This window comes from Phodopus roborovskii, unplaced genomic scaffold (genome assembly GCF_943737965.1).
Source record: "Phodopus roborovskii unplaced genomic scaffold, PHOROB, whole genome shotgun sequence".
Classification (NCBI taxonomy): Eukaryota; Metazoa; Chordata; class Mammalia; order Rodentia; family Cricetidae; genus Phodopus; species Phodopus roborovskii.
In genome coordinates this window covers 623,203-693,815 of record NW_026126484.1, presented here as the reverse complement: position 1 = coordinate 693,815, position 70,613 = coordinate 623,203, and the positions used below count along the sequence as shown (strand labels likewise).

Genomic DNA, 70,613 nt, shown 5'->3' with positions numbered 1-70,613 from the left:
TGTTGTTGTATTTTTCTTGCAGTAGGGGTTGTATTAGCTATTTTAATTGAAGAAGGATGAAATTTCAAAGCAGCTTTAATTTGCATTTCCCTGGTAGCTAGGAATGTTGAACATTTACAAATAAAGTTTCTCATCTTTCTCATCCTTTTTTTTTTTTTTTTGAGATCTCTGTTCAGGTCCATGACCCATTTTTAACTTGGCATATATATTTTCTTGATGTTTAGTGTGGTTCTTTTGTAGTTGTTGTTCTTTGTATATCCTAGATACTAACCCTTTGTGAGATGTATAGATGCTAAAGATATTGTCCAGTTTTATAGGTTTCATCTTCACTTGAATGATGGTGTCTTTTTGCTGTATAGAAAGTTGTAATTTCATGAGGGCCCCATTTATTAATTTTTGGTCTCAATGCCGAAGCTAACAGGGTCCTATTCATAAAGTCCTTTCCTGTTTCCGTAAGTTCAGACATATTATCTATATCCTCTGTCTGACTCAGGGTATCAAGTCTTATATTGATCCCTTTGAAATTAAGTTTTGTGAAGGCTTAAAGATGAGGACCTAATTTCATTTTTACTTGTACCTACCCTATTTGATCTACATTATGCTAGAAGGTATTATCTTTTGTTCAACGTGTATTGCCAGCTTCTTTGTCAAGAAATTACATAACTGAGGTATGTGGTATTATGTGTAGGTCTTCAATTTTATTGCACTGATCAACATGGATGATTTTATTCTAATACCATGCTGTTTTTGTTACTAGAACTCTGTAGTATAACTTGAAATCTGAGGTGAACAGTCCATCGATGTCTCATCTATTGCTCATGATTGCTTTCCTTGTTCTTGGTCTTTTGTATTTCCATACAAAATTTAAGATGTTTTTTCATTTCTGTGAAGAATTTTGTTGGAATTTTGATGGTGATTGCATTAATCCTATGAATTAATGAGCACAGCAGTTCTTTCTCTTCTCTTATATTCTTCAATTTCCCTTTTCAATGTCTTAAAGTTTTCATTGATGTCATAATTAGGGTTTCTAAACTGTGAAGAGATGCCATGAGAATAGCAACTCTTATGATGGAAAACATTTCATTGTGGTGTCTCACTTATAATTCAGTTTCATGACAACATTCAGGCAGACATGGTGCTGGAGAAACAGTTGAGAGCCTTATGTCGGGGAAGTAACAGAAATTGGGTGGTATCTTGAGCACATATGAGCACTCAAAGAGAACTCAAACCAGCCTTCATAGTGATTGACACATTTCCTCCAACAAGGCCATACCTTCCAAAAATGCCACTCCCTTTGGGGGGATTTTTCTTTCAAATATTCAGATATCACCCTCTGTCCCCAAAAGGTTTGTAGTCATTTCATAATGCAAAAATGCATTCAGTCCAACCTCAAAACACCCATAGTCTTTAACAGTTTAAGCTTATTTAAAAGTGTAAAGTTAAAGTCTCTTCTGAGATTTATGCAATCTCTATGCTATAATCCCCTAGAAAATAAAAATAAAAAAGCAGATCACACACTTCCAACATATGTACAGGATATACATTGCCATAAAACAAATGGAAGGGAGCATAGTGAGGAATTACTGAACCAAAGCAAGACTAAAGACCAGCTGAGTAAACTCCAAACACTATATCTCCAACTCTCAAAACGTTTGTCAAATCTTCAACTTCTTTCAGCTTTGTTGACTGCAACACACTTCTTTCTCTTGAGCTGTTTCCACTCCCTGTTAGCAGCTGTCCTTAGCAGGTATCCTACAACTCTGGAATTTCCAACATCTTGAGGTCTCCAAGGCAATCCAGGCATCAGTTTCACAACTTCATGCAATATGCTCTCTACAACTCCATTCAGTGACACCCCTGACAGATGCCTCATACGCTTTTTTTAGTAGTGAAGGCAAATTCCATAGCCTCTTTCTTCTGTCATTAAGTCCAGACTAGTGTGGCCAAAGCTGCCAAGTTGTGCTGCCTATTCAGCCTGGAACATGGTCCTTCAATCAACTGCATCTTCACCAACTTTTTGTTTTCCATGATTCCCTCACTGCCTAAGATTGGCCATCCTGAAACTGGATCTGTAGACCAGGCTGGCCTTTACCTCAAAGATCTTTCAATTACATCTTCACCAACTTTCTGCTTTAAATAGTTAGCTAAGATTGGCTATTCTGAAACTTGTTCGTAGGTCAGATTGACATCAAACTCAGAGTTCCACCAGCCTTCGCCTTTGGAGTTTTTGGATTAAAGGTGTGCACCACCACACCAGGTCCAAAGCTTTTCATTTCCCTTTCACAGGTTGGGAATTTACCAGGGTGGGATCTTGCCCTGAGGTTAACACTCCCTTTATTCCATTTCTTAATCTGTTTATCTCCTTGAGCACAGGATTCAGCTCCATTCCACTTCCTAGTGTTTTATTGTTACTATGTATGTATGTATGTATGTATTTATTTATTTATTTATTTATTGTTTTACATGTCGATCCCTGTTCCCACTCCCTCCCTCTCTCCCTCCCTCCCTTCTTCTTATCCTCTCTGCCCCCTCACATGCACCCTGACCTCCCCTCCCCTCCCCCCACCCCAATTCAACATGTAGGGCAATGCCATCCAGATGGGGTCATGTAAATCTGTCAAGTCATTCGAAATAGGGACTAGGACTTCTCTCCTGTCTCTAGGTTAAGGCAGTATCACTCCATGGGGCATGTGTCCACAAGGTCCTTTTGTGCAACAAGAATACATCCCGGTTCCACTGTCTGAGGCCCCTTAGATTCCTCAGTCCTTCTGGCCGAGACCCATATTCAGGGGGTCCTGAATCAGTCCCATGCTGGATTCCAAGCTATCAGTCTGGGGGCCCTTTAGCTCTTCTTTGTTCAGGTCATCTGTCTCTATGTGTTTCGGCAACCTGGTCTTGTCCTCTCCCTCTGCATCTGGATTCTAGTTCGACTCAGTGTTTAGGTATGGGTGTTTGCTTCTGTTTCCAACAGGTACTAGATGATGGGCTCCATGATGGTGGATAAGTTAGTTGTTAATCTCACTATCCGGGAAGGGCATTTATGGTAGCCTTTCCATGGTTGCTCAAATTGTTACTTGGTGGCAGTCTTGTAGGTCTCTAGACCTTTCTTTAGGTATAGTTTCTCTTCAAACCAATAATGGCTCCCTTTTTTATGCCCCCCCTCTCATTCTCTTTCTCTCCTGTCTTCTATTCCTACCCTGACTCAATCTTCCTAGTTGCACATGCTTTCCTCTCCTCCCCTTCTCTTTCTCCTACTTCTCTCTCCATTCACTGCCCCCCCCACTTCCTATGTGATCTGGGGGACTTGTCCCTTCCTCCTTTTGTGAGGGACTTTATATGAATCTCTTAGAATACACCTTGTATCCTAGTTCCTCTGGTGGTGTGAATTATAGGCTGGTGATCCTTTGCTCTAGGTCTAAAATCCATATATGAGCAAGTACATACCATGTTCCTCTTTTTGTGACAGGGTTACCTCATTCAAGATGGTTTCTTCAAGTGCCATCCACTTGCCTGCGAATTTCAAGATTCCATTACTTTTTTTCTGCAGAGTAGTATTCCATTGTGTAGATGTGCCACATCTTCTTTATCCATTCCTCAGTTGAGAGGCATTTAGGTTGCTTCCAGGTTCTTTCTATTACAAATAATGCTGCTATAGATATAGTTGAGCACATGTCTTTGTTGCATGGATGTGGATCTTTTGGCTATATGCCTAAGAGGGGGTTTGCCGGGTCCTGTGCTAAACTAATTCCTATTTTCCTGAGGAACTGCTATACTGATCTCCAAAATGGCTGTAGACCAATGGAATCGAATTGAAAATCCTGATATTAAACCACACACCTATGAACACCTGATTTTCGACAAAACAGCTAAAGTAATACAATGGGGTGGGGAAAGCATCTTCAACAAATGGTGCTAGCATAATTGGATGAGGGTGTGTAGAAGACTGCAGATAGACTCATGTCTGTCCCCATACACAAAACTCAAGTCCAAATAGATCAAAGACTTCAAAATCAATCCAGCCACACTGAACCTCTTGGAAGAGAAAGTAGGAGGTACCCTTGAACAAATTGGTATAGGAGACCGCTTCCTGAACATAACTCCGCAAATTTATTTTAAACTCTGAGAAATCTAAGAACCCTTACCAAGCATAAAATGGTATCAACCCTGAGAATGTAAAGCTTCTAGAGTTAGCTGTTTGAAGGGATCATAAAATGTCACTTCTCATGTCATTGAGATTCCACAGCTTTGGATCTGCAAAACATACAGCAGTTCAGGGATGAGGTGGATATTGGGGTAGGCTAACTATAGCCCAGCCTACCAGCTTTCCCTCACATCCCACTAAATTGAGTTCTCCAGCACTGCCCTGGCTAGCTCACCCATTGTAGCAGGCAGCAAAGATCAAGGCCAGTTCTCTCATTCTCGTGCCCTCTGGACTGGCTTACCCACACCCACAACACCAGGGACAGCTTTTCTGTTTTGCCCCATTCACGGTACAGGACCCACTCTTCCAAAGGCTGCTGTTGGTAAGGAGCATGGCCAGCTTTTCTGTTTTCATGCCTCAGAGGCCATCTCTCTCTCCTGCCATAGGTGCCAAGGGGGTTGGGAGGGCCTTGCTGATGCCACCACATGGTAGATCACACCATCAGAGTCAAATCATCAGGGCCACATCACTTGCATCCCTGCCAACAGAGTCAGCTCTAGTATGCAGCCCAGGTGAAATTCAGGGCCCATTATCCTGTGTGCTTCAGCCAGTGAGAGGTAGGACTAGGCCTTCCAAGGCAACAACAGGGTATCCAAGAGGAGTCCCAGTATTGGTGGTGTAGTAGAAGTGAGAGGCCTCCAGCCAGACCAATGACACATCGCAATGAACAGTTATAAGTAAAGACAAATGGGCTTGACTAAAACGGACACTGTGTGACACGCCATGTCACACACAGCTCCCATGCTGAGACTTTTGTTTGCTTGGTTTCGTGTTTTAATACACTTTATTTTATTTTGGGGAGGAGGTTGCAAGGGCAGAGAGCTTATACGAAGGGATGATGAGCTGAATGGTATCGGGAAGCATGATGTGAAATCAACAAAGAAAAAATACAAAGTTTTAATTTTTTTTTTGAAAAAGGACACACCTCAAGGCACATGAAATGGTTATATCAAGGCAGCAAACACTAACATAGGGTTCTGTCAAAAAGATTTTATTTGAGGAGGATCACCATAAAGAGTTCCATAGGGAGCAAACAAGTATAACACATCAGACTGTATAAGTTTATATGAATAGAGTTCATTTGTATTCATTATTTAGTGACAAAGAAGACTCTTGCCATCAACCTCTTAAATGCCCCTTTTACCTCTTTGTTTCTAAGTGTGTAGATAAGGGGGTTCAGCATGGGTGTGACGATCCCATAAAAGAGGGACACCATTTTTCCCCGGTCCTTGGAGGCAGGGGACGGGGGCTGCAGATACATGTAGATGGCAGTCCCATAAAAAAGTACTACAACAATTAGGTGGGAGCCACATGTCCCAAATGCCTTTCGCCGACCTTCAGCTGACCTGATTCTCAACACTGCTTGCACAATAAAGGTATATGATATGAGGATGAGAGTCACAGGTATTAAAAGGAAGATAATACTTAGGAAAAATAGTTCAGCTTCAATTGCTGTCGTGTCCACACAGGACAACTTGAGCAGGGCAGGGATCTCACACAGGAAGTGATCCACTTCCTTGTGACCACATCGTGGCATCTGAAGGGTCCAGGTGGACTGCACTACTGAGTTGCTGAAGCCACTGATCCAGCATGCAGCCGCCAACTGGAGGCAGCGCCTTTGGTGCATGATGACTGCATAATAGAGAGGCCGACAGATGGCTACAAACCTGTCGAAGGACATGACGCCCAGGAGAAAACATTCAGTGCAACCCAACGCCAGGAAAATGAAAAGCTGGGCCACGCACCCACCATAGCTGATCACCTTCTGGGTGCTGCATATGTTGATGAGCATCTGAGGGACTGTGCTCGTGGTGTAACACAGGTCCAGCAGAGACAGGTTAGTGAGGAAAAAGTACATGGGGGTGTGGAGTTTGGAATCCAGGCGGGACACAAGAATTATCATCATATTCCCAAAGATGGTCAAGATATAGGACACCAGAAACACCACAAAGAGTGGCAGCTCCAGCCATGGCCGATCTGAAAACCCTAAGAGAATGAATTCCTCTGAGATGCTCTCATTTGCCAGATTCATGGTAAATGGTCCAGCCTCCGGGTCCCTGGAACACAAACGGTTAGTAAGCCAGTGAACATAACAATTAGATGCATCAATTAATTATGAAGTGACGATGTCAGATGTTGCATGTACAAACTGTCCCTGTTAGTGTGAAAATGTATTGACAAAAAGTTAAGTGTCTGCCAAACCTTCAGAGGTGTTTATGGATTTGCAACAGATTTTAGCAAAGTGATTTCAAGCTGACAGCACTGCATCAGTGTCTACAGTGACAGAGCTGCTGCTTTGGTGTTTTGCTATTCAGTGGATGGGTTGTTTTCAGGGTCTTTTACATGGATATCTGCTGTTGGGGAAATGAAGATATTGTTCCTGTAATTTGAATTCACTTAAATGTCTCCTCAGAATCAGTGAATGTCTGGTTGTGGGCATTTGTTGGAATTATTTAACCTCATTTCCCTACTATTCCTGCCCTTCCCTCAAATGAGGGCAGACATTATGGTATCTACCTAGTAAGTTTTCAGACACAGTGTCAGCAGACTCTTCCTCTTGTGCTCATGTCACAGAATCTACACAGGACACTTGGCTGCTGTGATAATCAAGCTGGCAGGCCTGGCTCATCCACTCCCAACCCCCTTCTGTAACTAGTTTCATTGCCCTGAGAATGCTTCTTGTGCTGTGATCCTCAGGCTTCTCATTTATAAGATAAAGATGCAAATGCATATTCTGACCTGTTGAGACTCAGGGGTGCAACCCACTCAGCCTGATTGTGAATGGAGGCAGAGGGGTGTGCTCGAAGCAGCCATCGCCATACAAGGATGGAGGCGCTCAAAAGATTCACATGGAGCTCTTCTACAGTGTTCAATTTCCAAATAGGTCAGTTTACAAATAGTCAGATTCAATCCCAGGGACCAAGGAAAGGTACCCCAAGGATGGGCGTTATCTTTTGTATAAACTGATTGACAGTGTCTGGTCCACAGTAGCACAGGTGCTCAGCCACAGGTGGTAGAGTGCTGGGATATTTTGAGTTGAGGGAAGAGAGAATCCTAAGTATCTTACAAGCAGTCATATAGCAACTACAACATCAAAAGTATGTATCCCAAAGAAATATCCACAAAAAAAACCATGTTTTCAAATTTAATTTATCAATATGTAAATATATTTTATATATATAGTCATTAAAATATTAGCAATGAGTATTGGTTTTTCCTCCATTTATTCTAAAACATTTACTTCCTCTCACTTATTAGGGATTCAGAGAAATAAGATCTGAAATAATGTTTCAATAGATTTGTGTGTGTGTGTGTGTGTGTGTGTGTGTGTGTGTGTGCTGGTGAGTGTGAGTTTGCACACAGGCTGCTATGGAACATACATGAAGGTCAGAGGGCACCTTGGTTGACAGAATTCCTCTTTTGTTGTTCACATCGCATATGACAGGCTAGCTGGCCCTCCAGGTGGAGGTGATTCTCCTCTCTGCCTCCCATCTCGATAGAAGCACTGGCATTCTGAGAGCTCCATATGCTCAGCCTAATGAAGTTCCTGTGGTTTTGAATTAAGGTCCTCAAATACGTTTGATGAGGCATTTGTCTGCTGACCCATTTCTCAGTCGCTTTACATAGATTTTTATTTTTAATTTTTGATGCTTTGTTTCATGTATTCCATACTGTACTCAAACTCATTCACATTTCCTTTTCCTGTGACACATCATTATTTTATGATTTCCAAAGTACCTTATATCTTTATGAGAGGGTCTTTCAAATATATTTTTTTCTAAATTATGTAGCTAAACAATAGTAGGAGTCTTCCCCCTCCTGTATGCTAAAAAGGGGAAGTTTTACATAAAGTTCACTCTTTAAAAAGAAGAACCCTGAAGGAAGAGGTTTGGTTTATGATCCTCTAACTTAGGTTGCTTTCCTGAGAGCCCAGATCTGTTTGAGCAGCAAACAGAAGGGAAAGCTGACCTGCTGTGAAGGCCATGGTCCCCACCGAGATGACAATATCATCTCATGCTCAAATCCTAATGTGAGTTTATTTAGAAATGACTCATATATTGAACTTACCTCCAATTTAAGCACAAGAGACAGAAAGAATTGTGTTCACTTCCATAAAGCCTGGCTTTCAAACAGAATTAATTTAAAGGCACAAGTATAATGCCACTCCCTTATACTTCTTAGGCATACAGTTGTTCAGGTGAAGTGAATTCCAGTCTTTATCTCTGCTGGCTGGGAGCCCTGAGGTCTCCAGTCAGGGTGAACTGGATGGTGAACAGGATGCATCGGTGATGCCCAGAGAGTGTGGTCCTGGAGTCATGTCCATTACACTTCAGTGCGCTGATCACTGTGTTTGAGAGATATTTCTTGATTGCTTTTACAAACGTGGGGAACAATACCTTTTCAGCCAAATCCTGTTTTTGTCCTCTGGTAAAATTCTCAGCATTGTTCCTTCCTTTATACTGTTCACTAGGGGCTACCCAACCTCTTGGTCCAATGGAAGAGAGGAAGGAGATCTGCAAAGGGAAATCACTCATACGTTGTTGTTTGGCTCAGGACAAACCTTTCTCCAGGGATCAAAGCCTGAACTGTGTAACACTACAGCAGTGATGATGGGGAACAACAGCAATGCAAATTATTATTCAATGTCTTCTCTAAAGTCATTCAATTTTTTTTGTTCTTTTCCCGTTTCCTGTTTCTTTTTTTCTTTTCCTTTCCTTTCTTTCTTTCTTTCTTTCTCTTTTTCTTTTCTTTTTCTTTCTTTTTTTCTTTTTTTGAAACAAGATCTGGATATATAATTCAGGCTGTCCTAAACCTCAAGATCCAAGATCCTCCCACCTCAGTGTTCCAAGTGCTGAGATTATATGTCAACACATGGATTTCCAGGGTGTGTCACCACATCTGGCCATCATTTAGTCAGCTCTAGCTGGATGAAGAAAATTCATTTCATGTTCCTTATGAGACCAATCTAAAATCATGTTGTCATTCCTTTGATTTCTACATTAGGAGAGTCAGCAATTTATCTGATCTTGTCAAATTGCTTATTAACTTTTTCTATGATATATTTCATCCTAGAAGAAATCTGAAAACATATATTTATATTCAGTGTATGTAGAATATCTTTTCTTTCATGGGTTCAGTCTGTGTAGATTATGTTACTATTAGCAGAAGATTGTATGTTGCCAATTAAATTGTTTAGTTTAAAATTTATCTGCAATTTATTATTTAGTTCTACCAGAATACTATTAAATTTTAGTTTCTTTTTTTATAATGTGTAGGTTTGCAGCAATTTAATTTTTAGACTGATAGATTTAGAAGACATGCTTATATTTGTTTAAAAAACAGAATAACTAAACTTTTAACAAATTTGGAGAAAAATCTAATAATCCAACAAAGTTAAAATATGACAAACTAGGGTCCTGGAGAGATTACTTATTGTTTAAGAGAACTAGATGTTCTTTAAGAGGACCGAAGTTCAATTCCCAGCATCCACATAGCAGCTCACTGTCTATAATTTGACTTCTAGGAGATCTGAAATGTTTACACCAATGTACATAAAATTAAAATAAATTATTTTAAAATGACAAACTGATATAGAGTAGCCAGGTTTTAGAAGAGCATGCCCAAGTGATCAGTGTAAGAAAACTGCTCCAATTATCCTGGAAGTCTATATTGTAGAAATGATAAAACTCTATATTCTCATCAAATTTTTATAAACTGAGTGCTGTAGAATTTCTGAAGAGAAATAAGAAATTACTTCTTTTAATTGATTTTTCTCATTTTTATTACTGTCTAAGATTTTTATACAATGTATTTTGATCACATTTGCCATCTCCTGAACTCATCCACATCTATCCCCTTTTCCCAGTCCATTCAACTGTATCCTCCCATTTCATTTAAACCTTTCAAGTCCAAATTGTGTTGCCCATATGTTGTTGCTGGATGTGTGGTCTTCACTGGGGGATGGTCAACTCACAAGGGGCTGCACCCTTACAGGACACTGACACTCCCTTTTCCAGAAGCTATCGATTGCCAACAGATTTTTCTCTAGGGATGGGACTTAGTGCCTGCCTCCCTCCCCATGTTGGAATTTTGTCTGGCTTCATTCAGTTTCTGCATGCTGTCTCAACAACCATGAATTCATATGTAGAAGTCTTCTGCTGTGTACAGAAAACACTGTTTCTTTTGGGTCTGAAAATATCTCAACCCCCTCTTCTGCAATGACCCCAGATCTTTGAGCAGATGAAGTATGATACAGATGTCCCATTTAGGGCTAAGCATTCTATTATCTCTTATTTCTGTAACTTGACCAACTGTGAGTCTCCATGTTAGTCTCCATCATCAACAACAACAACAAAAACAAACAAACAAAAACCCAAAAAAACAAAACAAAAAAAAAAGAGACATAAGAGCTCCTCTAATGAAGGTTGAGAATTGTACTCTATGGGTACAATAAATCATTAGTAGTTTGTTTAATAGTATGCTCATTTATTTAGCAGAGTAATAGAAGTTTCTCCCCTAGAACCTAGAACCTGTGTAGCCACAAAATTTTGATCCTGATGACAGGGACAGAAATGAATTTCAACTTGTAGAGCTCATATGAAATCCAATCAGAAGTTGGTTGATTACTCCCATGATATTCATGTCATTATTGCACATGCAGTCATGTCTTGATGACCAGTCATTGTATCTCTCAGGGCTCACAGCTGGGCAAGATAAATGATTACTTTTCTTCAGGTAATGTGCATAGCCTCTTCTAGAACTATGAAAGCTAACTAACAGGAATGAATCTTCTAGAAAATTACTAGCTTGATTTCTCGGTGTTCTATGACTCAAGTGTGTGATGCCTCAGAAATGGGATCATACTCTCAGGTTTTGAAGAGTAACCAAAAGCATTGTCAATAACCTATAATTGTTGGGGATTTATGGAACTTCATTGGCCAACCACTCAAAAAGAGGTAATCCATTGTTGTCATTGTTTGCCCTTTTTTTTTGCATTTTTGCCCTTTTTTAGGGAATTCTATTTATACTCTTCATGTATGTGTATGTGTTTATTTTAGAAAGCTTCTGCTGCTTTCAATGGGGCTTTTCAAAACTGTCTTTGGTGTTAGTTATCCTTCCTTATGTTCCATCCCCTATCTTGCCATCTCACCCTTCTTGTACCATTATTCCCCTCTAATCCTCTATGCCATGGTTTTTTTTTTTTTTTTGTTTCCTTTCCCTGGAAATCCACCCTCCCATGATCCCTTACCAATTTTCTGACCTTAGAGGATATTCCCAATGGAGCACACATACCTGAGGATTCAAAGCTAACATCCATAAATAAAAGCATATCTCTCTGTGTGTATCTGGATTATCTCATTCAGAATGATTATATCCAGCTTCATTTAGCTGTGGAATTCATAATTTATTTTTTTTTCCAGACAAGGTTTCTCTGTGTATCAGTCCTAGCTGTCCTGGAACTTACTTTTGTAGACCAGGCTGATTCACTGAGATCTGCCTGCCTCTACCTCCCAAGCACTTCGATTAAAGGCATGTGCCCACCACCACTCGACAAAATTAATAATTTCTTGAGTGCTGTATAATATTTTGCTATGTAAATGTATTATGTGTTCATCATTCATTCATCATTGCCAGGTGGTTAGGCTGTTTTCCCCTCCTGGCTTTTGTGATTATAGCAGCAATGAACACAGATGGGCAGGTATCTGTGTGACAGTAGACAGGACCCTTTGGGTCTCTCCCTATGGACAGTGTGATACACTTATTTCTTGATTTTTTTAAGGAACCTCTGCTCTGATTTCCAGAGTACTACACCAGTTTATACTCCCACCAGTAGGAAACAAGCATTTCTCTTTCCCTACACCCATTCTAGGTGTTGTTGTCTTTTTCTTGGAATAGGAATTGTATTAGCTATTTTAATTGGAGTAGGACAGAATCTTAAATCAGTTTTAATTTGCATTTCCCTGGTAGCTAGGAATGTTGAACATTTACAAATATGTTTCTCGTTCTTTTATTCTTTTATTTATTTTTGAGATCTCTTTGTTCAGGTCCATGACCCATTTTTTAACTTGGCATATTTATTTTCTTGATGTTTAGTGTGATTCTTTTGTAGTTGTTGTTCTTTGTATATACTAGATACTAACCTTTTGTGAGATGTATTGATGCTAACGATATTGTCCCGTTTTGGTAGGTTTTGTCTTCACTTGAGTGATGGTGTCTTTTCCTGTATAGCAGGTTTTAGTTTCATGAGGTCCCATTTATTAATTCTATGCTACCAGGGACCTATTCATAAAGTCCTTTCCTGTGCCAGCAGCTTTAAGCTAATTCCTCACTATCTTCTCCATGAAATTCAAGGTATCAAGTCTTATGTTGATTTATTTGGAGTTTTGTTTTGCATGCTTAGAAACAAGCATCTAGTTTCATTCTTGTACATATACTTATCTAGTTTGATCAGCATCATGTTGAAGGTATTATCTTTTCTCCAATGTATATTTATAGCTTTTTTAAAATCAAGAATCATGTGACTGCAGGTGTTTGGATTGTTGTGTAAATCCTCAGTTTTATTCCACTGATCAACATGTATGTTTTATGCCAGTACTATGATGTTCTTATTACCATAAGTCTGTAGTATTCTTAAAATCTGGGATGATGAGTCCTCCAATATCTCTGCTATTGTTCAGGATTGTTTCTCCTGTTCTTGGCCTTTTGTATTTAAGTATAAAATTTAAGGTTAATTTTTTCAATTTCTGTGAATTTTCAAATTCTGTGAATTTTGATGGTGGTTGCATTGAAACTGCTTTTTGTAGGATGGCCATCTTTATATTGCTATTCTTATGAATTTATGTAAATGGGAGGTCTTTTCCTTGTGGTATCTTCTTCAGTTTCCTTTTTCAGTGTCTTAATGTTTGTATTGTATCGGTCTTTCACCTCCCTGGTTATATTTATTTCAATTTTTTAATCCATTTTTATTTTTATGTTATTGTGAATGAATGGCTACATGTAGAAGAATGGCTGTAGATACTGATGCATGCTGTTTGTGATTAGTAGCTACTGAACATGGGTCTCAGTTAGAAGGCCTAGGCAGTCTAAGGGACCTCGGACAGTGGAACCAGGATGTATTCCTGATGCACAAAAGGACTTTGGGGGCACATCGCCCATGGAGGGATACTCCCTTAATCTAGAGACAGGAGATAAGTCCTAGTCCCTACTCCAAATGACTTGACAGATTTAGATGACCCCTCCTGGAGGGCATCACACTACATGTGGAGTGGGGAGGGGGGAAGGTGGTCAGGGAGCATGAGAGAGTGGAAGAGAGGGAAAGAGAGAGTGTAAGGAGTAAGATTCCCCCCATTCCGCCGGCCTGGACCCTCCATGCCCCAGCCCCAAATAATACACAGAGAGACGCTGTATTAGATATAATGCTGTTGGCCAGTTACTAGTTTCTTATCAGCTAGCTCTGTCTTAATGATTAATCCATTTCTATTAATTTAAGTATTTCCACGTGGTCTCATCTTAACGGGGAGTGGGGCCAGAGTGTGGTCTCCCCAGTCTCTCCATGCTGACTCCTCCTTACTACTTCCTCTAATCCTCCTTGTCTCCTAGTCCTGCCTATCTTGCTTTATTCATTAACCAGTATGAGAAACATATTTACAGAATGACATCTCCCATCAAGGGAGGGAGGGAGGGAGGGAGGGGGAACTGGGATCGATATGTAAAATAAAAATTATATATATATATATATATATATATATATATATATATAATATCAAACTCTGTTATAAGCTAAATAATGTTTGCCACTCACTAACTCAAAAGTTAAATCACAAGTTCCCAAAGAGAAGGTGATATCTGCATAGGGAATGAGGGTATGATCAGAGGCTGGGAAGAGTGACCAATAGAAAAGGGACTTGAGAGAGTTTCTGTCTGCTGTGTGAGGTCCAGTGAGGAGGCAGCCATCTCCAGGACATAAGCAAGCCATGAGACAGGCAATCCCTCACAACTGAAGTGGCTGGCATCTGGATCTTGGGCCTCTTAATTTTTGAAAAAAAAAATTAATTTCTATCTAAGCCATCATCTGGTATTTTTATAATGATATAAGCCAGTCTGACTCACATACTCTCTTTAGGGAATTGTTCAGCTCAATTTACAAATTAATACAGAAACCAATAAGTGATGGTAGACAGGAATCTATTAAACGATCCATTTTATGCCTTTATGATTTACATTAGATGGAGACCAATGAAATATAAAACAAACAAACAAACAAAAACAAACAAACAAAAAACCATGCATCACCACATCTGGCTGGGTTTTTTAGTTTCTTCTTCTTTCTTTAATGGAGCTTCAAAATTTCCATCTCTACTATACTTAAAGGCTTGTTCAAAATCTTGTATGAGATCCTTAATTCTGGTCACTTTAGCTTTATAAGAACACAATTTTCTCCCCACCCTATGCTCCATACTTCTCATTAGCTGTCCTTTTGCCAGCTGACCATGATATGGTTAGAGTTATGAAGCTATCAGCTTCTGGCTGGCACCTAAACCCGGCAAATTTCTCTAGGGAAAAAGCAACTTTAAGTTCACTTCACTAGTCTTCACTCTTGTGCTTAGTAGTTCAATGGCTCTATGTTACTTACACAAATATTTTTGTTATTTATTATGACTTCTTCATTTCTTAAAGGGTTAACATATTTCCCAAGATATTCTGTTGCCTAGAAACAGAATTCACATTCTAGATTTGTGCTAAGTTTGCAACAGAGGACATAGATTTCACTACCACAGGTGGCTTCACAGAGAGTGGTCACAGATCACAGTTTCACCATAATTTCATAGACTAGTGCTTGCACAGGTTCTTTCTTTTTCTGTGTGTGTGTGTGCCACCACACCCAGTTACTCTACTTCTTCTTCTTCTTTTTTTTTTTTTTTTGCCTTTACAAGTGTGTTTTATTTATTGTTTAGAGTAAAACTTCTAATTGTTTCACTCTGCTGTCCTGTATCAAATACCTCTCTTTTTAAAATTATTTTTTATTTTACATGTTGATCCCAGTTCCCTTTCCTTCCCTCTCTCCCTCCCCTTCCCTCCTTTCCTCTCTTCCTCTCTCTTCCTCTTACCCTCTCTGCCCACTCACATGCACCCTGACCACCCTCCCCTCCCATCCCTCCACCTCAAGTCCATTTTTAGGGCAATGCCATCCAGATGGGGTCATGTAAATCTGTCAAGTCATTTGAAGTAGGGACTAGGACTTCTCTCCTGTCTCTAGGTTAAGGGAGTATCCCTCCATGGGGGATGTGTCCACAAGGTCTTTTTGTGTACCAGGAATACATCCTGGTTCCACTGTCTGAGGTCCCTTAGACTGCTCACTCCTTCTGGCCGAGACCCATATTCAGGGGGCCTGAGTCAGTCCCATGCTGGATTCCCAGCTATCAGTCTGGGGGCCCTTTAGCTCCTCCTTGTTCAGGTCATCTTTCTCTATGTGTTTCTGTAACCTGGTCTTGTCCTCTCCCTCTGCATCTGGATTCTAGTTCAACTCAGTGTTTAGGTATGGGTGTTTGCTTCTGTTTCCAACAGGTACTAGATGAGGGCTCCATGATGGTAGATAAGTTAGTTGTTGATCTCACTATCATGGAAGGGCATTTATGGTAGCCTTTCCATGGTTGCTCAAATTGTTAGTTGGCGGCAGCCTTGTAGGTCTCTAGACCTTTCTTTAGGTTCAGTTTCTCTTCAAACCAATAATGGCTCCCTCTTTTAGCCCCCCCTCTCATTCTCTCTCTCTCCTGTCTTCTATTCCTACCCTGACTCAATCTTCCTAGTTGCACATGCTTTCCTCTCCTCCCCTTCTCTTTCTCCTACTTCTCTCTCCATTCACTGCCCCCCCCCACTTCCCATGTGATCTGGGGGACTTGTCCCTTCCTCCTCCTTTTTTAATAGGGATATTTGGTGTTTTGTTGACTCACTTCTTGAGTTCTTTGTATATTTTGGAGATTAGCCCTGTGTCAGATGTAGGATTGGTGAAGATCTTTTCCCAGTCTGTGGGCTGCCATTTGGTCTTGTCCACTGTGTCCTTTTTGCCTTACAGAAGAGTCTAAGTTTGAGGAGGTCCCATTTATTAATTGTTTCTCTCAGTGTCTGTGCCCCTGGAGTTATATTCAGGAATCAGTCTCCTATACCAATTTGTTCAAGTGTGCCTCCTACTTTCTCTTCTAAGAGGTTCAATGTGGCTGGATTGATATTGAGGTCTTTGATCCATTTGTACTTGAGTTTTGTGCTTGGCGATAGACATGGGTCTATTTGCAGTCTTGTATACACCATCATCCAATTGTGCCAGCACCATTTGTTGAAGATGCTTCCCTCCCCCCCCCATTGTATTCTTTTAGCTGTTTTGTAAAAAATCAGGTGTTCATAGGTGTGTGGGTTTATATCAGGATTTTCAATTCGATTCCATTGGGCTACCTGTCTATTTTTGTGCCAATACCAGGCTGTTTTCAGGACTATAGCTCTGTAGTAGAGCTTAAAGAAAGGGATAGTGATGCCTCCTGAAGTTCTTTTATTGTACAGTGCCATTTTGTCTATCCTGGGTTTTTTATTTTTCCATATAATGTTGATTATTATCCTCTCAGGTTCAGTGAAGAATTGTGGTGGGATTTTAATGGGGATTGCATTGAATCTGTAGATTGCTTTTGTCAAGATTGCCATTTTTACTATGTTTATCCTACCTATCCAAGAGCATGGGAGATCTTTCCATTCTCTGGAATCTTCTTTAATTTCTTTCTTTAAAGACACAAAGTTTTTATTATATAGGTCTTTCACTTGTTTGGTAAGTGTTACCCCAAGATATTTATGTTGTTTGTGGCTATTGTAAAGGGTGATGTTTCTCTGATTTCTTTCTCAGCCTCTTTGTCATCTGAATATGAACAAACTGAAAAATAAAAACCATATGATCATCTCCCTAGATTCTGAAAAAGCCTTCAACAAAATTCAACACCCTTTCATGATAAAGGTCTTAGAGAGATCAGGGATAACAGGAACATACCTAAACATAATAAGAGCAATGTATAGCAAACCAACAGCCAACATCAAACTGAATGGAAAGAAGTTTAAGGCGAGTCCTCTAAAATCAGGAACAAGACAAGGCTGCCTTCTCTCTCCATATCTCTTCAATATTGTACTTGAAGTTCTAGCTAAAGCAATAAGACAACAAAAGGAGATCAAGGGGATCCAAATTAGAAAGGAAGAAGTCAAACTGTCTGTATTTGCCGATGATATGATAGTTTACATAAGTGACCCAATAAACTCTACCAGGGAACTCCTACAGCTGATAAACACCTTCAGCAAGCGAGCAAGATGCACAGGGCCTTTCTAAGTCTCTGGGATGGGCCCTAGTAATGTATTCATATAAACTAATTTCACCCATAATTCATGACTCCCATTCTTTTTCATTTTCATATTAATTGGTAACGAAGTAGCTATGAGAATTTTTATCATCTAGCTGAGAGATGACATAATTCATCATCATTTGTATATACAGATAAGTGATTATTAGCCTTTCTGGAATAGGAATAGTGTACTAGTGACATATGCCTACTGTGATTAAAATGACAGAAACGACTTGAGGAAGAAAAGATTTGTTTTGGTTATGGCTTGGCAAAGATTCAGTCATCTTAGTTGTAAGGGCATGGCAGCCAATCTTAATCCATGGCAGTTGGAGCAGAGGAGTACCTTAGACAGCAGTGGGCCTGAACGGTCAGGGGGAGAGGGAGTAGGGAGAAGGGAAAAGAGGAGGAGAGGAGGAGGAGAAACAAACAAAGGGAATTGTAGACACAACCCACCAATATATATGTAATACAGAAAAAGCAGTACTGAGGAAAAACTATATCCATCAGTACCCATATAAATGTGAAAGATCACAGATAAACAACCAATTGCAGTGACCCAAGAAAATGTACTACACAAACAAATCAAACCCCAAAGCAGAAGAAAAACCTAACAAATATGAAAAAGTAGATGAAATGGATTCCTTCAACCAAGAAAAGAAATAAATGGGTAATTGTTTATTTAGCCATAAAATGAACTCCAATTGTAATAAAAGAAAAAAAACACTACTATGATATATGTAGTAATGTGAGAAAATGTCAAAATATTATGCATAGTTGAAGAACCTAACAAAAGTTTACAAGCTACACACATAAAAATTTTGATATAGAGAGAAGTGTGTGGGATACTCACATTAAGTATCACACACCTGTGATGCCATCAGGACTCAATGGGATGGCTTGCCTCAAAGCAAGAGTGAATACAAGCAGTGGGTTGAATGAGCAAGGAACTGTGTTGAAGAGCCTGGTTTCTTCTGCTTGGAGAAATAATGGGTAAGTAAGGAAAGGGACAAAACGTGAATGAAATCAAATTAAATTGGAATGGAGGTTAACACTGAGAACTTATGGACTTAATATGTACAGATGGGTGAGCTGGAAAGAGGCAGGGGATATCTGTGGGTGGGTATAAATACTAATGTGCTCATGCACTCTTAGATCATACTTTCTTTTCCATTCCCTACTGAGGGATTCCAGAGTGCTGTGGAGAAATGGCCTTTCCAGACACGTCTTGTTCTGAATTTAAGGAAGTGTTTTTAGAAACAAGAGGACAGGACAAAATGATGCAGTGGCAGCTTGAAAAGACTTATGTGGATGCAAATCGGGGAAATCTAAGTGTTAAAATAATGACTGAATGAAATTTCAACTAAAATGTTGGGGAGGGAATATATGAATCCATACTGCTTTAAATTTGTGAACAACAAAGTGGACATTTGATAGAGGGCCAACTAATTCACATAGAAGATTGGTGAGGTTGGGGAAGGAGCATTTCACAACCATAATGTCATGGGTGGATGCAGATGAGCATCAGTGAGATGCAGAAAGCAGAGGAGGCTTTTAGTCGGACAAAAGAGGCCAACACATATCAAAGGATATCTAAAGGATTCTTCTTGGTTAAATCAAAGGGTAACAAAATGACTTTAGATGCTATCTTAAGAAATTTATATGTAAAATAAAATTTTTGTTCTCATTGAACTAAGTAAGTGAGCAGATCTGGTAGCACATCCCTATAATCCTAGCACTTAGGAGGCCAAGGCCATCCTGAGCTACACAGCCAGAACCTGTTGCAAAAATAAATATCAAGCAAATGAACAATAGCCATTAAGTAGTTTTGGGAACCTCTCTGGATAGCTTACAAAAAAAGAAAATAAATCCCTTCTGATCGTAAACTTTAGTTTCCATTTGATAAAGCACTTTAGTTTCATGTCATTCCATTAGTTTTTGAGAAAGTAAAGTATCCCATCCCTAGAGGGAAGTTCCTTCTTGAGCTAATCAGTGATGAGACACCATTTCACAGATCCCCTGCCTGTGTCCCACTGGGTCAAGTGCTGACTTTGCCACTATAAACGGAAGACTTTGGCAATGTAGGGTTGAGATTTCTCCCACAGACAAAAAGAAACTCCAGTCTTTTCAGAGGAATTATTTGTTCTCAAGTTTGCAAGAGTCACAGGAAAAAAATAATCTCTAAAAATAACAGTAGACTTCTTAAACAGTAAATGACATGGAACCAACACCACATATTCTAGTCCTGAATGATAACTTCCTCCTCACTGTCCAGATAACTGTGTTTGGGGACCTCAGAACTTCTACATAGCAAGTGAAACTAAAGGACTTTATTCAGTTGGTGAAAATGAGTATACAGCTAAGCAGTACGCAAAGGGGTCAAATTGTCAGTGCATTTTAAATTAATTCTACTTGCATTCAAGGCTACCTGGACATCAAAGCAAACTCATCTGTTCCCAATGCTTAAGTTGGTGGTAAGTAAATGCACTTATACAAACTGCCAGAAGTCTAATTATAATTTGAGCATTAGATGATGTTTGTGATCTCAGTGGGCACCATGGCCTTCACAGCAGGTCAGCTTTCCTTTCTGTTTGCTGCTCAAACAGATCTGGTCCCTCAGGAAAGCAACTACACTAGAGGACCATTAACCAAGCCTTTGCCTTCAGTGTTCATCTTTTTAAAGAGTAAATTTCATGTAAAACCTTCCCTTATTAGTTGTATGGTGGAAAAGCCTTATTATTTATGCTTATAATTCAGCAAAACAGGACAGTTTGTGAAGCCTCTCATCAGGGCATAAGGTAATTTGAAGAAACACAAGTAAATAGTTTTCTGTGGAGAGGAAAATATCAATTTAATCCCACCACAGAAAATAAAACTGACATTCAAAGTGCTTAATTCACATGTTCAAGTGCACAGTTGGCAGACCTGGAACTGACTCTTGTTACCTTTCTTATTCCAATGTCCTTTGGACCATAAAGCTTAAAGAGTTGTTACCAAGATTTCCCTCATCTATTTGAGCATTCAAGTTCAGATATGGGGCCAAGAAATTCAAGAGGGAGATGAGAAATACAAGGCCAACCCATACACAGGCTAAATATTAAATATATAAAGTAATGATATTATTCACTAAGGAATCATCCTAAATGTTGGATTAAAATACTATCAGATGACTGTAAAGACCCCTGAACAGGTTTCTAAAACTCTCAATAACCAATGCCAGTTTTAACCTCACTGCTGCGCTCTCACGTGATTCAAATGGTTTGGGTTCTTTGTTTTGTTTTGTTTATTGGTTTGTTTCGTTGGCTAAGTGAATGTGTATTATTCCAAAGGGGAATGCCATCACCCTAAGGTTCTGCAATGTAGGTTTGCACAAAGAAGAGAAAACCTATTAGGTGGCGTCAAAGACAGTAACAATGATTGCAAGCAAGTAGAGTAGGCATTAAGAAGCAAGAACAAAAGCACAGCCCATGTAGTTTGACTAAATGCAGCTACGTGTAACCTAACCTTTGGTTTGATGTTCTTTTTTTATTTTTATTTTATTAACAAATACTTTTTCCTAAGGCAAATGTTGTAAGTCTGAGTTCAAATCATATAAAATACAGGATGATGCCAATGTTATCTAGAGTTATGCATTTAGGAGTTCATAAACATTTGAGGGTCTCACTAGCTGGACACATTCAGAAAACTGAATAAAGCACAGTGTGAGAATTAGAGCATTGAATCCATCCATTCCCTTCCTGGCTTTCTTGACTGTTTCCCTGGTGTTACACTGTCTGCTAGAGTAATAAGTACTTTACTCTTTGTGTGGTGACTGTGGAGCATGAGAGGATGTCACATATCACAGATGCACTAATGCATTATGCTGTTCATAGAGCAGTTCTAAATTACTGCTCTCAGGGTGAGGGGTTCATTGATTAGAAATGAACCTTGCCTCCCTGACTAGGAAGTTTCATACAAGTATGGGCACCTGATATCTTGTCTGAAAGGAAATCTTTAAATGCAGTGTCTCTCTATACAACCATGTATCTCAGATTTCTTAAAGGAGAGCAATGGGATGCTTCTTGAGGAATTAAGTGTTTAGGAAGGAATAGAAAAAAGGCAGCACCCTTTGCTAACATTTGAGTGAACAAGACCACAGCTGAAAAACATAATTTCTAATAGTGGTTAAATCATAAAGTAATTTAGATTATCACTAAGAATTGTATGAGATGGATACATTCATAACTGTCAGACTTGTCTCATCAGTACAATAAGAATGTAGATCTATGAATCCTTTCTCAGAATATCCCAGCATTCTGACACCTTTGGTTGAGCACCTGTGCTACTATAGACCAGACACTGTCAATCAGTTTACCCAAAAGATAACACCCATCCTTGGGATACTTTTCCTTGGCCCCTGAGGTTGATGCTGACTGTTAGGGCTGTAACATAACTATTTGCAAATTGACCTATTTGGAAATTGAACACTGTAGAATCTCCATGTGAATCTTTTGAGTACCTCCATCCTTGTATGGCCTTGGCTGCTTTGAGTACCCTACTCTGACTCCACCCACAGTCAGGCTGAGTCCCCACTCAGCCTCTGAGTCTCAACAGGTAAGAATATGCATTTGCATCTTTATTTTACAAATGAGGAGTCTGAGGATCACAGCACAAGAAGCATTCTCAGGGCAATGAAACTAGTTACAGAAGGGGGTTGGGAGTGGATGAGCCAGGCCTGCCAGCTTGATTATCACAGCAGCCAAGTGTCCTGTGTAGATTCTGTGACATGAGCCCAAGAGGAAGAGTCTGCTGACACTGTGTCTGAAAACTTACTAGGTAGATACCATAATGTCTGCCCTCATTTGAGGGAAGGGCAGAAATAGTAGGGAAATGAGGTTAAATAATTCCAACAAATGCCCACAACCAGACATTCACTGATTCTGAGGAGACATTTAAGTGAATTCAAATTACAGGAACAATATCTTCATTTCCCCAACAGCAGATATCCATGTAAAAGACCCATCCACTGAACAGCAAAACACCAAAGCAGCAGCTCTGTCACTGTAGACACTGATGCAGTGCTGTCAGCTTGAAATCACTTTGCTAAAATCTGTTGCAAATCCATAAACACCTCTGAAGGTTTGGCAGACACTTAACTTTTTGTCAATACATTTTCACACTAACAGGGACAGTTTGTACATGCATGAAATGCTGTGGCATCATCACTTCATAACTAATTGATGCATCCAATAATCATGTTCACTGGCCTACTAACCGTTTGTGTTCCAGGGACCCGGAGGCTGGACCATTTACCATGAATCTGGCAAATGAGAGCATCTCAGAGGAATTCATTCTCTTAGGGTTTTCAGATCGGCCATGGCTGGAGCTGCCACTCTTTGTGGTGTTTCTGGTGTCCTATATCTTGACCATCTTTGGGAATATGATGATAATTCTTGTGTCCCGCCTGGATTCCAAACTCCACACCCCCATGTACTTTTTCCTCACTAACCTGTCTCTGCTGGACCTGTGTTACACCACGAGCACAGTCCCTCAGATGCTCATCAACATATGCAGCACCCAGAAGGTGATCAGCTATGGTGGATGCGTGGCCCAGCTTTTCATTTTCCTGGCCTTGGGCTCCACTGAATGTCTTCTCCTGGGCGTCATGTCCTTTGACAGGTTTGTAGCCATCTGTCAACCTCTCCATTACTCAGTGATCATGCACCAAAGGCGCTGCCTCCAGTTGGCAGCTGCATGCTGGATCAGTGGCTTCAGCAACTCAGTATTGCAGTCCACCTGGACCCTTCAGATGCCACGATGTGGTCACAAGGAAGTGGATCACTTCTTCTGTGAAGTTCCTGCCCTGCTCAAGTTGTCCTGTGTGGACACCACAGCAAATGAAGCAGAGCTCTTCTTCATCAGTGTGCTGTTTCTTTTAATACCTGTGACTCTCATTCTCATATCATATGCTTTTATTGTCCAAGCAGTGTTGAGAATCAGGTCAGCTGAAGGTCGGCGAAAGGCATTTGGGACATGTGGCTCCCACCTAATTGTTGTAGTACTTTTTTATGGGACTGCCATCTACATGTATCTGCAGCCCCCGTCCCCTGCCTCCAAGGACCGGGGAAAAATGGTGTCCCTCTTTTATGGGATCATCACACCCATGCTGAACCCCCTTATCTACACACTTAGGAACAAAGAGGTAAAGGGCGCATTTAAGAGGTTGATAACAAGGGTCTTCTTGATTAAAAAATAAGGGATGCCCAATAGCAGCTGTATTAATGTAAGTTTTTACAGCCTGATAAATTACATTGTTTTGTTTCCCGTGAACTATTATGATGGCCTTCCTCAAAATCTTGCTGAGAGAGAACTACATCAGTGTTCTGCTGCCCAGATATATTAATTTCATATGTCCTGAGAGGTGACCTTTTATGATCCCCCAAATGCTAACTCTATAAGCTGCATATTTTTAAGCTTTATACTATTTGTGTGTTTGGTAAGGCATTTACTATACATGCAGATACCTGTCTCGGACATAAACATACTCCCATGCTCTTTTAAACATGTGTAGAAGATCTAACAAAAGTACGGAATGCTGGTCATAGACTTATCTTTTTGAGGCTTGGCTGAAAATTCAGCATAATCTCTACACCAACACAATTTAAAATTCACAATGAATCCAAAGATTAACAAGATATTCCATTATTTTTATAGTTTCTATCTCTATTAAATTAATGACATCCTTTTAATCAAACTGATTTTTAGCATTTTGAATTATTTCTTCTATATGCATACCTTAACTCCTAAAGAATTCCTAGTTAAATCATGATTAAAAAACAGTCTTACAGTTTTTTTACTTACAGTACACTCCCGGTCCATGTACTTTCATTATGCAAGAAGAAAGTTTGTTTTTTGTTAGTTGCCTTGAGTCAACAAAGGCTATAATTTATACTTCTTTCATATTGCTCCCAAAATTCAACAGTGATGAACAAAATTTTTATACACTAAAAGTCTAAACTGATCAAGTTTATTATATATTACATTATAATTAATCTCTTTGATTCTTTTTTCAACAAACTGATTTTACAACAATTACCACATTGAACACTTATACTGAATCACAACACCCTTAGGGTTTTTAACCCAGAAGGTTTGAGGTGAGAATAAGAACTTGTCTTTCAGAAAATCCCTAAAAATGTTGGTGTTCCCTGGTAGGGACCAGACTTTAAGAACTACTCTACTGACAGTTAAAGAAAATAGCAGTTATCTTGGGGTCCTATCTTTTATTTCTAACATTGGGAATTAAAGAGAAAAAATTAGAGAGAATGCTGAAAGTGTATTTTGAAAACAAGAGGGCATTTTCTGAATGAAATGCCTGCTTATTTTAAAGTCCAAGTAAAGGAAAGACCAAATTTCCAGAGACAACTTTTTATGTCACTTCAAAGTTAATGTCAGTGTCCTTTAGAGGTCTGTAAGAAGCTGGCTGTGATGGCTCTCAAATGGCTAAGGAGAAAACCATTGGGCCAGTATGCTCCATCCTGGCCTCCTGAGATAGAACTGATATTTTCTCAGATCTCATCTGGGATCCGTCCCAGCCTTCAGAACTAGGTTTAGGCTAGCACGTGATATTTACTGACACCTTGACTGAAGCCAGAGGTGGGGTTAGAGAAATTAGCAGAGTGATGGAAGTTGAGGAATTAAAAATGAGCAATATAGTTCATTCAGCACACTCTGTACTAGTGAATTTTAAAGAGATTTATCTAAATTTTACAAATATTTTCATATTAGTTGATGTATGCATGTATATATGGCATATGCTTCTTGATCTCCCCAGGTAACTAATTAATTCTCATTACACTTTTGTACAATGTGGAGCAATAGTGACTAAGGGCACAGAATAAATCCTTGTGTTTCTATCTGTATTAGAACCTCTCATAAAAAGTGATTAATAAAATGCTACTACCTTGGAAAGAATTCACTACTGCTACAGGATTTAAATATTTTACTCTACTGGTTGACAATTAACAATAACCTGTCTGAATTTAAAAACGACAGGATTTATAACTTTAACAGGATTATTTAATAAAAGAAAATAGTTCTAAAGATGTGGGAAATGTCATTTAAAGTAAAAACAACAAATAAATGGGTGATATTTTACATAAATCAGTATAGATATGTCAAATACATTTTCTACACTAAAAGGTACAGAAATATAATTGATGATGTATTCCTTAAAATCCTCACCTGGGAGAACATACTGACTAAACTATTGGCTGTAGCTCTGGGATTTGCATTTTAATAGACATATTGTGCATCAAAAATGCCTTCATAGAATAAAGAGTGAGGAACTGAGCAATCAGAATTCCAAATTTCTTGAAGACTTTTTAAAGCATGGATTTGTTCAGCATAGAGTAGGACGTGCTTTGTCCCAATGTCATTGACATCAGCACTGGAAGGGAGTTTCTTTCATAACAGATCCCTACCAGTGGGTAAAAGTCAAGAAGTTGATTTTAGTACAATGGAAGAAAGGACTCATAAAGATAAAGACACTATAGAATGATAATAGAGATGACCATTTCTGACAATCTTGGAAAAGAGATATATATGAAACAAGGCTGAATCAAAAATCTACTCAATTCTTTTCTATTTCATTCTGTTTCAGGAATTTTCAACAGTGAAATCAAATTTGATACACTGACTCCTCTAAGTGACCAAAAGAAAGAAAGCAGACAGAGAAAATTATAGATATGACACTGGAAAGTCTTGGGTAGAAGTTGAGCTGGTAACTATGGCTTCAAAGGACAGAACTGTTTATTTTGATTGTTCTATGGATGTCACACTAGAAAATGTGCAATGACGGGAATGGGTCAGTGTCTCTGAGATTTACAAATACTGGAGAAAAGCTAGAGTGCACAGCTTATAAAGAATCTCCCAACCTGAAAGGTTAAGGTCCTGGCAGCTATAAGAAGAATTTGGTTAGATATGGGGAAAAAATGTTCAAATTTCTGGAAGTTATGTACCTGAAACCATGTATCAGCCTGGCCATTTTCCGTACTTGAGTGTGAAGAAAGGATCTGTCTGTGCTTGTTGCAGCCCCTGGAGGCTGTGGACAAGTCAGGTTGCTTATTCACAACCACATGGTCTCACCTCTGGCTCCTTTGTCCACTTTGTGAACCTCAGCCAAATCCTCAACCTGTCTCATAAATATTCATGATTGCATTTGGGACCCATCTAAATAATCTGGAATAAATGCCTCCTCTTAAGATTCTCAAGCATATCTTTTGCTAATTAAGGTAACACAAATTATGAGGAGTGCCTGTAGACCTACTTCATTGCCAATGCAAGATCATCACTAAAGTGCTGAGCCATCAACACCATTGGGGATCATGTAGCCTGCCTATCTCCTAAAGAAAGAAGAATAAAGTTGTTTTCTAGAGTCTTGATCAGATTAGCAAGAATCTACTTTATTCTTACTCTTAGCAATATCACTATCTTACTATTATGAGAAATTTTTAAATGCTCCAAATTTTTCCTATTTGAAGCAGTAGAAGAGAGATTGCATCACTTACCAGGATATACATTGAGCTAAACATGAACAGAAATTGGCAGGAAAATAAATAAAACAGCATCTCTTGGCTTTCGTGAATAGAGCTATGAATTCTGTAGATGAATGTGCAGTAGTGAGATTTCTGCATTACATGTCATTTCAGTTCTTCGAGGAATCTTTAAACTGTTTTCCATAATGGTTATGCTAATCTAAATTGTTTTCTGTGATGGGTAACTAATTTACTTTCGTACCAATAGTACATAAGCGTTCTATTATTTTCTACATCATCACCAGTATTATAAAACCTATTATTACTGGATGAATTGACAGATCATCATTGTGCTTTAGATTTGAATTTCTCTGATGAAGTAAAGCTCAGCACTCTTTTTTCTTTTGTTCTTTTTTTAAAAAGTGTATTTATTTATTATGTATACAGTGCTATGTCTGCATGTATCGGCATGTATGCCTGCAGGCCAAAAGAGGGCACCAGATCTCATTATGGATGGTTGTGAACCATCATATGGATGCTGGGAATTTAATTCAGGACCTCTGCAAGAGTAGCCAGTACTCTTAAGCACTGTGCCATCTTTATGTCATTGGCTATTTTGATGTCATCTTTTTTGAAATGTCTACTTAGATCTATTGTCATTTTTACTATCTCTTAAGGCCTTGCTGTATCTTGAATTCCTCATATATTCTGAATAGTGACACATACAATTTGCAGATATCTTCTCCCATTTTTTAGTTCAATTGTCTCCTCTTGTACAAAAGCATCTGAGTTTCATATAGTCCCATATACTTACTTTTATCTCTTGTGCATTTAAGGGCTTGTACCCCCCCCCCACCAAAAAAGAAGCCTAACGTTATCAAATATTTCCTCCATTTTTTTTAAATAAAAAAACTTCCCTATCTTAAAAGTATGTTTTTTGCTTCTTGTGGAAAATCAATTGGCATAGATATACAGGATTAATTCTAATCTTTCTATTCTGCTATTGTTCTTTTTTTTATGCCAGAACTTTTCTGTTTTGATTGTTTTAGCTTGGTAGTATATTTTTAAATCAATAATGTGATTACAGTTGCTTTTTGTCTAAAACTTCCTTGTGTGTGTGTGTGTGTGTGTGAGAGAGAGAGAGAGAGAGAGAGAGAGAGAGAGAGAGAGAGAGAGAGAGAGTGATACGTGTCTACAGGTGTAGGGTGTGCCTTGGTTTGCTTTATATTTTGTTACCAAAAATAACTTGTGGAGGAAAGAATTTACTGTCCATCCTGAAGGGAAGTCATGGTAGGAACTTGGCAGGAACTGAAGCAAAGACCACACAGGACTGCAGCTTGCTGTCTTGTTCCTCTTGGATCATCCAGGGTTACATGCTCAGGGGTGGCTGAAGGGTTTAAATGAGTCCACAGACCCAAGACAAATGATAACTAGGTATTTATTAGGGAAGCAATTACACAGATAACAGTAAATAACCGCCAAGGTCTTACTACTCCAGAAGATACCGTCTCTGCCCTTCTGATGCTGTCCCCAAAACCCAAGAGAGCAAACCAGCCTCTCCTTTACCTTATAAGGGGTTATGGGCTAAACACCCAAAACCACATCCAAAGGGTGTGGCCACCACTGCAAGTTCACTGGCAAAGCAAGATGCCACCACCCCCAGTGAACTTGCTCCTCCTACATTAATCATTATTTAAGAAGACACACCACAGATTAGTCTACCAGCCAATCTGATAGAGTCATCTTCTAAATTGAGTTTCCTTCTCAGATGACCCTAGCTTGTGTTAAGTTGACAAGAAAGAAAAAGCAAATACCAAACAAAGCACAAACTAATTGACACAAGATGATCAAGTCATAGCAGAAAACTGCCACAAAGCACTTCCCAAGGCTTATTGGATTTCTGTGGCAGTTGATAGGCTTTAATTGAATTTACATCTTGTGCACCGTTTCAGCTTGAAAATGCCTAAGGGTTATCAGCATATTATTTTTTCTTTTATTTGCTAATTAATTTGTGTGTGTGTGGTACTTAGAGTTATGTCTTAGGTTTTGTGAATGGTAGGCAAGCACCCCTTATGGAACTGTGAGCCCACCCTTGTCACCACTTTCTAAGATAAAGACATAGGCCAAAGACACATCATCACACAAGGACAAAATATAGCTTTCCAGATGATTGCAACTTTACTTCATGATTTCTTTCTTGATCCATTGGGGGTTCAGGAGTAAGTTGTTTAATGTCTAGTCTATACATTTGTACGCAGCTCCCATCTTTTTCTTAGCATTAGTTTCTAGTTTCACGACTGTGGTTGGGTTGGAAAATGTATGTTCGGTTATGGCGGTAAATAAGGATCAGGATAAACAAATAGGCCGAATAGATGTTTATTCAGGGAGAAATAACTTACAACCTAGACAGATGAACACCAGGAAATTCAACCTGATCCTCTCCTGTCCAAGTCACGCCAGTGTCCAAGTCACACCAGAAAGAGAGCGCCTTTCCTGGCCCCCTCCGACCTCCTTCCACAGGTCACTCCGCCCATGGCTCCACCCCCCAATGGGCGTGGTCAGTGCCACAGAACTATCTCACTACATTTGGTATTACTTCAGTTCATTTAAATGTGTTGAGACAAAAAGAAACCATGTTTTAAAGACACAAAAAGGTGAATCATACGTGTGTGTGTGTGTGTGACACACGTATGATTTCTTTCCGTCTTACCCTGTGGTTGGTTGTATGGCTGGGTGTGGCCCCTGGCTGGCTGTCTCTCCTCTTCTCTCTCTCCTTTCTCCTCTTTCTTTCTCCTTTTATTTATTCTCTCTGCCTGGCAGCCCCGCCTATCCTTTCCTCAGCCTGGCTATTGGCTGTTCAGCTCTTTAGATCAGTCAGGTGTTTTAGACAGAGTAATAGAGCTTTACAAAGTTAAACAAATGCAACATAAAAGAATGCAACACATCTTGGCATCTGTAAGCAAATATGCTACAGCATAAAAGAATGTAACACATCTGTAATATTCCAAACATACATGAGAAGTGGAAAAAGGGGTGTGTGACATTAGCACCAATCAAAGGAAAACTGAATTGGCTATGTTATTATTGAAAACTAGATTTCAGATCAAGGAACATTATGAAGAACGTATCATCATTTACTAATGATAAAAGATTGAGTTCTTCAGAGGCTGTGAACACTTTAAGCACATGTACACATAATACAACTTCAAGATCTGAGAAGAAAATCTGGGAAACAGAAGGAAAAGCTTGTGATGACACCTGAAGATTTTGGCAGACACAGGAGCAGCTCTGGAAGTTGCTCTTTTGTACAGAACTGACATTGTCAACAGGTCTAGGTCAGAAACTTACAGGAATTTGCATTAACAACTGCACCTCCTCAGAGAAGCAGGCTCCAAATAGCTTCCATCATCCAAGATGCTCACCTGTGTGTAGCTCAGGATGCTGTGGTAGCTACAGACACCAGTTACCACGGAAAGCAAGTCATGGGAAGAGCCAGAACAAAGTTTGCACAGCAGGCTTGGCTTTGCCTGTGAGGAGGCAGAGGCCCCAGCTGCCTCCTTGTGGGGTACTTGTGGGACAAATTGTAGTGGGGGAGGAGGACTTGGAGGCAGGGAAAGGTGAAATGGTGGGCTGTTGTTTGAGTAAAGAAACATGTTTAGAAGACAGTGGTAGCAAGCTGGGTGTCCCTAGGATGGAGTTTAAGCCATCAGATGTAAAACTATCAGAGTTGTGCAGGCTCAAAGCAAGAGCTGCTATTAGATTAAGTAGATGTGTAGTTGGCTTTGTTTTGTTTTTGTTTTTCCTCTTTGCTCTTGGGGGCCTCACCATCCAGCTCCCAAATAATACATGAGTGTTATTCTTACTTATAAATGCTGGCCTTAGCTTGGCTTGTTTCTAGTCAGCTTTTCTTACATTATCCCATCTACCTTTTGCCCCTGGGCTTTTACCTTTCTCTATTCTATATACCTTTCTTTCCTTCTTACCCTGTGGTTGGTTGTATGGCTGGGTGTGGCCCCTGGCTGGCTGTCTCTCCTCTTCTCTCTCTCCTTTCTCCTCTTTCTTTCTCCTTTTATTTATTATCTCTGCCTGGCAGCCCTGCCTATCCTTTCTTCAGCCTGGCTATTGGCTGTTCAGCTCTTTAGATCAGTCAGGTGTTTTAGACAGAGTAATAAAGCTTTACAAAGTTAAACAAATGCAACATAAAAGAATGCAACACATCTTGGCATCTGTAAGCAAATATGCTACAGCATAAAAGAATGTAACACATCTGTAATATTCCAAACATACATGAGAAGTGGAAAAAGGTAGGGAAAATTATAAACAATCTGTCTTTGGTATTTAGGCATGAGTTTTGTTTAGATTTAAATAGGAAGGATTTGGGCAAGGAAAAGATATGTACAGTGACACAGTCTGTTCAGAGAGGGTTGAATGATGGCTGTTTCAGTACTTCAAGGTTCAGGGAAGTTGTTGCTTTCATAACTGGAAGGAAGTGATCTGATTATGGCCATGTTTCTACCTCCTCTTCCTGCCTTTCTTTTTCCTGTTCTCCCAAAGCACCAATGCCAAGGCAGGCTGTGGAAACCAGAACCCTTCTTCTCTCAAATAGTCATAAACCCCAGGAATATTATTTCAACCTTCCCCTTCTATTTTGTGTAACATCTGATCCATGTGGTCTAATAAGACATTACAGGAGGGGTCTTATCCTGAACGAGTGAGGAACTACTGCTGCATGAAGAGACTAGGAAAAGTGTGGAGATAGGCCATTTTAGGGCTCCCACTCAGCCCATTTATGTGTGTTCATGCTGTTTTTTGTTTAATCTTACTTCTACTGTCCATTGCTGCCCAATCTTCATCAAACCCTGGGTCTTTAAATGTTCTATCTCAAGGCTCTCACATCATACCAAACTTGGATCAAATATAGTTGCTATGTTTTCTTCTTATTAACCTCTTTCCTCAATAGAGGCGTTGGCACTATGCTTTATGATGGACAGGAAAGGAGTGATCACTTTTGACGTCATTACATCAGAAAAAGACAGCTGTAAGGAATTTAGATGAAAGGGTAGCACTATCATATCATATAATGCCTTGCTCAGAGGCTAGCTGTAGTGGCATATTGTTTATGATTTATTAAAGTTTGCCTGAAGATTCAGAAAGCAAAGTCAGCCACAGGCCATAGAAGCCAGGCACACACCTTTAATCGCAGCAGCCAGAAGCTAGGAGGTGGTGGTTCACACCTTTAATCCTAGAACTCAGGATTAAAAGACAGGTGGATCTCTGGGAGTCCAAGGCCACCCAGATCTAAACAAGAGTGAATCAGTCTAAAAGAGAATTATAGCTCACACCTTTAATCCCAACATTAGGAAAGTATTCAAGACCGAAGAAAGGTCTCAGAGGCATTGGTTCTCCAGCCACACTGAGGAGGTTACAGTCTGAGGCTTGGTGGAGAGCTTCTCTAAACGTGGATCAGCCCCTTCAGCCAGAGCTAGAAGTGCAGGTTAGTGGTGGGCTGCTTTGCTTTTCCAATACTCAAATTAAAGCTTGAACCCCAATAAAAGTCTGAGTCACTTATTTTTCGTGTAACAGCTAGCTGCTCTTGTTGCCTGGCTCGTTCCAAGAAGAGCCAGCATTTAGTGAGCATTTTATTCTGACAGATAGCAAAGATAGCAGTTCAGCTCATCACTTAGCAACAAATAATGAGAATCTAGTTTTGTTGTTGGTAAACAAAAGGGGCATCTGGTGCGGAGAGATGGCTCAGTGGTAAAACCACTTGCCACTCAGACCTGAAGACCTGAGTTCAGTCCTAAAGGTCCTAGAGAAAAAGGATAGTATCAACTTCAAAAGGTCCTCCCCGACCTCTGCATGCAGATGTGTGCAAGGTACACACATTATTTTTTTAAAAATTACCTTGGGATGTTGAAGCTACATGCACAAAATAGACTGGCGCTTTTTTTTTTTTTTTTTTTTTTTTTTTTTTCATTGTCTCTTTCTCTTTTCTTCTCCTTTCGCTCATTACCTGGCTCCACCCTTTCACCCTCAGCTTCTGTCCCTTAGTATATTTGGAATCCTAAAGTTTTCTTTTCCTTTCTTGTTTTTTTAGAATTTCTCCACCCTTTCAACTCCAGAAGTTTTTGTAGGGCTGTACACTAACATTTTCACTGGGGAGGTGCCTGAAAGGAGACCCCAGGCAAAACCAGATTTAGTGTGAGCAAAGGTAAAAGCAGTTATGATCTCACTCACGAATCTATTTCGACATTCCTGACTTTTTATGGAAAAGCTTCTCTTTGGATTTTCTGTTGATTGGGTAACAAAAATAACATCTTGAGTTTATTATACAAAATCATCTAACTCGAGCTCATTCTTTTATTTTTATGTAAATCATGATTGTGCCTTTTGGGAGACGTTATCCCTTGATGAGATCGCTGCACTTGATTTTCCAAAAGGACATCCGGGAGTTACTTTCGCAATCAATGCAACCTCGTGCAAAGCTCCCAAGGTTAAGTAAGTCGTCACGAACAACGCTGGGCAGCACGTCTGCCGACCTCCCGCAGACAACCAGCAGGGAGCAGCACGGACTCCCAAGTCAGGGCGGCTCTCTGGGTTCCTCCCCTCCCTTTGCTCTGCTCTTCTGCTCCCTCTGGTTGGGCTGGGGAATTCCTTTCCATTTTCTTACTTTTCTTCATTCTCCTGCTTGCGGTCCCCTCGGTTCCACCCAGATTCCTAAGCGAGTGTTGAGAATTGCATCGTTTGAGGCAATATTCCCGGCCTCTGCAGCTGCCTGCCTCCCCAACAATACCGGGGGGTCTCCTTACCACACAGGTCCGTCAACCTTTCCATCCCTAAAGGGAGACGTATGGTTCGAAAGATGGTGGCATGTGCCTGGGACGCTTAATGGTTGCAATAAATCAGGAAGAAATATTGTGAAGTGTTATTCAATAAAAGTGTAAAACCACATTCATATCTTTTTATTTAAAAAAAAAATTATTTTAATACAGGCTTTAAAAATTCGGCAGTGTAAACATTTGTAAGATTAGTAGAGCAACTTGGCTATGAGCATTGGTGGTTCAGTGGTAGAATTCTCGCCTGCCACGCGGGAGGCCCGGGTTCGATTCCCGGCCAATGCAAGTAGTTTATTATTTCCCCTCTGCCCTCCCTTTTATTTCTTAAAGGAAATCTTGAAAATTCAATTAGCCTTAGTCAGACTTACATTTTCGATAAGTCGTATATCCTAATCACATTTTAATTAAAATCCACTTTTCAAATGAAAGGGATTGTTAAACTAGCGACAAGCTGTTGTTTTTTTTTTTAAAGAAATGAAATGAAAATTTTCTGAACTAATTTTGTTAGATCTAAATCTCTAAGGCAGCTAACCATTTTATTCTTAAAAGGGCGGTAGTTTTTATATGTATATAATGGGAGAAATTCAGGCAAACCAGTAAGTACTTAGCAGAGTGGCGCAGCGGAAGCGTGCTGGGCCCATAACCCAGAGGTCGATGGATCGAAACCATCCTCTGCTAGAGTTGTATATTTTACTCTTTCCCTACGAAGGGAATCTCTAGAAATAAATTGCATCAACATTCTACCGTTTGTTTATAGAAACGAACATAATAACCAATAAAAACGTGATGCACAGACTTTTAGAACACCACTTTTTCGAGTTACTGGAAGATGGTGACAGTGTCAAGTGTGGGTGGTATTAAAGCCAGCGGCTAAAGTAGCATTTCTGTACGCCACCACACTGCCCAATAGAAATGTACTTAGAGCTAGCCCGGCTTTAGAGTGTCAGCGAAAGTGACACGGAGTAGCCTTTGCCTCTTGCTCCCCTTTCCTCCTTGCCTCTTATCGACAGCTCAGTATGGTGTCCTTTCTTCCTTTGGTAGTGTGGGAAGCTCCTTCACTTGGACCGGGGTTATTGTGCTTTCGCTCTGTGCTTGCCATTGTACCTTGAGCCCAGGCTGGTGACACTTGACACATCTTGGACACCATTGATTTGGAACGAGTTAAAAGACACATTTTCTGGTTCACTACACACCAGAATTTAACAATGTTTTTCAAAAATTACAGAAACGATCACATGGCATTGTTCTATTTATTCCACACCATAACACATTACTGTCTCTCATATTTAAAGGAGGGAGGGCAGGAAAGGAGAATGGGAGAGAGGGAGGGAGACGGGGGCGGAGGGGGTCGGACACCAAGTATTATCCAAAACCATAGCAGTCATATTATTCACTTCAGTTCTCAGTTTTCAACCTCACAGATATTGTGGAGAAAGGAAATATCACTTTCTGTTCCTTTCCCTCCTTAAGAAATCACTTTTCAGTTTGTTCATGGATATTGTGATAGTCATTTACAGATTTTTTTTTTTTTAAAGTGGCAAATTCAATTTACCTCCTAATTGCTTACAAGCACCAATTCTCTGTGTGGAATTTTCTATTAGCAAGTCCGATGGTTATTATTGTCAAGGTGATAGGATCTGGAGTCACTGAAGATGAAGGTCTCTGGTCGTATCTGTAGAGAGCGATCTAGGTTAGATTAATTGAGATGGGAAGGCCCACTTTAAATATGGGTAGTGATATTTCATGAACTGGGGGCCTGGACTGAGAGCAAAGGAGAAACGAGCTGAACTTCCTGGCTATGTATACAGCAGGACCAGCACTTCCTCAAGTGTCTGCCATGATGACTTCTCTTCCCTGATCCCTTAGACCTGTAAGTCATAGTCAACCTTTCCTATCTTTAAGTTTCTTGGTGGTGGCCGGGTATGTATTTGGTCTCAGCTTTTACAACCCAGCACTGCAAAATTTGCTTAAGTCTAACAGGCCTGGTTAAGCATGCTACTTATTTTGAGGGTCAGTGCCCCTTAGCTAAATCTTGCTTTGTGTGATTTAATGTCTCCCAAACAAATCTATTAACAAATCCTTTATTACATTAATTCTATTACTTTGAGTTTCTTCTATTTCGACATGGCAAATATAAAACCAGAAGGGAACAGTTGTATGAAGATACTTCTGAACCAGCACATAGGACACAGAGGCAGGAGAATCAAGAGCTTAAGTTGTCCTGGACTACATAGCTAGTTCAAGGACAGCTGGTCTACACCGGACACCTTGTTTCAACAAACAACACAGTCATTTTGAGAGGGTCCTCATGGGGAGGGTACTCTCAAGGGAAGCACATTTTTCTTTGTACAACAAATTCTTTTTCCAAGGCTGAAACAAATCCTTTCGTTTTCACATTTGTGAGTGAAACATTCTTAGAAACAGGTGGTTTCTGATGGAAGATCCCTTCTGACACAGAGAGAAGGGAGCAAGAAGAGTAGACATTTAAGAAAATTCCACAGAAGGCAGTGGAGTATGGTGGGCAGCACTACAGCCTCCCATTCCTCAAAGCATTTACACACTGAACGCTGAGTATGGAGATTTCCCAACCTCAGAATTTACTAGGCAGGACTAGAAACTCTGAGTGGGGCAACAGTCTCATGACAGAGAACTGAGTGTCACTGTTGAGGTCTGGGGATGGAGACCCACATATCAGCCTCACCTTCTTGCCACAGGCAACATCTGAAAAAAACACCAGCATCTCATCAGTTATGGGAAGTTTCTATTGAGTTGTAAGATACCCTGATACAAAATGCCTGACATCAGTTTTTTTTTTTTCGTTGTTATTGCATGACAATAACATATACATATAACATGCCAACATACATATACATTCCTAAATATAACCTATTTGGTCTGTATATTGTTACTTCTATGTATGTTTTCCGGACGCTCTGGGGGGGAAATTACTTCTCCCATTCTCAGTTTTTCTCAGTTGCCTATAGTCATTTGTGTAGGGTTGTGGGCTCATAGGCTTTTCCCCTGCTCAATTTAACCTATTGATGCAACTGTTGTACTGTTGTACCTCCGGGTTGTGGTAATATTTGTACAACCCTATAAATCTACCAAAAAAAAAAAAAAAAAAAAAAAAAAGGTTACACTGTGCACTCCAAACAAAAATTCCATGTGATATAAATTGTACTTTCAATAAAAATGAAAACTATTTGAAATACACACACACACACAGAGAGAGAGAGAGAGAGAGAGAGAGAGAGAGAGAGAGAGAGAGAAAGAGATCTTAATACATCAAAGGTAGCTGAAGACCTCCATAACTATAGTTAGGTTATCCCCTGAAAGAGCATAAAATTCCCTGGAATTTTCTTGGTTCACCTCCAAGATTGTGGCCATTTGTTCTGACAACTCTCATCTCTTTTGTGAATAATCACTGATACTGCTCCAAGCCAAGTTTCCTGTGTCAGGACTGGCTGCTTTTATCTCCCAGTAACTAGTGGACTCCAGCACCAGCCCTTGAAAGCACCAGCCCTCCTAAATCCAATGCACAGAGACTTATAGAAACTACAGAGGACTCATGCTGTCACTGGGCATTATTTAAAAAAAAAAAAAGACCTGACCCAGAAACTGATACTTCAGATTAAAACTTTTACAGGGCAAAGTTCAGAGATTGTGACACAGAAGTAATGATTAAAATTTTAAAGTTTTGCCTCTAATATCAGGTGCTTAGGCCAAAGATAGTGGATATCTTCAGCCAGTGAATTGGCTGGAGATACAAAATACAAAAATACAAATATAATAAGATCTAAATCTGGTACTGATGGTTTTCCTCTTAAAAAATATGTGCTGCCTTCTTGAATACAAACTGGCATCATTTTTTCTGCTCCAAATCTTAATGGTTAACTCAGTTTAACTTGATGTTAAACTCAGAAGGAAACAGTTCTCTCTGGTTCTCAAACATGAGTGGAGATAAAGATAAAAGGTTATTAGCTCACAAAACAGCCATTTTAAATACAACTGGAGATCCTTGCTTTGTCTAAAATAGACTGGAGGAAAGAAAGAGAGAAAGGGAGAGAAGGGAGATTAAAAAAACAACAGCAACAACAAAATAAACAAAACAGAAAACCTTGGGAAGTTCATTTGCCAAAGGTATCTCTACTAGGTATCAGTCCTTGGGTTAATTCTTGTTGCCTCTACCCTGTTCCCTTTTACTTCTTGTAAAACAGAAGAGAAGGGAAAAGCCACTGGAGAAAGGGAGGGGGGATTTTATAGACAGGACTGAGGAAAACAAGTAGAAAAGAGAGTATCACAAGACACAGGCAACTAAGCGACTTGTAGCATAAAAACATAAAAGACCCAGAGACAAGCTTCAAGTTGAAGATCAGAGAAGCAAAGCAGCCAAGCCAATAGACCTACCTCTACCCAGCTGAAATGGTAATCCTGTCTCCACAGTCCTCAGAGGTAAAAGTTCTCAGTTCCTGTCTCCCCTGCCTTTTATTCCTTTCTCAGCCAAGTCAAATCACTCCTGCCTCCACCTCCCAAAGGCTGGGATTAAAGGCATATAATTGAGTTCAATCTTCAAGACAAAAAAAAAAAAAAAAAAAAAAAAACCAAAATACATGGAACAAATGAACAACTGAATATTCCCTCTGCCTTCACTCACACCTCACTGTTGTTAGAAAGTCAAGCATTTTTCCTGTGATTTACTTTTTGTTTTCTTAACTGCTTTATGAGACCTAGTGCTCTGCCCAGCGGGGCCAAATAAAAATGGCTTTTGAGTTGAGGACCAAATAAAGTGGGACAACTCGATGGGACATTCGATCCTGGCCTTTATGGCAGGAAACTTCATAGAGTTTGTTCTGGGTGCAGAACTTTTTGCTTATGTCCAGATCTTCAACTGAGATAAAAACAAAAACAAAAAAAAAAAAAAAGAAAGAAAGAAACAAAACAAAACCAACGGACATTTGTTATAACTCTGTGTCATAGTCTAAAGTTTTGTTAACCGCCAATATAAAATATTTGGACTATTTCATATTGACGTGCAAACCATTTTGAAAACTGGACAATTCCTAGACTGGTATCTGGGAAACCAGCATTATCCTGACTCAGACGTTACAAGATACAAGTAACAGCTATTTCATATGAAATTGTGGGTGGCTCTGAAAAGAGCCTTTGGGTCAAGAGCGAGGTCGGCGGCTCACTTGGAGCTGGTGTACTTGGTGACGGCCTTAGTGCCCTCAGACACAGCGTGCTTGGCCAGCTCCCCGGGCAGCAGCAGGCGCACGGCCGTCTGGATCTCCCGGGACGTGATGGTCGAGCGCTTGTTGTAATGCGCCAGGCGGGAAGCCTCGCCCGCGATGCGCTCGAAGATGTCGTTGACGAACGAGTTCATGATGCCCATGGCCTTGGAGGAGATGCCCGTGTCGGGGTGCACCTGCTTCAGCACCTTGTACACGTACACCGAGTAGCTCTCCTTGCGGCTGCGCTTGCGCTTCTTGCCGTCCTTCTTCTGCGCCTTGGTCACGGCCTTCTTGGAGCCCTTCTTCGGGGCGGGCGCGGACTTCGCGGGATCAGGCATGGTGAAGAACACAATGAAAAAGAGAAGATAGTAACAGTCTGGATGTACTCTCGGCACTGGCTGCTTTTAAAACAAACTTGTGACGGTGCTTCTCGCGATTAGCAAACGTCATTCACTTAGTATCCAATCAAAGCAAGGACTTTTCAAAACCACGGTGCCATTGGGTTACATGATACAGTTTTATGTAGCCAATGAAATCGCTCCATTTTCGCGCCTTGCGTTGACTATAAACAGCGCCAGTGTGTGCCTCTTTGTGCTGGCTTACTGATTTTTTGACAGCTCATTATCTATCATGTCTGGACGCGGCAAGCAGGGCGGCAAGGCTCGCGCCAAGGCCAAGACCCGATCCTCCCGGGCCGGCCTGCAGTTCCCCGTGGGCCGTGTGCACCGCCTCCTCCGCAAGGGCAACTACTCGGAGCGGGTGGGCGCCGGCGCCCCGGTGTACCTGGCGGCCGTGCTGGAGTACCTGACTGCCGAGATCCTGGAGTTGGCCGGCAACGCGGCCCGCGACAACAAGAAGACGCGCATCATCCCGCGCCACCTTCAGCTGGCCATCCGTAACGACGAGGAGCTCAACAAGCTGCTGGGCCGCGTGACGATCGCGCAGGGCGGCGTCCTGCCCAACATCCAGGCGGTGCTGCTGCCCAAGAAGACCGAGAGCCACCATAAGGCCAAGGGAAAATAGGCCTTTCACACTGGTCTTCACTATAAAGACAAAGGCTCTTTTCAGAGCCACTCACCCTTTCTCCAAGAGAACTGAACACTGCATAACTGTTATGTGCATTGAGATTTGTCCAATGTATTGCTCCATCCTTTACTCAGATCACTGAAAGTATCTGTTGCCAATACATTGAGCAAAAATGTTAACTAATGTCATCGTAAGACGTTCAATGTTAAGTGTTCATTTCAACTCAAAACACTCAGTTCCTCCTTTATTGGGAAACAACTAATCACTATAAACATTCCTCAGATGATTTATGGTCATAACTGACATGTCACCTGCCATTTGCCAACATCAAAACCATCTAAGACTCAAAATATTTAATGGAATCACAAACACATCCACGCACTATCCTACCTCCTTCACTCTGCAAATTGAAATTTACAAATTGTATCCAAAGTGCTAATCATTTAAAGTCGTTTTTTAAAAGTCACTACCTAATACATCGCCTTTTCATATAATCTGAAACAGAAAGGAGAGTCTAAATACGGTTTTTTTTTTAAAAAAAAAAAATTACATTGATTTGCACTAATATCCGGTCAGATTGTCTTTTCATTAGTCTGCTCAAACAGACTGCAGAAAACAAAAGGACTCGCCAACCAATGAAATTTTTCCTGCAGCCATTTTGACCAATCAGAATCCGTCCGCCTGTATAAATACTGGTCCGCGGGCGTCTCGTTCGCACACTTTTCTTTCCAAGCTCGCGTTTTCTAGTTATGGCTCGTACCAAGCAGACCGCTCGCAAGTCCACCGGCGGCAAGGCCCCGCGCAAGCAGCTTGCCACCAAGGCTGCTCGCAAGAGCGCCCCGGCCACCGGCGGCGTGAAGAAGCCCCACCGCTACCGGCCCGGCACCGTGGCCCTGCGCGAGATCCGTCGCTACCAGAAGTCCACCGAGCTGCTGATCCGCAAGTTGCCGTTCCAGCGCCTGGTGCGCGAGATCGCACAGGACTTCAAGACCGACCTGCGCTTCCAGAGCTCGGCAGTCATGGCTCTGCAGGAGGCTTGTGAAGCCTACCTCGTGGGTCTGTTTGAGGACACCAATCTGTGCGCCATTCACGCCAAGCGAGTCACCATCATGCCCAAGGACATCCAGCTGGCCCGTCGCATTCGCGGGGAGAGGGCTTAAGTTGGTGTTCAGTGATATTATTCAAAGGCTCTTTTCAGAGCCACCCATATCTACACGGAAGAGCTGTTTACTTTTACCGATAGCTCACATCCTAACCAAGCAACAAGTGCCTGGTGTGCAAAATTAGTTCTTAACCTTTTTTTGTCAGGCTTCCCAAATACCAACACGTATTTCATCATGTCTTAACAAACTTTTACTAGTATTTGTTTTGGGTGTAGTGCTTGAATATATTTGGCCAATTTGTTGCTTTGAAACTAATCTGACTTAGGTATTGAAGCTATCGAGTCCAAGGCCATCTTCATTTTAGGTATACGGAAAACTTAAGGTCGTTTGGTAACACTTTCCCCTCCCTGTCCGTGTTATTCATGCTAGGGATTAGCAAGTTTTGGTAGGCTGAAAAGTGTGTTTACTCTGCATGTCTGCACCGCTTTTGTATCTAATGCTCTGGGATCAGAACTGGACATTGGGTCCCCAGCAACTAGTTCTAGAGGTTTGTGGTTAAACTCTCACAACTTCTACTTTAGGTTTCAGTTTTCTGAGAAAGGTGCTTTGATATTGGTATGAATCCATAAAGCAAAATAAAGTCCCTCTCCATGAAAGTTTTCTGGAAAGGAAGATGAGTATTTTGGAAGGAAGGCCTGTGGGGCCTACTGCAGATGGAGAGTTTGTCTTTGGATCCAGGCTGAGCCACCTGTTCAACTGTACAGTAAGCAAAACGTTCTTTTCTTGCACACAGCAACACCAAGCCCTCTATTAGAAACTCTAGAAGGCTCACACATAGTTTTGTTTACTTCAAGCTTGCATTGATAAATACTCAGTATATAAATGAATACTAGGTGATAGATGCCACATTCTCTTTTTTCTTCAAGATGGGGTTTCTCTGTGTAACAGCTCTGGTTGTCCCGGAACTCACTTTGCAGACCAGGCTGACCTCCAACTCAGAGATCCACTTGCCTGCAGGTATGGGCCCAGCAGATGCCCCATTCTTAGGTAGACACTAATGTTATTTATTAAGACAAGGATCAGTAAAGAGTTGAGCTGCTGAGTGATGGGTCTAAGATAGGATATGTATTTAGTTTTTCTTTTTGTTTTCCTACAAGAAATATTGAAGTTAGATGAAGAGTGTTATAGAGAGGGTAAATGTCACACAGACATAATGATCTAGAATTAAATAGTATATGAAAAATATTTAAAATTAAAGGAGAGGGCTATCTCTTGTAGCTTTTGCCTTATTATCAATACCAAACATCCTAATTTGCCTTGTTCATATCAGCCAAGAAGCTGTACTTACTCATATTACCCTTTGTTGATAATTTCCTTTAACCTCCCTAGCAAATATTACCTTCCATACATTTTAGTCTTTTAAACCCTTCTTCCCCACCCTCCTTACGTTACTTATTCACTTTTGTGTTTCTCCTCACTAAATTTTCTGTAGCTCAGACACTACTTACTGCACCTAAGGGTGAATTGAATTGTTTCTGAAAGAATAATTAGAATCTAAGGAGGTAAAATAACCTTCATTGTGCTTGAACTTTCTGAGACAGCATAATTGTCACAAGGTATAAATTTCCTTTCCAACAACCAGATTACTTATATGCTAATATGGGCAATATCAAGGGTTTTTGACCCCACTGTTCTCCAATTGGCATTTTGCTTTAGGAAGAAATTAAATTTTTCCTGAACACAGGTTGTCTGCTTATTAGTACTTTGGGGTACCAATATCATCGTTATTACTGCAGTCTCATTTAGGAACCATCTCTGGCCTTCTTTGTGTGTGTGTGTGTGTGTGTGTGTGTGTGTGTGTGTGTGTGTGACTGTTAACTATATAAAGTAAACACAACTCATTTGCTTGTAGCAATTCTTTTTTCTTTTGTCGTTTCATTTTTTTGAGATGAGGTCTTACTGTCTAGCTTTGGTCTGGAATTCACAAGAGATCTGCCTGTTTCTGCTTCCTGAACACTGGCATTAGACGTGTGGGGCACCCATGGGCAGCAATGTTACTCATAGTTTGTGAGAGAGCCAGTAACATAAGACAACAAGGTACGATGATTAACTAGAAATATCCAAAACAGGAAAATGAAGGTAGAAACATTATTTTATAAATTTGTATTACATTATGGACCCACCTCAAACAGCAATCCTACTTCCTCAGCTTTCGGCTTTTTCAAACTCAGCAATCCCACCGCCTCAAATAACAATGATGTTGACAGGTATGAGGCACCCTATACCTGGCTTGTGAAATTTCAATTTTGGATTACAGAATCACAATCATATATACAAACACTTCATCACTCCTGAAAATTTATGTTGTGTTTCTCAATGGAAATGTTGATAGCCAACTTCTCCCTACCTGTAACTCCAGTTCCACTGAGTAAACAGAGACAGAGCCAGGGGTTAATTAAAAAACAGAGCTAAGCTAATACTGCTTACTTTCTTTACATATATTCTTAGCTACAATTATTTTATGGGTGGGGCATGCATATGTGAAAGGCTGAGGACAAATTGTGGGAATTTTTCCTTCCAGGTGGGCTCATGAGATTGAACTCCAATGTGTTAACTACCACTGTTTAAGGATCCTGGCTCTGTACTTGCCGAATTTTATTCGAACAAAAATAAAAGGTTGCAGGAATCTGTTACTTAGATGTGATTCTCTAGGAACAAAAAGCGGGAGAGTACAAAATAGCACTGAGGCCTCCTACCACTCTAGACTGGGAGCCCAACAGAGCTGATTTTAGTAAGGTACTTGTCATATTAAGCCTATAATTTTTTAACTTTACCACCAAAACTAAGCCAAGTTTCCTGTTGGCTTCCAGACAACTTCAATAACTCAATGGAGCAAAAATGGAAGTAAAGCTCACTTTGAAACTATTCTGATAAGCCAGCTCGGCCGCCAGGTACACCGGGACGCCGGAGCCCACCCGCTCCGAGAAGTTACCCTTGCTGAGGAGACGGTGCACACGGCCCACGGGGAACTGCGGAACGGGTCTTGGCCCTGGCGCGCGCCTTACCGCCTTGTTTGCCGCATCCTGACGTTTCAAATTAAAAGGTGTACAATTTAACTGCCGAAGCGGAAGAGCACTTCAATTTTTATTTTTGGTCAGTGGCGCTAAAAAAGAAGACGTGGCATTGGCTAAAACTCTAGTTTCATGTTAACCAATAGAAGTACAGGTTTGAAAAATGTACATTCTGATTGGGTAAAACTAACTTCTAACTAACCAATGAGTACATGTCAAACTTTTCTCCCTATTTGCATACGGAAATCTATAAAAGGACGGTGTTCCTGTGGCTTGTTACCCTGGCTGCTTGTTCTTTAAGTAATTTAGAATCTTTTAACATGCCTGAGCCCACAAAGTCTGCGCCAGCCCCGAAGAAGGGCTCCAAGAAGGCCGTGACCAAGGCGCAGAAGAAGGACGGCAAGAAGCGCAAGCGCAGCCGCAAGGAGAGCTACTCGGTGTACGTGTACAAGGTGCTGAAGCAGGTGCACCCCGACACGGGCATCTCCTCCAAGGCCATGGGCATCATGAACTCGTTCGTCAACGACATCTTCGAGCGCATCGCGGGCGAGGCTTCCCGCCTGGCGCATTACAACAAGCGCTCGACCATCACGTCCCGGGAGATCCAGACGGCCGTGCGCCTGCTGCTGCCCGGGGAGCTGGCCAAGCACGCCGTGTCCGAGGGCACCAAGGCCGTCACCAAGTACACCAGCTCCAAGTGAGCCGCCGACCTGTTGACCCAAAGGCTCTTTTTAGAGCCACCCAAACAGTTCTTTTGGAAGGGCTTCTACACCAAGCTTCCATATTTACAATGGTCTGTTTTCAGCTTTTTCAAATTTTTGAAGCCAGAACATTCCACAACCAATGCAGACAGTTAAGTGAGCCTGTCAGTCCCCAGTAGGCATTTTAAGTACCCGCGTCAACTTTCCCAGCCCTAAGAATTATGTCCCCTACCTATGTCTTTGAGACTGGATCCCATCTTTATTTCAAACTGGGAAATCACAATCCGTTGCGTTAGAAGTTTTATAGGAATGTACTTGTAAGTTTGCTTTGGTTCAAGTGCACCATAACGACTACGTCTCCCTTGCAGATTTCTTTTAGGTTTTTGTGCGCCAGGTCTCTTCCTGCTTTTGATTTCACTAACCGCTTGCCTCAAATTTTCCGTCTTCCTCATATTGGGTAGCTGGGATTATAGGCCTGTAGAGCCAACTAGGTTTGGCTTTACACAGCCCTGTTTTTCCTTCCCCTCCCCCTCCCCCATAGGCCTGCCAGGTGACTTTAGGTTGCTTGTTTTAAAATTGTCTTCTGTTTTACCACTGCTTGCTGTGATCTGATTTTTAACTATGCATATAAAAGTTTATTGGTGTGATTTTGATGTTCCAAAATGGAATTAAAGGAGAAAACCTCATTGGGTCTTAATGTCATTTCCATTTTTATATTAGTTTTGGGATTCTGCTTACAAGGGTGTTTTTGTTTTGTTTCTGAATAATAAAATACTAGGTAAGGTATAGGTCCATCAAAGTATAATAGGAATTTCACGAAATATGAAAATGATTTCTAAGTCCTCTCAGTTGGCTAGTAAGTGCAATAGAATGGTCACATAAGGGTAGATAATTGCATATTGTCATAGTTTGTTTTGTGTTGTAAACACCATGACCAAAAGCAACCTGAGGAGGAAAGGGTTTGGTTTACAAGTCCTTTCCTATTTAGTCCATCACTGAAGAAAGTCAGGGCAGGAATTCAAGTAGTATGTAGCAGAGGCAGACTCATCCAGATGTTTTTCTTCTACCTCCCAGGACCACCCTACCCAGGGATGGTACTACTGCCTGTAAGCTTGACTCAACCACATCAGTCATTAATTGAGAAAATGTTCCAGAGAATTATCTACAGGTCAATCTGACAAAGGTAGTTTTTTCAACTGAGGGTCCCTCTTCCTTTCTATGATGCTATCTTGTGTCAAGTAGACAAAAACGAACCAGCACAAACATCAATATTAGTGCCCAGATGCTCAAAATGCATTTTAGCTGTTGTATAATAAGACCTTAATATGCCTCTCTAACCAGTTTGTTTATTATCTTTAATTTCTGTAGTATCCCGTGGAACAAATTTTATTGTCTTCCTTCTTTTAAAGTTGAGGAAATTAAATGAGAAAGAACTACACTGAAGTCATAAATTACATCCTGTCTTGTGTGAATGGAAAAAAACTTGAGTTATGAACTATCCTCCAAAATAATTATACAATCCCTGAAAAGAAAATTTGAATACATTACAAGGTGAAATACCTCAAACTGTCAAATTTAAATAAAATTTCTATCATTGAGTTGTTTAGTCTTTTTTTTTTTTTTTTTTTTTTTTTTTTTTTTTTGGGGGTTTGCTTTGTAGTCAGATTTGCTTGAAACTCACAAGCATTCTCCTTCCTCAGCCTTCTGCATGCTGTGGTTGTAGATGTGTCCACTGGGTCCAGATACCATGCATTTAGAGGTAAAATTTCAGCCTGAATTCTGTGAGAGGGTAAACGTCCTCTGACATTTATTACAGTCCAGAGGATTTCTGACAATAATTCCAGTTTTGAATGAGTCAATTTATTAAGTATATAGCAAGTCAAAAGCAAATAAATATAATAAATAGAAAAGCAGCAGGTAGATAGTAAAACCTCATCAAATGGGATCTCGAAGCATCCAGCAGCAATCAATTGAGATGCATTGCTGAGGCAGGCAGATGAACTTCAGGAAGTCACTGACAGAATGCAAGACTTTATAACAACAGTGGAGAGAATACTATTACATACTTTCTCACAGCATAAAGCAGGAACCAGCTGAGGAAGCTGCTGTCAGGTGTAATTTCCTATTGGGCTTTTCCCCTCCATCAGTGAGCTTCCCATAACTGAAGTACTAGGGTACTAGGGTGTTTGTTTGTGTGTGTGTGTGTGTGTGTGTGTGTGTGTGTGTGTGTGTGTGTGTGTGAAAGAGAGAGACAGAGAGAGACAGAGACAGAGAGGGTGGTGGTTGGGGGTGGGGAGAGTGTGTCACCTGGCTGTTATGGAACTTGCTCTCTAGACCAGTCTGGCCTCAAACTCACAAATCAAGCTTCCTCAACTTACCTCTACTTCCTGAGTTCTAGGATTAAAGGCATGCAACACCACTGCCCAGATAGTATTTTGTTTGTTTGTTTTGATTTTGCCCCTGAGGGCACTTTTTCATCATAGGAGAAACAAAAGTAACATAAAGTACTTTCTAACATCTGTTAGAAAGGTTCACCTTCTAAGGACACAATGCTTTTGTGTTTGGGCTGCTTTCTATTCCTTCCCAGGAACAGCCTTAGGGGAACCAGCTAATTCTTATGCAAGGGGCCTTATAAGAGTCTTTTATTCTTTTGTATGGATGGCAGGAATCCCCCAGAACTCACCCTTGTAGACCAGGCTGGCCTTGAATTCAAAGATCTCCTTGCTTCTGTCTTCAAAGTGCTAGGATTAAAGGTGTGTGTTGCCAACCACTCAAAGACTCCAGAGACTTTTGAGAAAGGCACACTTGTGTTCAAACTGGTAGAGTGGTACAACAGTACAACAGTACAAACGTCCACTGTAGCTCATCCTATTGCCCCACCCTACCTTAGGGCTATAAGTGCTAGGAGTTCAGCAGTTTACAGAAGAAACTAGGTAGAATATTGTGCTCATTAAATACATTAGTGATTAATTCTGAGTCACCAATAATGCACTGGTGTCACATTAAGGAAAGAAATAAAAACATTTCCCCCTGGAGTCACTTAACCAAGAGCAAGTCCAAATTTTAATTGTCTATTTCATGTTCCCTGTGTCATTTGTCTGTTCTGTCTTAGTGTCTGTGTGAATGAGTATGAGTCTGAAACTGCCTAACTGAAGGCTGTCTTGCTAATCTTTCTCTGTGTGTGTTTGTTGTATGAGCTATATGTGTGAATGGTGTCTGTGGCTAATAAAGGGCTTCACTCTGTATTTATTGAACAGCATGGAAAGCATCACATTGCCTTTAGAGCATTGGTTTCAACCACGGGTTGCAACCTCCTGGGGGTCACATATCAGACAACTTCAATATCTGATATTTACAATTCATAACAGTAGCAAAGTTTCAGTTATGAAGTAACAATGACATAATTTTATGGTTGGGGTGTCACCTCAGTGTGAGAAACTGCATTAAATGGGTGCAGTATTAGGAGGGTTGAGAACCAGTGTTTAACAGAAATCTTTACCAGAGTTTTACAAGGAATATATCACTGGCTACAAATGAACCAGACAACAAACAATATTGCTTACAAACTAGTATCCATAATTGTCACTTTTAACATGCATGGTAGATTTTAGAAAATTGCTTTCTACTTTTGTATTTGATACTTTCAGCAAATGATGCACAGGCATTATCTGTGTCAGGGGCATGGAAGTGTATGTAACTTAAGGTTGCAGCTATGCATTGGCTATATATTGTTCTCTTAAATGCAGGCTAGGCTAGGCTAACACTCTTAACTTCTAGGTGTATTATTAACTCTGGTTGTGAGACACAACAAACATTCCATTCTCTTCGAACATTCCATTCTCTTCGAATGTAAGAGATATTTTCAGAATATTATATCACCACAGAATATAAGAGGTGGCTGTCTTCCATTCAGTCAACAACCCAGACTCTGTGTTTGACTGTTTGTAATAGATAGCAGCTCCCATCCTGAGACATCTCATTGCACTATATAAGCTCAGTTAAGACAGAAAGGGCTCGTGGAAAATGGACACCTTTGTTGTGTGGGTGGGGTCTTAAAAAAAAGAGTATCTCCAAGAACTCTGGAAAATGTCTTTGCTTTTAAATAAAACTAGAAAATATTAATGAGCATTATAAAGAGTTTGTATGCTATATATGATTAAGAGTAGAAGGTGATGGGGACATAATAGAGCAGAGGATGTGAGCTATTGTTATCCCACAATGCTTGGCTACTGCAACTCAATAGATTTAATGAATTGAGAGACACAAGGACTAAGAAATAAAGGACTTTGTTAACATAAAATCAAAATGTTAGAAGATGACAGGCTATTACCTTTTAAATTTTTTTCCTTTTATCATTTTATTTTTTTAGGTGTGTGGGTATTTTGTCTACATCTGTGTCTGTGCACCATATGAATACCTTTTGCCCAGATAGGCCAGAAAATACCATCAGATCCCCTAGCAATATAGCTACAGACAGTTGCGAACTGCCATATGGGTCACGTTGTAAAGGAAAAAAATAAAAAAATAAAAAAAATGAAGCAGAGAGGCAGACAGAATCAATCTCAACAGGCCGATGTTGCTTTATTGGGACAGGAAGGCCTCAGATTTTGGGGGGAAGAAGGTTGACTGCATTTAGAGAGACAGGGTGACAGGTGTATATAAATACAAGTATAAACATGGGTAGTTCCCAGGACATTACAGCCACTTTGTGTGTAATTTAACTGGGATCGAGGTGGGTTGTTTTTTGATTCCCAGATGGAGCAGAAGGCCCAGGCTAGGGCCAAACAACTCTTTGGCTGGTAAAGCCTGACTCAGTCCCTCATAACCTGAGACAATTACCCAATACTGGGAACCAAACCCGATGCTCTTAACCACTCAGACATCTCTCCAACCCTGGCCCAAGCTCTAGCCTTTCTATAAGGTTTTTTTTTTTTTTTTTTTTTTGACCGTTGTCCTAAAATTCAATCTTTTAGGTAATCAAAGGAAAGTCTGAGGGTACCAGACAGGTGGGTACTCATTTGTATCTTCATAATTGTGGGCTATGTGACTCTTGTTTCATCAGAAAACATTGCAGTCCACTAAATGTAAATATTTAAAGGGTCCATGCTCTGTATTAATTGAATCAACTGTATCTACATTTCACTGTTCTCAGTGTGTCTGGCTCCCTCACAGGTATGATTTTCTCCAATCTGGGCTGGAAATGCTTGGAATGGGGGATTTTGCACAGCTGAGCACACCTGTGAGTAAATTTTTTCTTATTAAATCCTTTGAGTTGGGAAGATCCATTTCTGCACTGTATCTTTGAGACAGGAAGATACACCATTAGTCCAGATCTTTTGAGATGAGAAGATTCACTTTTAACCAGGGCTGCACCTTCCACTGACAGCCGATGTAAAGGACATGGAAGAAGGAAGCTTGCTAAGGTAAAAACACCTTGCCACAGAGCTTGGGTCTTTTAATTGGGGGAAAGTGAATGAGAAAGGGAGGAAGGCAAGAGAAGACTGGCCTCTGGGAACAGGAGTGGTGGAAGAGAAAAGAAAGGCGGGGGGGGGGCAGAGAGGCAGAGAAAAGGGGGGAATATGGGAGGTGGACGGGGCCCTTTTAAAAGGGAAAGTAGTGAATGTGCACAGGTGGTGCTCTTAGTGTCTTCAGCTGAGGGCGTATCCTATCAGAACCCAAAGGACAGGCAAATACAAATGCCTGAATACTAACAGCTAGGCTATTCATTCCTTCACTGTCATTGGAGTCAGTCATGGACTGAACAACTCTTTTACTTTTCATTGGTAGTAGACAACCATTGTTGGTCTAACTGGACCACAGCCTGTAAGCTTTTTCATATGGAATAAGGATTTATTTATTAGAATGGCTTGCACATATATGTAATCTATAAGTTCTGTTTCTCTAGAAAACCCTGAGTAAAGACATTTCTACCTGGTTATAGTGTCAGTTGATCTATAGAAGACAAAATTCAGTGATCAGCCAGTACTTAAAGAATAGAATGGGCAATAAGGAGGATATACTTCTTGGAATTGCTTATCAGTATGGAGTAGTGATGGTGCTTTTGGACTCAACAGTTCTCATCTGTCTACAAAAGGAACAGATCTAATTTCAAAGGAATAAAGAGATGGTTTATTCTAGCTCCAGAAATTGGCTTTTTATTGATCTTGGAATTCATCAAACTGAGGTACTTTCATGTGTTGAGGACATGAAGGAAATGGAGTTTTAAAAGCAGTCTATTGCTAACCCCAGGGGAAGTCTCCTGATCCTTTTCTACTCTAGGAAAGCACGGAAGTGAGAATACCTTATGTGACAGAAACAGGATTACCTCTATACTGAACAAACTTAAAACCAGAAACACTACTCTAACATCCGCATACCTTTCTGAGTAATAACTGTCCAGAAAGACCAGTTTGTCTTATAGGAGACCCTGGCCCTGTGGTACACCTGGGGAAAGGAAACTCCAGACTGAGAAGCAGAAAAGATTGTGAACAGAAAGTCCTGGCTGGAGTTTCCCATTAGTTCATACCCACACCTTTGTTGTCTAATTCTATTTCAAATATATATATATTTCAAATATATATATATATATATTCCATGAGTCTTTGAATATTTGTTACAGAAGGCTTAATTTCACCTAAAAAAAAGTTAATACAATTATCCTAGAGCTGTTAAATTTTTTTTTTTTATTAATGAGACCAAGAGCTGTACAGAAAACTTTAGCTTGCCCAGTAACAAGGCCAAGAAAGCTGGGGCTATGCACATTAGCAAGAAGGCCTATATTAAGCCACACTCCACACATGGCAGAGCAGTTAAGCAACCAACCTTTCTCTCTGCTCTGATCTACAATGCTTGGAAGAGTACTGTTATAGAAGTAATGTGCCCTCCCAGTGAAGAATCAACCTGGACATTAATAAAGGTAAAGGCTCTTTAATCACTGTGTCCAGCTCTGGCTGTTTCTCAATGAGGAACTGGCCTTGAAAAGATTTCACTAGCTTACATACACCTTGAACGTCTCTTTTCCACAAATGCTGTCATTCTTGAATCTTTGGGGTCTCAGTTCCAGATTACACTTTGAGCAATTCAAAGACAAATCTGTATTTCTGGCCCCTCAGGCAGTTGGGAAATTTACTGAGCAAAGACATTTCAAGAGAATTGTTTTAAGTTCAACAGTGTTGTTCTTTATAAAATAGTGGTTACCTGGGGTCATCTTGCTCACTTGGCAGAATGATACTTTTCTCAAGAAGTGAAGAGGGGCAGGGGCCTTTGTGGCACTGCTTAGAGTCCAGTTCTTTGATATGGGGATGGACCTAATGGCTGTTGTAAACCACTGTTGTTGTTATGGAAATGGAGCCTAAGGGCCAGTCAATCCTAGTGAATAAAGAGTTATCTCCTAGAATCCTAAATGTTGCATCTCTCTAAGGGACCTAGTTAGGGCACTGCTTATTTTTAGGGTATTTGGAGAGTAATACTCCCTTAGTTAAATCCTACCTTGTGTGACTTAATGTCTCCTAAACAAATCTATTATTAACAAATCCTTTATAATATCATTCTATTACTTTGAATCTCTTCTATATCAGTACTTCAAGACTAAAATCAAGAGAATAGCTACATAAAGATACTACTCATTTAGAGCTAGTAAAAGAACCAGGAATTCTAAGTCACCCATGACTACATGGCTACCTCAAAAACAGCTTACCTACATGACAACTTGTTTTGACAAACAAACAATAAATAAAGATATAGCCATTTTGTCTCAAAGCAAATCCATTAGTAAACCTTTTATAATATCAATCCTATTACATCAATTCTTCTGTTTCAGCATTGTCTCTGCTTCTGCAGGCACTGTGGAGCTTTGCTCAACTTTTTGTTGATAGAATCATCCGTCATCAGTATTGTTCATGTGTGACCTTTAAGATGAATGAAGATATATTAACTACTTCTTGACATCTCCATGATGTAAATCTCTGATTAATAAATGAAAAAATACAATATGGTAAAAAAAATGTTAAAATAATTTTAGATGTTTTTCTTTAAACTTAGCAGAAATCACAATGTCTAAAGGAGCTAAAGAGATAGTTTAGCAATTAAAGGTGACTTGCCACGCCTGCATGGCAAGGGACTGAGGATCGCAGAGGGTATCGGGATTGAAACACTTAACAGACCACCATGAGAAGTTAAGAAGAAGCTGCTGCCACCACTGTTTATTACAGAAAATAATGGGCTTATATACTCAAGCCAGGGGATAGGCTAAACATAGGAGGAAGTCATGCACCACCCACACCTGGGGTCAAGGCACAGCACTGTGTACTGGAAAGTTTTGAAAACAACCTTGTTTGCTCAACCTTGTTTGCATGGAAGTTCTACATCTGGGTGGGGAGAAGAAAGCTGTAAGTGACAAGTACTTAAATTTCCCAACAGTGGCTCAGAACCATCCATTCATTACCCCTGTGCCAGAGGACCCAACATGCTCTTCTGACCAGTTTAGATACCAGGCACACAGGAGGAGCACAAAAACATACCTGTATGTAAACACTTAAATACACATAATAAAGTAAGAAATCTTATTGCAAATTTAAACATTTTAATGGATACAATACAAAATGCAACAATTTTCCTACTTGATCATAAAGTTACCATAATAGTGATAATATTTATTTTTTATGCTATAAAGAAATCAATAAATCTGACCAAATGGCCAGTTGATGAATCAGACTCAGGCATTTACACTGAAAGTACTTTCTGAGCATTAAAAACTGATTTTAAAAATGTTTGGGCTGTAGGTGTAGTTTAGAGACAGAGCCCTCCATTGAAGCCTTTTGGTTCTAACTCACAAGAAAACATAAAACCCACATAACCTCATTATCCTAAGTTTTTATTTATCCAGAACACATACATCAGGAAATACTGCATATACTAAAGTTTTTAGAAGCCTTTGGGGGACAACGTAATGTTAATTAAAAACCTTAACATTTTTGAGCAAGAATTTTGGAAAAGAGTTCTGTCTGCAAAGATTGATTGGATGGATAGAACTCCAGGCATGTGGATGTTGCAGATCAGAGACTAATTACAGTTTCTCTTGGGCTATGTTTAATCTCCTCAATAGCCATTCCTTGCCCAGCACTGTGTTGGGCCTCCTAGGACTAACATATGAAATAACATTCTGCAATACATTAACTTAATAAAACCCTAGTTTCTCACCAAAGGGCTAAGAATACAGTCAGCTAACATCTAGGTGTGATAGGCTGTTCCAAACAGTGCAAGGATCAGATGACTGTATGTGAAGGAACACAGTAAAGAAGCTGCTGATGTGACTTCTCCATGATATGGTTAAGATTTTAACTATAGATATGAAAGGAACCACCAGAGGCATCTGAGAGAGAGGGAAGGATGTAAACTGAATATGGACAATATTAGAGAAGCAGGGGAGAGCCGAGAATAGTGGAGATATTGACATAGTCAGAGATACAAACAACAGCACAGGCAGAGAAAGAATATGGGGGGAGGGAGAGAGAGCGAGAGACAGAGAGAGAGAGAGAGAGAGAGAGAGAGAGAGAGAGAGAGAGACCAGTGAAACTATCCGGGTTATAAGAAGAATGATTAGCTAATGCAGAGAGAAGTCCCTGAGCTGTGAGGAGTTAGGGTAGAGGAGGATATGACAAAGGCTGCAATGCTAGTGTGAACTTTGAAATGTATAACATGCACTTCTGCTATTGAGGGAGCCAAGAACCCAGCACAGGATGAGATATGCAACCAGAGGTAGTCATAGGTCCTTTCTGCCAAAGGAAAGGAAAATGACTCCTTTTGGAAGATGGAAAGCATTTTCGCAATTTCCTGAGGAATGCTGGCTTTGAGATAATTGCCAGAAATGCTATAATTCAGGTTGAGCTCATTTATGGAATATGGACTTCTTTTTGAAGAGTTGGGAAAAAGGATTTATGTTGGAACTGACAATGAACTCACATACACACGAATATGTTTACTAAATGCCTTCAAATATGATTTTCTTAATTCTCTTAATATAAAGAAAAATGAGTGTATTAGATTCAAGAAATAGCAACTTCCTTGAACAGGAATTTGGGGAAGCCTAAATCTGTATTTCTGGGACCATGGCCAGTCATATTTTGCTTCAGAATAAACGATGTCATACATATTTTGATGGAAGTTATCTTTCTAATTTTAGTTTTTTTTATTTTGGTCAACAATACCCATCCTCTCAGTTAAAGCATTTGAACTTTAGATTATGGCCAGAAGTATTTATTTTATAAGATGAAAAGATTTCATCAACATGTTTTTTTTTTTAAGTGTGAGCTTATGAGCTTTCTAAAACTGTATGCCCAAAGTAGTTATCATGGACTATTAATTACACATAAACTTTTTTTCTTCACACCAGTTAAAACTGTTTCACTGTAGATTCCCTTTTCCAAGAAATATTGATCAATTAAAGAGAGGATTTTAGTCATTGTTAATGGTAGTCTGAATAGAGAAAACATATATGATTTTTTAAAAAATATAATTCATGGATTTCCGTGTAATTGGTAGAAATTTTTCTATTAATTCTTAAAGAACACATAACCATTAAAAATTTTCAACGAAAGGAAACTATATGAACCGTAGTCACTGTAGAGTAGGGTCACAAGGTAATTCACAGCACTGTAGGAGCCTTACAAAGTGTGCACTGACCGCGAGAGCACCTTAGCAGCTGCCTGAGGACGGGGTAACGGGTCGTTAGGGGGCTGCTTGCATTTCAGTATTTTGCACAACCTCGGTGTGTTGCTTGCGCTCAATTCTTCAAACTTAAGACTGGATGAGGAGTTAGTTCCATTAGAAAGCACAGGCAGACAAGGAAACAAAGGCGCCTTTTTTTTTTTTTTTTTTTTTTTTTTTTTTTTTAAGCCTTCCCCTCCCCCACGGCGGCGGGCGCAACTTCCCGCCTCCTCCCTCAGGTCCTCAGTTCGGTCCGCAGCCTGCTGTATAAATACCGGTGTTCAGCTGCAGTGTCAGCGTTTCAGCTCTCCACCATCTAGTGTCTAGTCATGTCTGGTCGCGGCAAAGGTGGCAAAGGCCTGGGCAAAGGAGGCGCTAAGCGCCACCGCAAGGTCCTCCGCGACAACATCCAGGGCATCACCAAGCCCGCCATCCGCCGCCTGGCTCGCCGTGGCGGAGTCAAGCGCATCTCCGGCCTCATCTACGAGGAGACTCGCGGGGTGCTGAAGGTGTTCCTGGAGAACGTGATCCGTGACGCCGTCACCTACACGGAGCACGCCAAGCGCAAGACCGTCACCGCCATGGACGTGGTCTACGCGCTCAAGCGCCAGGGCCGCACGCTCTACGGCTTCGGCGGCTAAACTTGCAACTCAGACTTGCAGTTTTCTAATCTAAAGGCCCTTTTCAGGGCCACCACATTTTCTCAAAAGAGCTGACTCTTGAATATTCCAGATATGTTAATGCCTAGAGACGAAGATACTGTTGCTGCTTCCAATTGCAATGTGGTTGTGTCTGTCCTTAATTTGCATGCCAGTTTATAACGCTGTCATGGCAATGCCAGACACCTATTATAGCCTATTAACATTTAATTTTCCTAACCTTTCATCTGCATTCTTTGACTTTTAGAAGTCGTTTCTAAGTCTTCATGTTATGATCTGCCCGTATGTACATCAGTTTGCATACATTTATTTGCTACATTCCACGTATGAAAGAAGGGGTTTTCTGAGGTTATGTGTCCTTAATATACAATATAATTCCATCTTATTCCATCTTTTAGTAGCTTCATTTCTTTTTAGAGGTGAATAAGATCAGTTACTTATATACAAATGTTTCATTGATTCCTCTGCCGTATGCAAGTAGGTTGTTGATTCCATCTCTTTGCTGTAGTAAATGGAGTAGCAATGAACATCAGGGTATAAGTATTTCTATGGTATGTATGGAGTTCTCTGAGTGTATCTCAGGTATGAAATAGCTTCATCATATTTTCTTTTTTTCCTTGAGAGATCACCAAAATGGTTTCCATGGCGGCTATATTTATTTGCACCTTCACCAATAGTGAATTGGGGTTTCTTCCATGTCCTCACCATTCATTTGTTAATGATTGCTGTCCTGACTGAAGTAGCATCCAAAGTAATTTTAATTTTTATATCACTGGTGTCTTGAAATATTCAACACTTAAAAATAGTTACTGGTCATTTGCCTTTTGTTTGTTTTGGTTTATTGTTGTTTTCTACCTATTCAGTTTATTTGCTGCTTGGCAGTGTCGTTTTTCTGGTATTTCATTCCTGCAGTTCTTTGTAAATTCTGGATATAGTCTCTTCTGAAAAGTACCAGGTCTGTTTATCTGCCAACTTAAATAAAGATGTTAAGAGCTGCCTTCCACTTTGCCCAAACTGGGACCCTTGTCTTCATTGCCAATGAAGAAGCCTGATGATGCAGTAATAAGAAAAATAAGCCAGAGGTGTTGGTGTAATCCATATATTCCTGAGATGAAATCAGAACCATCAGCCAAGAGTTCAAAGCCAGTTTTGGCTGCAAGTTGAGTTCAAGGCCAGCTGCGGCTATGTGAGACCCCTATCTCAAAAAAATATATAAACTGGCAAATAAAAATGTCCTTGCTACATTTTCTACCTTTGCTATGTGATTTGAATTAATATTTTAAATTAGTTTATGCATAAGTATGTCTGTGCACGTGGACGAGGGAGTCAGAAGAGAGCAAGATATGCTGAAAACCCCTTCTTTCATACGTGGAATGTAGCAAATAAATGTATGCAAACTGATGTACATACGGGCAGATCATAACATGAAGACTTAGAAACGACTTCTAAAAGTCAAAGAATGCAGATGAAAGGTTAGGAAAATTAAATGTTAATAGGCTATAATAGGTGTCTGGCATTGCCATGACAGCGTTATAAACTGGCATGCAAATTAAGGACAGACACAACCACATTGCAATTGGAAGCAGCAACAGTATCTTCGTCTCTAGGCATTAACATATCTGGAATATTCAAGAGTCAGCTCTTTTGAGAAAATGTGGTGGCCCTGAAAAGGGCCTTTAGATTAGAAAACTGCAAGTCTGAGTTGCAAGTTTAGCCGCCGAAGCCGTAGAGCGTGCGGCCCTGGCGCTTGAGCGCGTAGACCACGTCCATGGCGGTGACGGTCTTGCGCTTGGCGTGCTCCGTGTAGGTGACGGCGTCACGGATCACGTTCTCCAGGAACACCTTCAGCACCCCGCGAGTCTCCTCGTAGATGAGGCCGGAGATGCGCTTGACTCCGCCACGGCGAGCCAGGCGGCGGATGGCGGGCTTGGTGATGCCCTGGATGTTGTCGCGGAGGACCTTGCGGTGGCGCTTAGCGCCTCCTTTGCCCAGGCCTTTGCCACCTTTGCCGCGACCAGACATGACTAGACACTAGATGGTGGAGAGCTGAAACGCTGACACTGCAGCTGAACACCGGTATTTATACAGCAGGCTGCGGACCGAACTGAGGACCTGAGGGAGGAGGCGGGAAGTTGCGCCCGCCGCCGTGGGGGAGGGGAAGGCTTAAAAAAAAAAAAAAAAAAAAAAAAAAAAAGCGCCTTTGTTTCCTTGTCTGCCTGTGCTTTCTAATGGAACTAACTCCTCATCCAGTCTTAAGTTTGAAGAATTGAGCGCAAGCAACACACCGAGGTTGTGCAAAATACTGAAATGCAAGCAGCCCCCTAACGACCCGTTACCCCGTCCTCAGGCAGCTGCTAAGGTGCTCTCGCGGTCAGTGCACACTTTGTAAGGCTCCTACAGTGCTGTGAATTACCTTGTGACCCTACTCTACAGTGACTACGGTTCAAATAGTTTCCTTTAATTTAAAATTTTAAAACGCCATCTTAATATCTTTATTATTCTCTTACGAATTTTTCATAAAATCATCAATCAGTGAATTAGCTACCTACATCATTTGGTGAATCTGTCCAGTTTAAGGTCATTTTTTCACATGTAAGTTAATTTTACTTAAATATAACTAGGGTCAATACTGATAATTCTATTTTGACTATATTAAATTTAAACTTTATGAATTTCATCATACTGCAAATTTCGTTTTTCCTCCAATATTTTCTATTCAACTGGCTTTCATCAATATTTTCAAAGAAATATCCAAATGCTTTTGTGAAGTTTGAATAAAATCTTTGAGGATGGTCATTCTTCTGTAACTACTGTGCACAATACTCTATAGAATACAAGTAAAATAACAATGCTCTTTTTTTTTTAATCTCCTCAAATATGTTTTCATTAACTTCTAAGTTAGGATCTGTCAAAGGAATTCCTGGAAATTCTTCAAAAGACTTCAAAAACTGATTGACCAGAATTGAGTTAATGTACACTTAGAGGCCTAAAGCTAACAGGTTGGAATGTTTCCGGTCCATGGAGTGGTTGTTTTCTGTTTGGCTGGTTTCAATCCCCTGAAACTGCTTGCCCACCTCTATGTCTGAATTAACATCTTGTGACTAATGGAGCCATCTGCAGCCGTAACATTAGAGACTACTAATTTCCACAATCCAAAATCTAAGACTGTCCTCACACAGTCATTCTATTGAAAGACCTAAAAAGTAATGTTAATGATGGACTAACCTAGAAACCAATATCTGTTCCTTGGAATTTGCTAGCTTCCTCTCACAAGGCCCTGAGATAAGAAGAATTCACACTGCCCCTCCTTTCCTGTGAGTCAACAGGTGGTAAATAAGGTCAAGAGATAGCTGTAACTCTGGTTTGCCCAAACAAGATTAATTAGCACACCTGAAGCCCTAAGGTCTGCTGACCCTAATAGTGAGACCATCCGGCCTCCAAGGGTCATGTACTCAATGGACAGAGGATCCCACCCCCTCCCTAAGCTTGTGGGTTTGCCTTTAAAAACACCTGGGCCCAGGGGAGGGGGCTTCTCCCTAGCCTGTGTGCTGGAGGAGCCCGTTTGTGCAAACGTTTCCTGTTCATTAAAGCCTCTTGCGTTTTGCAGCAACTGGACTGGACATTGAATTCTTGGGGTATCGACCGAACCTGGAAGACTCCTCATTCTGAGGGTCTTACACTATATCCTGGTGGCCATGGGCTGATTGACAGTATCCGGTGTTCCTGAAAGCACCAGATTTGAGGGTGAACTCAGCCCTATCAGTTTTCCTGTTTGAACTGCCTGGAGCAACAACCTCTGTTGTTCAAGGTGCACTTTCACAGCCTGGACCTGAGCAATGAGCTGTGAGCTCAGTCAAATTTAACCTCCAAACCCTGTACTGAAAGTTTCCCACACTACAGAGCTGGTTCCCTCGTTTCCTTGGACACATTTCCATGGACTGGACTGGAACCAATTATTTTTTTAAACACACTTTACTTATATGTATGAGGATGAACATTTGCAAACTAATTGTTCAAGTAGTTTTTTTTTTTTTTTGCTTAAATTATTTTCTAGTGTGAAAAATATGCAGCTTTTTAAAAAATTTCTAGAGCTTTTGCATTTACACTAAAATATAAACCAGTATTTAATAGACAACTTAACAAAGTATAAGACAGTATTCGACAATGGATGGTAGTAGTTACAATAGCACTGTAGTCCATACTACCCTAAAATTAAGGAGATGGCCAAGCCTGATCTCAGATTCACAGTCACCCTGTCAGCCTCCTTAGCACCTCAGACCTGAGTATAAGACTGGCTAAATAAGAAACCTATCACCCCACAAACAAACACACACACACACACACACACACACACACACAAAAAAAACCTTTTTAAAACACTTTGCTTATTTGTAATTGCAGTTTAGAACCTAAATAACACTTTAAAAACTTGTCTTTTAACTCTTTTATTTAATTTATTTAGCTATATGTGTTTGAGTGTTTTCCTCAATGGTATGTGAGTATAAATGTACGATGTGTGTCCCTGCTGCTTACATAGGCCAGAATAAAGCATCAGGTCTCCAGGAACTGAAATAAATAGTTGTGCATCATCCTGTGGGTATGAGACCTGAACCCAGGGTATCTGAAAGAGCCACAAGTATGCTCAAATGTTGAGCCATCTCTTCAGGCCCCCATTCCACCTTTTCTCTCTAATAAAGACATGGTTGTATTCCAGGGCAGTGAGGGCTGTGTGGGTAGAGAACTGGTAGATGGGATACCATGTAATACCAGGAAGTGAGACAGCACTGGGGGGGGGGGGTAATACAAACATACATGGGAGTGAACATATGCATATGTGTGCAGGGGTGATGACCCAAAGCCGGAAAGGCAAGCAAGGAACAAATCAGGAAGGATCTGAGGGCTGCAGGAGAGAGCAGTAAGGAAGTACACTGTGATCCCATCACTGGAGCAGCACAATAAGGTCTCACTCTCTCCACTTAGGTTTTCAGTGGAAAAAACACCACTACCCTAATGAAGTCTACTTTGTTGAGAGCCAGAGTGAATGCTGGAAGCACACACATGGCTTTTTCCGTAATCCAGGTAAAAGATGGGGTTCGCTTGAACCCAAGTGTTGGCACTTTTCTATAGGCATTCTGAAGGTATGCTCATGGATCTGCTTTCTCTAAACAAGGCCAAGTCTCATAAGAAAAATAAAATTAACAATAAAAAGTGAAAGAGCTCGGTTTCTTATTCCTTTGAGTTTCAAATTTGTCATTTGAACAGTGTAACTCAAAAAAGATCTTGATCTCAGAATCCCAAGGCAGGCTGAGCAATCGAATAGAATGTCTAATGTTTTGATTGGTGTCTTCATTAGTCCTTAAGTTTCACGGGAACAATGTGTTTTATTCACTTCTTTCTTTTTTGTTGTTGATTGTTTTGTTTTTTGAGACAGAGTTCCTCCATATTGTTTTGGAGCCTGTCCTAGAACTAGGTCTATAGATCACACTGCCCTAGAACTCAGATCTGCCTGCCTCTGCCTCCCAAATGCTAGGATCAAAGGCGTGTACCACCAACACTCGGTTTGTTAATGTCTTGCAACTGGAATTTGGCACAGAACTCCACAGCCAGTACATACTTAATCTATGAGATCAATCTGAGACTAAGGCCTTCAATTCTAGTTCCTCTCTGCCCCCCCCCCCCACTCCATTACAAGCACATTCCTAACAGCCTGGATTCCAGTCTCATCAGCCCAATAACACACAGCCAGGCTGTATTAGATATAAAGCTGTTGGCCAGTTACTAGCATTTCTTATTGGCTAGCTCTGTCCTAAATATTAACCCATTTCTATCAATCCCCAGAATCTTTATCCCCTATTCCCACCTATCTTGCATTCCTCTTGGCCAAGAGTGTTTTATTCATTAACCAGTAAGAGAAACATATTTACAGAATGACATCTCCCATCACCCCCCCCCCCTTTAAATCCTGTAATTTGGTGTTTCTGTGTACAACTCAACGCCAGAACAGGATGAGTGATACACCACATACTATCCATCCCTCACACCCCTAGCTGATGTTAGGTCCTAGGAACTAAAGTATAGTCGTCTTGCAAGATCAGCAATTGTGCTTAACCACTAAGCCATTTCTCAAGCACCCCAAATGACTCTGTAATATAACCACTACCAATATATATACCACAAAAAGTTTCCAGATAAACTTTCAGATAAAATGCACACTCTGGATATAAATTTAGGACATCGTTATTTAAACCTTTTCTTTTTAAAGTTGCTCTTCCCACGAACTTCTGTGAACTCGTGACAAATATAAAAGCACTGAATTCTGGTCCTTCTACAACAGAGATTTTTTTTTTTTTTTTTTAACCTTTGTATCATGACCTATGTACTACAGGATATCTCAAAACCCAAATCTCATTTTAACCTTTATAGTCTGTGGCACCAGCAGGTTTGATTTTGCATGTACCTTCCAAAACTCATTACCAACCCATTAAATACTTGCCTTCGTAAATTGTTTACAGAAATACCCTTATGTAAAGAGAAACAAAACCAATGTTGAAAACAGGCCTAAGGTTAAAGAAACAAATCCATCCTATTAGCAAACTTCGTCCCTTATATGCTACATAGGAAACAGAACACCGTGATTTCTACTACAAACTTCCTATATTAAACATTGCATTACAACTTAGTTGAGTGTGGCATTTGATTCGCCAGTTTCAGGACGAATGGGCAACAATTAGCAAAAACTTCATTTCACATTTCATTAGCTCACCAATAAAATTGGGATTGAGTTTAAAGTTTCTACTTAGCCGCATAATGTAATATAGGTAACTTGTCTTAATACTATTAGCACAGCTCTTCCCAGTGTTTTTGTAGTTGGCTCTGAAAAGAGCCTTTGGTGAATTGTTAAGATTGTTCCATACAGTTCTCTCACTTTCCTTTGGCCTTGTGGTGGCTCTCGGTCTTCTTGGGCAACAGTACGGCCTGGATGTTGGGCAGGACACCGCCCTGCGCGATCGTCACGCGGCCCAGCAGCTTGTTGAGCTCCTCGTCGTTGCGGATGGCCAGCTGAAGGTGGCGCGGGATGATGCGCGTCTTCTTGTTGTCGCGGGCGGCATTGCCAGCGAGCTCCAAGATCTCGGCAGTCAGGTACTCCAACACCGCTGCCAGGTACACCGGGGCTCCGGCGCCCACCCGCTCCGAGTAGTTGCCCTTGCGGAGGAGACGGTGCACACGGCCCACGGGGAACTGCAAGCCAGCTCGGGAGGAGCGGGTCTTGGCCTTGGCGCGAGCCTTGCCACCCTGTTTTCCACGTCCAGACATGATACACAACGAGCTGTGAAAAAAAAAAAAATCAGTAAGCCAGCACAAAGAGGCACACACTGGCGCTGTTTATAGTCAATGCAAGGCGCGAAAATGGAGCGATTTCATTGGCTACATAAAACTGTATCATGTAACCCAATGGCACCGTGGTTTTGAAAAGTCCTTGCTTTGATTGGATACTAAGTGAATGACGTTTGCTAATCGCGATAAGCACCGTCACAAGTTTGTTTTAAAAGCAGCCAGTGCCGAGAGTACATCCAGACTGTTACTGTCTATCTTCTCTTTTTCATTGTGTTCTTCACCATGCCTGATCCCGCGAAGTCCGCGCCCGCCCCGAAGAAGGGCTCCAAGAAGGCCGTGACCAAGGCGCAGAAGAAGGACGGCAAGAAGCGCAAGCGCAGCCGCAAGGAGAGCTACTCGGTGTACGTGTACAAGGTGCTGAAGCAGGTGCACCCCGACACGGGCATCTCCTCCAAGGCCATGGGCATCATGAACTCGTTCGTCAACGACATCTTCGAGCGCATCGCCGGCGAGGCTTCCCGCCTGGCGCATTACAACAAGCGCTCGACCATCACGTCCCGGGAGATCCAGACGGCCGTGCGCCTGCTGCTGCCCGGGGAGCTGGCCAAGCACGCCGTGTCCGAGGGCACCAAGGCAGTCACCAAGTACACCAGCTCCAAGTGAGTCGCTGACCACACTCTTGACCCAAAGGCTCTTTTCAGAGCCACCTACAGTTTCCCTTAAAGTAGCTGTTACATGTCTGAATCCTTTGTGCCGAGTGTTCTTAGGCATGGTAGGTAATAAAAGGCATAAGTCAAAAATTTGGAACATAAACTTGGGACCATTTTTTTTTCCCATACTCACCTTGGAGATTTTTTGGAAATGCAACTATTTCCCAAATAGTGAATTTTAAGCGTTGGTATTGGGAACCTGGAGAAGTCAACTTTTCATTTCTCCATACTGGCAAAGTAGTGTGTAACTACAGGTCGGCTATGCTGTGTGAATGCTGACGGGCCATCTGCAAGGCTGTGTGATTTGAACAACACAAATCCGGCAATAGTATTAACCCAAAGGGTCTTTTGAAAGCTACTGAGTACTGAAGTACATTTCTTAGAAAGTTGTTATTCTTAAGTGCGTAGTATTAAGACATTACCGACTTGTACACTAAAGTTTTCCCGTTCTTTGAAAGCGTATGTGCACACATGACACCTACTTCTCAATTTTAAAATTTGCTTTTGAGTGCAGTGCTATTTAGGCATATTTGGTTTTACTATTGAACTTTATTTTACCAAAAGTGAAACTAAGCAAACGAATTTCTGACCATCTGAAAGTAGCCTTCAACGTCCAATCCAGGCGCTGCGCGGGCAATTTAAAATTCACGCGCCAAATCTTTATCCGAAATTGGGACTCACTTCCGCAATGGTGTTAGTTTCCTCGCCATTTGTGCAGTGCTTCACCGTACATTTCTCTGTCTCTGACACTTGGAAGGGACTAAAAAGGGAAAATCAGAAGGCTTTTGCTACCTGTTACTCTACCCTCACCTCCAATAATCAAAATAGGCTTTCAAGTTTAAATATGCAATAACAAAATTGAAACATTTTAAAAATCTGCACCTGGAATCCACATGAATCAGCTTCCATAATAAGTTTATTTTGCTCAGTTCTTTTGTTGGTGCGCTTTATATGATTAGGATATTCTAGTGCCTTTTGGCTGTTTTCATGGTAATATGCTGCTGTGTTTGCATATTTGTTTTGTTTTGTTTCAGGAACAATGGTGTTCTTTCAAATAAACTAGTAGAAATAACCATCTAAAAGAAATGTTTTAATTAAGGCAAATTAACACAATGCAAGTCAAAGAAGAAAATGGCTGAAATAAAGTATTTAATTTCAGAGTCATGTCTCTGGAGGTTTGCAAATAATGGTATGTAATAAAACCAAATCCAAATTTGAAGTTCATTTAAAAACATGTATTACAAACTGATAAATGAAAATGTAAAACTATTAGACAAAGGCTACTTTAGTTGCAGAGGTAAGTGTCTAAGATGATAGGGGAAGCACAGAGACTCTGAAATCCTTTTTTGGAACCAGTAGTTTGCTCTTGTGTCTCATAATTTGCTTTATATTTTAGGTGTGTGTTTCCTATAACCTGTTTGTTATCAAATGCTTTATGATAATATAAATACAATAGAGAGGCAAGAAAGCTGTTGGGGAGGGAGGGATCTAAGCCTCATTAAAAATAGAAAAACCTATGAAACCTAGATAGAGGTTTTCTTATTTTCCTTTGGAAAGAGGAGGAAGGAAGAGAAATAAAGTACAAATGGAGGCATGTAACAAGACTCATGGTTTTAGGTATGGGCTAAAATTAACTAAAAGATCAAAAGACACTAAAACAAGGAATAGCAAAGGACTCGGCTTATTTGGGACTTGGAGTACAGAATCTTTATTCTTAGCCATATTATACTGCCGTAGCTCTCAATACAAGATACAGAGTGCATAAAATACCACCTTGTAATGTTGGTTGTTTTCTTACTAGACAAAGAGCAGCTTTTTATATGTTACTAATTAAACCTTTTCCCAGAAGATAGATGAGAAAAAAAAAAAAAAAAAAAAAAACCATGACTCATGGCCAGGGAAATACTTGTTGGAGTATGAAGGCAATGTTCTGACATAACTCTGCAAATATAACCTCTTGCTTTCAAGGATTATCTGGCAAGTGTACAGTCCTGGGCTGACATTAGTTCACCTAGTATCTTTATTTTCCCCCTTTTGGTTTAATCTTATTTTGTTATATAATGTTGCAATCAGCTGCTCGATGTTGAATTACGTTTTTTGATGTTGCAAGGTATTTATCTAGGGTATTAAAAATAACAAAAGCAAATAATCATTATAAACATTACAACATAGAAAGTGCTTGCAATCTTAAGTTGATCAAATGAATTTAACTTCCCCAAGGCACCAGCAATACTCTTCCATAATTTATGGACAGATAGTCCATTTAATTGTTTTGCAAATATGAGTAATATCAGACAGTAATTTCAACATTTTCTCATTCATTGTATGATTTACTACTTATCATGATTTAAGAAATGTTTTCTAACCTTATCCAAAAAGTAATGTACAAATAAGTCACATTCCAATCGCATCTTAATGACAATTGTCTTTGTAAGTTAACAAGTTGGCCATCTGTAAAGGCATCCAAACACCAGTCTGAGATCAAAGTACATAAATGATCTCTGGGAGCAAAAATTAACCAGAGTAGCATTTAAACACCTCTATAAGGAAAAGTTGGAACACAACACAGATCCTTCAAAGTGATCCCAAATGGTTTCTCCAATCATAAAAAATAAACATTGACATAGTAGTACTTTTTTATGTGATACTTTTTTATTTATTAAGAGAACAGTCTCAATGTTAGAAACATTTTCCCACGTATCCCTTTTTCATTCCCAAATGCTACCCAATGTTATTATTAACTTCCAAAGATGTTCTTGAGTAGTTCTTTCCTTCTTATGAGGAGAGGATGAGGACATGCCATACTGTCCCCATGCCATACTGACTCCTCAGAACCATTACTATGGATAGTATGGTATAATTATTACACAACTATTGTAATTCTTTGCATTTCCATTTTGTGCAAGCAGAAAGCTACAGAGCTCCAATCTTTGACACTACCATAGGAAGTGTTAATAAGAACTCACGCCTCTGGTCCTTTATTTTGCTTCCATTCATAGCAACAGGACTATGGCAGGGGGAAGATGATGTGGGGTGAAAGTATCATCAGTAATATTTTCTTTAAATGCCTTACCTACTAAAATGAACAGACTCTTCCCTTCATTTTTTTTATTATGAATAATAGATAACCATCCCCTAAATATAACTTTCAATGAACTTCATGCCAAATACAAAATGGAAGTCCTTCCACTCATATTTCATAAGATGAATTCAAATCTAAGCTCACTGTAATGGGAAACAAGGAACCACTACTGCCATAGGGTCCTGGAATTCAATTAGTGTCATTAGTATTAATTGGAATCCCCAATCCCCCTAATGTAATACTTAGTTTAAGTGGCAATTGGAAATGAAAAGGCAGGAAGTAAAATTATTTGCCTCACGTAAACAGCAGTGCTCATGATCATGGCCAAGAACAGGTTTTAGGCATTTTATTTTGTACCAACTTATTTATTACCTCTGGGATTGTTACCCAAAGGCAATTAAGCTCTATGAAAAATTTGACGTGTTTCACAATGTGAAGTTACTGCTTTTGCCAATCTTCAAGTGACAAGAACTTTTCTTTTTAAAGCTCTTCAGTTAGCATGTGAATCTGCATGAAACTTGATAGCTCCAGGTAAAAAGGTACAGGAATATAATTGATATGTATTGATTAAAGAAAATGTGAATTGATTAAGATTGTCCATGAGGCCAGGGAAATTGGTGTGTAATTTTATGTGTATAATAAAATGTGGATTAATATGAAGCATTAATAGCTGCTGTAACTGTGAGGAATACAGTACAGTCATATTACATTAACTTATAGTTCATTACTTCCCTTTTAAGAGATCTTAAAGCCTGATTCCATGTTTTCTCATTAAGGCTGCCCTTCTACAGGGGTGGAGCCAACAGCAATGTTTCTTAACTTGTTTAAAAAATTGTGGGAAAGTATTTATTTTTACAAGTACTCCACCTCCCTTAAGCAAGGCTTTGACAATATATATATATATATATATATATATATATATATATATATATATTGATCTTCAACTGACAGGGAATTTCCCATTTCTTTGCTGTTAATTTGAAACATTTTGCTTAACTCTGAGCAGACTAGTTCCCTTTCGGTGTTGCATATTTACTGAAAGCTGCATGGCATTCTTTGAGGTATTTTTATTTTCTTTTGGGAGGAGGAAGAGAAATAAAGTCCTGACAGGCCAATAGCAAGGATCATGGGTTCATCTTTGGGCTAAATTTAGGAGCTGGGGATAATTTTTAAATATCTTCAGTAGTCTACAGACTCTTAAGTTGTCTTAGGAATCCTGGGTCCCAGTACGTGCTTGCTATCCAAACAGAGATTAATTTTCATTAGCTTCCCCACATTGTTTCATGTGCGGAATTTGCATTGGGACTGCTGATACTTATGTTCCTTTAGAGTACACTAACAGTTTCTATAAGGTGTGCCTGATGCTGCCCCTGTCCTTTCAAAGGTTCAACTCTTTCCCAGCCCCACAAAACCTTCCAGTAGAATGATCGAAGGAGGCTGGAGTGATGATGTCTTTTCGAGAGGAAGACGGTGCAAATTCTAGCAACCACAGGGCAGCTCACAAATGTCTGACTAGAATGCCTCCCTTCCTGCAGAGAGTACCAAAAGCTAACTCACCCAGGTTCTTGGAAACACATTGGTGAGTTTTCCCGTGAGAAAATACCTAACAAAAGCAACTGAAGGAAGGAAGGAAAGGGTTATGTTTGCACCTAATTTGAAGGGATAAAGTCCATCAGAGCAAGGTTGGCATGTTAACCACCCTGACAGGGGAGTAGACACTCTACTGATAAACACTCAAAACCCTTCCTTCAGATATCAGGCTACCTAAACTATGCTACATAGTTCTGTGGGAAGGCACAGAAATGAAAGGCTCTAAAGTGGCTACATGATTGAGTGGCAATTATAAAATCAACTTAAAATGCAGAGCAAGAAGAAGGGAGGAAAAATGATCAAGCCAACAGCTTAAGGTACAGATGATTAGATGGGCCGGCTCTCAGAATTAGGAGTTTGGAATTGTAATAGAACTGCTCTGCCTTACTTTGCACAGTACTTTGAGGGAGAGACAAGATGAGTAGACCTGACCACTGCTGGGAGTTTTTGTTTATCTGCTAAATAACTAAGGTGTTCTTTTTGTTCCTCTCTTCTCCTCTCCCTCCTTTGTCCTCCCCCACCTTGTTTCCTTCTCTACCTCTTCAACATATAGTGCATGCTAACCTGGAACTAGCTATGTAGCCAAGACTGACTTTAATCTCATGATTCTCCAGTTCTGACTGCTGAGTACAGGAATGAGAAGCTTGTACCACCATGTCCAGATTAAATCATTTCTTCAGTACAGAATTAGGGTATCCCTAGTTTGTGTGTGTTTTAAACGGCTATGACCAATGTTTGAGTGACAAAATATTCTTTATGGCATATTGTAACCAAAAATGCCATACACAAATATTAAAAATAAAGGGGGGAACCTGAACGAAATCATAAGCCACCACTAACACCTGCCATCTATTCCTTTCATACTCACAAAAGGCTGCCCTTTCTTCAGTCATATACATATCCCTGACAAAAACCCAACTCTTGGACCAAAAGGCTCCTCCTGTCACTAGTGGACCAGTGATAGAATTCATGTAACATTTGAGTGTTTCCTGTGACTATTAATTCTGTTTAGTGCTTCCATTTTGTGTCAGTGCATTTGCTGTCTCTTAATGCTGAGACCCTTCTGTCTATATTAAATTATATACATTCTAGGTACTAAAAACTTATCTATACTTAAAATATCTTAAGTGGTTTTGCATATAGCGTACTAACTAAAAGCCTATTTATTTTTATAACAGAATTATAACAAAGCAAAACATAGCATCACATGCCTTCAAGACCAGCACTCAAGAGGCAGAGGCAGGTATATAACTTTGAGTTCAAGGCCAGTCTGGTGAGACCTTGTTTCAAAAACAAACAAACAAAAAAAAGAAAAAAGAAAAAGAAAAAACAACAACAACAACAACAACAAAAAAAAAACCAATAGGATTGTGACTCAAATCTAAAGACATGCTACAATATAAAAATCACTAAGCACTAAGTAATGGTATGATTCTTCACAACACAGCTTATTATTTGTACATATGTAAAAGTTTCTTAGTT

At 40.3% G+C, this 70,613-nt stretch overlaps 8 protein-coding genes and 2 non-coding genes across 11 annotated transcripts; 7 read left to right on the top strand and 3 right to left on the bottom strand.

The window, feature by feature from the left end:
• Positions 1-5,291: 5,291 nt before the first annotated feature.
• LOC127229542 (olfactory receptor 2B2-like) lies at positions 5,292-6,233 on the bottom strand. Its single transcript, XM_051194623.1, has one exon. The coding sequence runs from the start codon at positions 6,231-6,233 to the stop codon at positions 5,292-5,294; it is 942 nt and encodes a 313-aa protein (XP_051050580.1).
• A 16,628-nt stretch (positions 6,234-22,861) lies between these two features.
• LOC127229541 (olfactory receptor 2B2) lies at positions 22,862-23,803 on the top strand. The gene has a single exon (XM_051194622.1). It carries the CDS (start codon positions 22,862-22,864, stop codon positions 23,801-23,803), a length of 942 nt encoding a protein of 313 aa, XP_051050579.1.
• A 10,330-nt stretch (positions 23,804-34,133) lies between these two features.
• Positions 34,134-34,204, top strand: Trnag-gcc (transfer RNA glycine (anticodon GCC)). The gene has a single exon. It is a non-coding gene; the product is annotated as a tRNA-Gly (tRNA).
• Positions 34,205-34,525: 321 nt separating this feature from the next.
• Trnam-cau (transfer RNA methionine (anticodon CAU)) lies at positions 34,526-34,597 on the top strand. Its single transcript has one exon. It is a non-coding gene; the product is annotated as a tRNA-Met (tRNA).
• Positions 34,598-39,092: 4,495 nt separating this feature from the next.
• On the bottom strand, positions 39,093-39,492 carry LOC127229561 (histone H2B type 1-H). Its single transcript, XM_051194642.1, has one exon. The coding sequence runs from the start codon at positions 39,486-39,488 to the stop codon at positions 39,108-39,110; it is 381 nt and encodes a 126-aa protein (XP_051050599.1). The 5' UTR covers positions 39,489-39,492; the 3' UTR covers positions 39,093-39,107.
• A 285-nt stretch (positions 39,493-39,777) lies between these two features.
• On the top strand, positions 39,778-40,173 carry LOC127229556 (histone H2A type 1-B). Its single transcript, XM_051194637.1, has one exon. It carries the CDS (start codon positions 39,781-39,783, stop codon positions 40,171-40,173), a length of 393 nt encoding a protein of 130 aa, XP_051050594.1. The 5' UTR covers positions 39,778-39,780.
• Positions 40,174-40,925: 752 nt separating this feature from the next.
• LOC127229575 (histone H3.1-like) lies at positions 40,926-56,396 on the top strand. Its single transcript, XM_051194655.1, has 3 exons — positions 40,926-41,254; positions 48,335-48,341; positions 56,076-56,396. The coding sequence occupies exons 1-3, from the start codon at positions 40,926-40,928 to the stop codon at positions 56,394-56,396; spliced, it is 657 nt and encodes a 218-aa protein (XP_051050612.1).
• LOC127229552 (histone H2B type 1-M) lies at positions 44,671-46,533 on the top strand. Of its 2 annotated transcripts, none has more exons than XM_051194633.1 (2): positions 44,671-45,047; positions 46,420-46,533. In XM_051194633.1, exons 1-2 carry the CDS (start codon positions 44,671-44,673, stop codon positions 46,475-46,477), a joined length of 435 nt encoding a protein of 144 aa, XP_051050590.1. In that variant the 3' UTR covers positions 46,478-46,533. The 2 variants fall into 2 exon arrangements, with proteins under 2 accessions (XP_051050590.1, XP_051050589.1); XM_051194632.1 differs by lacking the exon at positions 46,420-46,533 and adding an exon at positions 46,126-46,234.
• A 6,939-nt stretch (positions 56,397-63,335) lies between the features above and the next one.
• LOC127229572 (histone H2A type 1-B) lies at positions 63,336-63,737 on the bottom strand. The gene has a single exon (XM_051194653.1). It carries the CDS (start codon positions 63,726-63,728, stop codon positions 63,336-63,338), a length of 393 nt encoding a protein of 130 aa, XP_051050610.1. The 5' UTR covers positions 63,729-63,737.
• Positions 63,738-64,027: 290 nt separating this feature from the next.
• LOC127229564 (histone H2B type 1-H) lies at positions 64,028-64,444 on the top strand. Its single transcript, XM_051194644.1, has one exon. It carries the CDS (start codon positions 64,032-64,034, stop codon positions 64,410-64,412), a length of 381 nt encoding a protein of 126 aa, XP_051050601.1. The 5' UTR covers positions 64,028-64,031; the 3' UTR covers positions 64,413-64,444.
• Positions 64,445-70,613: the final 6,169 nt, after the last annotated feature.

What these genes read in the sequence shown, in the direction of transcription:
- LOC127229542 (XM_051194623.1), bottom strand. Translation starts at nt 6,233, where the DNA reads ATGAATCTGGCAAATGAGAGCATCTCAGAGGAATTCATTCTCTTAGGG.
- LOC127229541 (XM_051194622.1), top strand. Translation starts at nt 22,862, where the DNA reads ATGAATCTGGCAAATGAGAGCATCTCAGAGGAATTCATTCTCTTAGGG.
- LOC127229561 (XM_051194642.1), bottom strand. Translation starts at nt 39,488, where the DNA reads ATGCCTGATCCCGCGAAGTCCGCGCCCGCCCCGAAGAAGGGCTCCAAG.
- LOC127229556 (XM_051194637.1), top strand. Translation starts at nt 39,781, where the DNA reads ATGTCTGGACGCGGCAAGCAGGGCGGCAAGGCTCGCGCCAAGGCCAAG.
- LOC127229575 (XM_051194655.1), top strand. Translation starts at nt 40,926, where the DNA reads ATGGCTCGTACCAAGCAGACCGCTCGCAAGTCCACCGGCGGCAAGGCC.
- LOC127229552 (XM_051194632.1), top strand. Translation starts at nt 44,671, where the DNA reads ATGCCTGAGCCCACAAAGTCTGCGCCAGCCCCGAAGAAGGGCTCCAAG. An exon ending in ACCAAGTACACCAGCTCCAA is followed by an intron (nt 45,048 to 46,125) that starts GTGAGCCGCCGA and finishes TCTACCTCCCAG; the next exon opens with GACCACCCTACCCAGGGATG.
- LOC127229572 (XM_051194653.1), bottom strand. Translation starts at nt 63,728, where the DNA reads ATGTCTGGACGTGGAAAACAGGGTGGCAAGGCTCGCGCCAAGGCCAAG.
- LOC127229564 (XM_051194644.1), top strand. Translation starts at nt 64,032, where the DNA reads ATGCCTGATCCCGCGAAGTCCGCGCCCGCCCCGAAGAAGGGCTCCAAG.